We start from the raw sequence: 72,089 nt of genomic DNA on the forward strand, positions 1-72,089 counted from the left end.
TAGCGCCTCCAGATCACGAAAAGTGACACCAGCCGGGTGAGTGGGGTGTTGACCACATGCTCTCCACACCGCATCCGAATTATGCTGCTGGTAGAGGATGACACGGCGGTCGGTCGGTCCCAGTTGGCCCATCTGAGCCTGAATGCGGAGCTTTACTTTGCTTTACTTCTGTTCGAAAATATGCCACCGCCGTGGTGATCATGAAAATGAGTGAAGAGCGATTAAGGCGCTTACCGAGGAAGACTGCGATCTTTCCCTCACTTCCACCAAACGGGTAGCCAGCTCTTTAGGAATGTCTGCCGGTATTCGCTCAAGTATGCGAATGGTAGAGTGCAGAAATCGAAAATACTGGTATGAAGTAAGCTCCGCCATGCATTTTACAGTGGCCTGCGGAGTTTGCGTATAGGTGTAGGTAGCGTATCTCGCTTGTCAGCAAGGCACCTTCCGCCAGGCGGGTGGATACATTCTAGACTGGGAGATTTTTACATGGTTTGACGTTGGGTCACTGATGCTTCTGGACGTCGTCTCTCGCAAACGAACTACGTAGCACAGCGTACAGCCGCTTGTTCGCCCTCAGCAGGCTACGCGAGATGTGTACTTCCTCCGAGTGAATGCACCGCCACGCAGCTACGGAACTGAGGCAAAGTGGCCGGAATAACAACGTGGCCCCGTGGTTACTCCACGGCCAACTGGTCAAAGGACGCATGCAGCCAGAAGCTAGAAGAAGAGGAGGGCTTACACCCGTCCTCCACCCCATCCTCACGTAGCCCATAGAGAAAAAAAAAAATCACAAACTGCCTACCTCTGCCAAACAAACAAACCTATTAGTGTAATGTAAGAATTGGGAAAAGACCTGTCCCAGAAAAATACAGGGCTATTACAAATGATTGAAGCGATTTCATAAATTCACTGTAGCTCCATTCATTGACATATGGTCACGACACACTACAGATACGTAGAAAAGCTCATAAAGTTTTGTTCGGCTGAAGCCGCACTTCAGGTTTCTGCCGCCAGAGCGCTCGAGAGCGCAGTGAGACAAAATGGCGACAGGAGCCGAGAAAGCGTATGTCGTGCTTGAAATGCACTCACATCAGTCAGTCATAACAGTGCAACGACACTTCAGGACGAAGTTCAACAAAGATCCACCAACTGCTAACTCCATTCGGCGATGGTATGCGCAGTTTAAAGCTTCTGGATGCCTCTGTAAGGGGAAATCAACGGGTCGGCCTGCAGTGAGCGAAGAAACGGTTGAACGCGTGCGGGCAAGTTTCACGCGTAGCCCGCGGAAGTCTACGAATAAAGCAAGCAGGGAGCTAAACGTACCACAGCCGACGGTTTGGAAAATCTTACAGAAAAGGCTAAAGCAGAAGCCTTACCGTTTACAATTGCTACAAGCCCTGACACCCGATGACAAAGTCAAACGCTTTGAATTTTCGGGCGCGGTTGCAACAGCTCACGGAAGAGGATGTGTTCAGTGCGAAACTTGTTTTCAGTGATGAAGCAACATTTTGTCTTAATGGTGAAGTGAACAGACACAGTGTGCGAATCTAGGCGGTAGAGAATCCTCACGCATTCGTGCAGCAAATTCGCAATTCACCAAAAGTTAACAAGTTTTGTGCAATCTCACGGTTTAAAGTTTACGGCCCCTTTCTCTTCTGCGAAAAAAACGTTACAGGACACGTGTATCTGGACATGCTGGAAAATTGGCTCATGCCACAACTGGAGACCGACAGCGCCGACTTCATCTTTCAACAGGATGGTGCTCCACCGCACTTCCATCATGATGGTCGGCATTTCTTAAAAACGAGATCGGAAAACCGATGGATCGGTCGTGGTGGAGATCATGATCAGCAATTCATGTCATGGCCTGCACGCTCTCCCGACTTAACCCCATGCGATTTCTTTCTATGGGGTTATGTGAAAGATTCAATGTTTAAACCTGCTCTACCAAGAAACGTGCCAGAACTGCGAGCTCGCATCAATGATGCTTTAGAACTCATTGATGGGGACATGCTGCGCCGAGTGTGGGAGGAACTTGATTATCGGCATGATGTCAGCCGAATCACTAAAGGGGCACGTATCGAACATTTGTGAATGCCTAAAAAAGCTTTTTGAGTTTTTGCATGTGTGTGCAAAGCATTGTGAAAATATCTCAAATAATAAAGTTATTGTAGAGCTGTGAAATCGCTTCAATCATTTGTAATAAACCTGTATTTCATTCCCCTTGAGATAGGCATCCCATCTTACATGATATCCACTGATAATGAATGATGGAATTGGGTTGCCTACCTAAAGCTGAATCAAATATTTTCTAGGGCAGGTTTTCTTCCACTCCTGTATATCAACTAGCAGAAAATGTATCCAGATGCTTTCGCTGTGAAATCTCGAAACTGTTTCACCGTTCACCGCCAAAATCGTTTGAACTGTGTCCCTTCTTCACAGTAGGTACCACAGCGATAAATTCAAACAAATTCAGCCCAAGCGGAGAAATGCCGCACTCATTTAACAAACTTGTGTGTTTAATTGTATTTAACCTAGTTGAGGCTTTGTAAGCCATTATCCAGTGTTCAGCTGTATAAAAGCAGCGCACTATTTTACCACCACAAAATGGAAACACATTCAATGAGAACAAGTTAAATGAAAGATACTTACCTAGACAAAGGTGGCATGCTTACAAAAATGGCAGCCCATTTGCAGTACATGCTTCTGTTCGTTTTGGTTCGTAAATTTGTTTTAGATGGTTTGACAGCAAAATGAGAAAATATCTATCGCTGAGCAAAGAATATAAAAGTGAGGGCAGTTTACTAGATTCACAGATCTCTTCACGCATATGCAGGGTGTAAAAAAACTACGTATACAAAATTGTAGAGTTTGTAGGATATAAAAAGAAACACTCTTTTTACGTGACAAAAATGTGAGAAGAGCCACCACTAGGGTCCATGAACGGTGAAACACTAGCTATGTTCACAAACAAAGTATTCGGACTGCGACGAGATGAATATAGCTTCAGACATGTTGGTGAAAACCATGAAAAGGGATTTACCAAAATATGGCGGCCCATCTCTGCTTCACCCGGGTGTCAAGGTAACCATGGTCGGACGACTTCTCCACCATAGAGACCACTCCGTAGACTCAAGATTAAAATTCACCGAATTACGTAAGGTTCAAAAAAATGGTTCAAATGGCTCTGAGCACTATGGGACTCAACTGCTGTGGTCATAAGTCCCCTAGAACTTAGAACTACTTAAACCTAACTAACCTAAGGACAGCACACAACACCCAGCCATCACGAGGCAGAGAAAATCCCTGACCCCGCCGGGAATCGAACCCGGGAACCCGGGCGTGGGAAGCGAGAACGCTACCGCACGACCACGAGATGCGGGCAATTACGTAAGGTAACTGAAGAATAACTGCAATTCACTAGTATAGCTCAAACGGTTTAAACAGAGAGCGCCAGGAAGGTTCTCAGAAACCACCACAAAGTCAATAAACATCGTCATAATTAAACCAGTTTGGAGGATATATTTATAAATTTTATATACCAGCCTTCCTTGTGAATCGGTATATCAGTTAGTGAAAACAGTATCAAAATCTCTAGAGTAGCTCGCTTAGCATTCATACACAGAAAACCGCGGCGGCGTTCAGTAATTACTCATCGTTCAGCCAGTTTGTACGAAATATTTGTTAACTATATACACTAATATTCCTAGTAAATCAGTCTACGTGTTAGTGAAAACCGAATCAAAATTCCTACCAAAGTTCCTGAGGTTAGCCTTCACACGCAGATATTACTGAACTACGGGGGCTTTTGGCTGTAAGTACAGATGTTTTCGCTAGTACTGTTCAGTACCGTCTGATTGAACCGTATCTTCAGGCTAACAAGTTTGGTGAAGGAAATCATCACGTCTTTCTGTTAGAAGACCTCTCGAGAATATTGGAGAATGTTCCACTAGCATTCAGGAAGCGATTACGAGTCCCGCGTGTCGAAACTCCACCGCACTTTGTCCTTGATGGAAGACAACATTTAGACAGTGTTTTCCCATTTGTTGGTTTGGGAGCGGCGAGCCAGTCGTCACCACTTTCTCCCGACTTCACTTCTGTGGACGTCTTCTTATTGGGGGAGATGAAGCGTTTGATGTACGACACACCGGCAGACATTCCTGAAGAGCTGGTTACCCGTTTGGTGGAAGCTGCAGCCATTATTCGTGAAACACTTGGTTGTTTCGAACGTGTTACAAAGTAATTCGCACCCAGGCGTCAGTTGTGAAATTGATGTAAACGGACGACATTTTCAGCAACAACTCTAAAACATAGAACTTGTACGCAGACACTGAACATCAGTAGCGTCAAAACCTTAGTGGACCCCAGCGGGGAAACGGTGCGCCTCGACATATTGTCGCATAAAAAATGTCTTCCCTTTCATCACCTCTAAATGCTTTAAAATTTTATATAGCTACTTTTTTTATACACCCTGTACATACATAGACCCAAAGAAAAGGAAGAAATAAATGATTTGGTATAGTTTATGATACCATCATGTGGCTGTGCGGCACATCTACCTGGATGCGAGTTCCGCGGTCCGCAGCTCGTGGTCGTGCGGTAGCGTTCTCGCTTCCCGCGCCTGGGTTCCCGGGTTCGATTCCCGGCGGGGTCAGGGATTTTCTCTGCCTTGTGATGACTGGGTGTTGTGTGATGTCCTTAGGTTAGTTAGGTTTAAGTAGTTCTAAGTCCTAGGGGACTGATGACTATAGATGTTAAGTCCCATAGTGCTAGAGCCATATGAACCATTTTTTGAACGAGTTTCGCGACTACAAACCAGGGGATGACGTGATGATGGCAGCTAGTACAGTAACCGTTGCTCATTAGACAAAATACATGTGCGACCATAGACTAAAGCAAATACGTTTTTCTGACTGTATTGGTCACAGTTCCAACGGGCAGTATGTAGGGAATATGTAAAGAAAAAAAAGCTAACGAAAATAAAAATAACCGTAAATTTCCTCTATTAGGGCATATTTTTTAGATCAAACAACCTAGCTTGTTGGTTATCAGTCCTTATTTTTCACGACTTTCCGGCTGCTGTCAGTCATCAGATCAAAATTGAACTTGCAAAACAAGCTCAAGAGTCAGTATCAATAAACTTATGACTAATCAGGGCATCAACCCTATGAAATAAGTAAAATTTGAAAGTATTAAACAGTTAAAATACTGAAAACATGTGGTGTAGCGAAATAGTCGACTCCAAAATTTAACATTTCCTTTTTTTAAATACGCAATATAAATTACCTACCTGCCAAAATAGAAACTGCGAGTGGAACTGCTATTTTGTTTATGATCAGTCGTAAGCAGAATGTGAGTAAAATTATACAGGTGCCCTCCGTTTTATAGTTCAAATTGTTCGTCGATACGTGTGCGTGGTTGATTCTTGAAATGGCTAAGATTTTAGACGTTTCCTACACATATGAGTTTCTTCTGCACTATGAAGGTTTCTGAGCTTATCGCTAATGTTTCGTTAAGTGCGTTTGTTGCTTATAAGAAGCACTGAGAAGTCATTTGGATTATTTGGATTTCAGATAATGAAATTCCTTCGTTTTGTCCAGTGTATATCACGTCACAATCATCACATCTAACTGTATATATTACTAAACAGGGCATCTAACAGTCTTTCTTTGGTTTGAAAAATTCTGTAGCTTATATTTGTCACCGGTGGAAGTAAGCATATGGAAATTTCGTGTAAACGAGAAATCGGCGGTTTTTGTTAAGTGTCGTGAAATATGGCATATTGCCATGTAAAAACGACCTCAATATGAGAGAATCAATTTTCTAATGTTGATAAACGGTAGATATTTAAGGATGAAATTAGAATGCTCATCCTCCAGAAATAAGTCAAAATCTAACTCGTTAGTTGATTCCCCGCGTAAAGAACTACGGCTATAGATGTGGTGTGAAACAAAAATCACTTCTTCCAACGAACTCTACGCCGGTAACAGTTGTAATCGTATCAAAAATAATGACTTTTTGAGAGATCTTTAAGTTACGTTTTTCCATAGTACGCAAGTGTTGATGTGAAAACATTCAGTTTTAATAACACTCAAATCAACACGGCGTCAATGTGGTTTACTTTCGTCAGCAAATCACAGTACGGTATATATATTACATCACACAGACATCAATAATAAAATGCATACTGCATTTTTTCTGTATGCATTTTATTATTGACACTCGCAAATGATGCAATAGGTATAGCCTTCCGAAGGAGGGCAGTAAGTGCCCGAAACCGGTAAGGGAATTAAATTTCTTTTATGCATCTGGTTGCTTATTATTTCATTATAGATACATACAGCTATATTTTCCGATAACTGGAAAAACAGACGCATTTTAATGCAACTGTTATATCAGCGCACGGTGTGATTCTTGCCTCATTGTTGATCAGCCTCGCTGGAAATGTATAAGTGGACTAAGTTAAGAAAAAGATGCCAGAATATTACCCTGTACTTAATCTCTTCTCGTGATCTGTACACGTTTGAAAGAAATGGGGTTTGTCGTCTGTGTCTGATACAAAATATTTCATCTTACATAAACCAGAGTGAATAATATTTTTATTCTGAAAAGTCACGAATTGCAGAAAGGTATGCAGTGAAAACTTTTCTTTTCCTACGTTGTTTGTTTTTAATTGTATGCCCAGGTAATCCAATACATATTTTCCTTTTTTCCCAATACAGTAAACTCACGCACGACGTGTTTCACCATACATATTGCACATATCATGTTTTACAACGAAATATATAATGTAAGAGTTGGGTGATATGAAAGAAAATACTGAATAATTATAAGTGTATATTGTAGGTCCGTTCGACAGTCGGAACAAGGATACTAATTAATTTCTTCTCGTGTTTGGGAATGTTCCCTAATCAGACTCCAGTGCTGTAATGAGGACTCGAAATAGAACAATAAAAGAATGGAAAAATTTGGAAATCCGTTTTTCAGGTTATGTATTTCGTTCCTTTCATATTGTGTAAAACTTGTTTGACATATCCTGTGAAACAATATTGCAATAAGCTCTTACTTGCGCATTCGTAGAGACAATAGGAAGATCACGATGTGCTCGTGAATTGATTCCGAGAGGCAACAGTTACACTATAGCTATTCACCTATTAAGAAAATAATTGAAGCAAATACATGGAAGGTGGATGTTTAGAAAAATGGTGGAATACATACTATAGACGGCTAGAAAAGGAGAAGTGATGAGAAGATATGCAACATACAAAAGAAATATCACAGGCTGTGGCAAAGCGAGGGCAAATCTTCAGTGGAGATCTCTAAAGACTTAATTAGCAGGCTAACGAACAAATATTTCTGAAAGAATAAGTTGACAATAGTGTGGATTACAATATCGGAATAGCTGGAAGATATTTTTTGAGAGTAAAGTACTCCATTTATGAAGATTACAAGGCAGAAAAAAAGAAATCAGGAACAACATGGACATAAGAAAGGGAAAGACAACATAATGATGGAGTTCTACTGTAAAAGCCGAAAATTGGAAAGTAAGCAGAGGGAATAAAGTTGTTAGGTGAAACTAGCTGGTCAAAGCATCGTCGTTGTACATGAACATCTCTTACATAAGATGATGTCATGCCCTTTATGGTCCAGCTAATCTGATCTAACTACGGCAATCGAACGGCTAGATATGTATCTTTTCATAAAATACTGTTTGCATGCTTAAAAAACATTTAGCCAGCAAGTTTGCTGACATGAAATCTTACACAGACAGACCCTGTGCCTGGATTCGACTTCTTGGAATAACCTTTCGAGGCAGACATAATACGTTGCTGGGTTTATTCTGGCGGTACGTTCGTGTATCCTGGTCATACACTGTTGCTTTACGAAGCGAGGTCTTGGCCGCCAGCCCGAGCGGCCTGTATGACAAGGAACGAGAACAAAAGTCCGTACGTGGTGGGGATAGCATTGCGCGTGCGTTTAGAACCTCTCCCCCTCCCCCTTCCCCCCTCCCCTCCATATCTCTCTCTCTTTCTCTCTCTCTCTCTCTCTCTCTCTCTCTCTCTCTCTCTCTCTCTCTCACACACACTCTTCTATACCACAAGCCATCACCAAGCGGATTTTAGAAGTAAATATTCCAGCACGGGAAACAGTTATATAAGTGCAGTATCTGGTGAAACCTGTATAGACACAGAGCAAAAATATTTTATATTGAGTCAATTTGCTATTTCAATATACTGTACAGAAGTGAAGCTATAATTTTCGTTCATGCATTTGAGAGTACGTTTATGCATATAACAAACACAAACACAGAAATATGTTTGCATCTGTATCCCTACTTATCGATCTACTATAAAAACAGGCAAATTGCCTTTTCACTCATATTTATATTTACCTAGCTTGTACTGTTGGACCGAGTATGGAAAATATTTAGTTCTAAACATGTCCTCCGCAATGCACTGTACGATGCACAGCTTCGTACCAATGTTTCTACTACCCGAGGAAATGGATAGAATGAAGAAAAATTCTTTATGTCTCCCTAGGCGCCCGAATCTGCCGCTCGCGTACTGATGTTCGCAGTGTGTTTGGTACGATGGATGTAGCAAAATTTTTGGTCGATCTATCACAAACATAGTTCTCGTGTTTTACACTACATAAATATTTCTTTTGTTAATGTTCATTTTATAACCTCTTTTCAAGACACTATCCATTCCGTTCCATTCAGCTTTGTCGTCTCTGACTGAATAAAAATGTCATCGGAAATCCGACTAGCTTATTTTATTTATTTCCTTTGCACTTTAATTCTCATTTCGAATTTGTCGTTGGCTTCCTTCAAAGCTTGTCAAATGTACATACTGAATAACGTGTGTGACAGATTACAACCCTGTCTCACTCCATTCTCAGCCACGCCTTCTCCTTCATGTCCGCCTCCTCACTCTTCACAACTGGTTTCTGTACAAGCTGTAAATAACTTTTTCATCCCTGTATTTTATCCCTACTACGTTCAAACTTTGAAACAGGGTAGTGCAGACAACACAGCTAAACTTGTTTTTTTAAATCTACAAATTCTATAAACATAAGTTTACCTTAATTGAACGTCTGTTGCAGAATAAGTTGAAAGGTCATATCACCTGCCATGTTCCTACATTTATCTCGAACCCGATCTAATCTTCCCCTCTGTCGGCATTTACCAGTTTTTCTGTTCTTCTGTAAGAAATTCGTGTCCATCTTGCAGCCTTGGATTACTAAACTGATGATTACCAAACTGACGATGGAATGCGAGTTACTACGGCCTTTTTAAAGTCTGAGTATGTTTCGCCAACGTCATACCTCTTGCACGCCAGTTGAAATAGTTTTGTCTTAGCTGGGTCTCCCAACACTCTTGACAATCGTGAGAGAATGTCGTCCCCTCCAGCAGCCAGAATTCCATTATAAAAAAGGTCGATCACTGTTCCAACGGCCTTGTTTCCTCCTACAAAAGTTAACAAGGCGATCTCTGTGGAAAAAAGACGCACGTGTCACGAAATCGCCTTCGATATATTGAGGGAAATTAACCTAGCGTGAACACTGTGCGACTACTATAGTTACATAGGTATACAGACGGCAACAGTACGCAAATATAATGGGATAGAAAATAGAAAGTAGCGCAGGCAGGGACAAAGATGCACACGCGGAAAAGGTACGAATCTAGTGTGTTTTCTAATTGTAAGTGTAATGTGGCAACCCCCCACATTCAGTTGTGAGATTTAATGGTGGAAGACTCAGCTGTATTGTGTTAGCGATTTGTGCTTTTAAGCTTGCGAGATAAAAGGTGAGTTAATTTTTCGTAAGTTTGGATCTAAGTATTTACCATGTAATTGATGACTATCTGTTTGTTTTAAGAAAATCCCAAAGATTCACCCGTACCTCGAATGTAAGTACATAAACTAACTCGTATTTCAGCCATACTTAGCGACTGATAGGGTACGCTGCAGACCAGAGCCCTGTCCGTCGAAAGCCAGCCCGCCTCTGTTGAGGCTAACGCACAGACTTCAGGGCCAGAACTAGAAAACGCGAGTAGGTATTGCAGGCTACTCAACCCCGAAAGATTTACCAGTGCCTTGCATGTATATACATGAACTAACTCACGCTTCAAAGTTCAGTTGTTAAACAAGTTGCTCTGTATGGCAGCTCAAACCAGAATTTCAGACATCAGCGACACGGGGCAAAGATCCTACGAACTAGCTGGGGCAAACGTCTGCGTGCGTACCTTTGCACCACAATTGTTGTCTTTCTTTTCTCCGGTTTTAATAATGAATGTGTAAGTTTGTTTAACATATTAAATGGGCCTTTAAATTATAGTTTACTATTTCAGATTTACTGATTCTTCATTAATGAGAATAATTCAACATCACGTTACAGAAACGACGAAAGACGTCCTCGTCATTGTGTTCTGATACGTTGTAGGATGCTAAGAAGCTAATAGAAAACGGATATTCCATGAGATATGCTGCTAACAGGCTTGGATGTGATGAAAGTACATAACGTAAAAGACGTAAAGCAGCGTGTGGAAATAGCATCATTGGGGCGTTTCGAGAGGTTAATTTCTGAGACAGGGAAAACTGAGTCGGCGGAACGCTGCATCAACTTGCATTCATGTTCTATGGCCTTACGTTTAAACACATCCGACATTTAGCGTGTCGGTTTGTCGAAAGTAGGGGAGTAAACCACCCGTTTCGTAAAAAAAAATTGTTCAAATGTGTGAAATCTTATGGGACTCAACTGCTAAGGTTATCAGTCCCTGAGCTTACGTACTTAACCTAAATTATCCTAAGGACAAACACACAGACCCATGCCCGAGGGAGGACTCGAATCTCCGCCGGGACGAGCTGCACAGTCCATGACTGCGGCGCCCAAACCACTCGGCTAATCCCGCTCGGCCCTTTCGTAAAGAAACCCATGTGGCAGGGGAAGACAGGGCTCCCTCATTCACCGCTGGTCATAATTTCAATTTGAGGCAGCGGGAGATAATCAGTACCGGGAAGATGATGGGGTTCAATAATGCACAAATGGAACTGTTTTTCAGCAACTTGGAACTTCAGCAGCCTACATAAAATTTGTTATGTGAACGGGTGATGTCCGAAAGAACATACACCAACACATTCGCATGACTGATTCGCCTCGGTAGACAGTGAATGAACCACCGTCAGTGTGGATGCAGCATTCGGCCTCGTGCGGGAATGTCAGAGTAACGAGCATGGAGGACATGGACGGGCACTGCCGATAGGTGGCGGTAGGTGCGAGTGCGGATCGGCTGGTGAGCATGCCAAGACAGTCCACGTATTTGAGGTAAACGCTGTGGCCGTATGGCACAGTGGTGAACGCAAGTGCCTAACACACAGAAGATTCCGCGTTCGAAGCCGTCCTGCACACATTTTCTCTCGTCGCCGGTGATTATGAATAAAGTCCCGATGGAGCTCCCACCAAAAGTTCTTTCATTTCCATTCCCTTTCTTTCCCTTTCCCTTTCCCTTCGATCCTCAAATTATATTGAGTCCGTAATGAAGACGAAACATGAATGCACACTGTACCGGGAAAACTGCAGTAAAGGTCAAATAATAGTAGTACAATGTATATTGTATTTAAATTACTTACTTATTAGTGTCATGTTTTGACATTTAATGCTATCGCGCTGTGGAGACGACGAAGACGACGACGGTGGTGATGGTGATGTTGATGGTTGGTTGAGTGATTTGGGGGAGGGAACCAAACAGCGAGCTGCGCGAGGTAGCCGCGTGGTCTCAGGCGCCTTGCCATGGTTCGCACGGCTCCACTCGTCTGAGGTTCGAGTCCTCCCTCGGGCATCGGTGTGTGTGTTGTCCTTAGCGTAAGTTAGTTTAAGTAGTGTGTAACCCTAGGGACCGATGACCTCATAGGGAAAAGTGTGCAAGGAAGTCGGCCGTACTCTTTCAAAGCAACCATCTCGGCATTTGCCTGAAGCGATTTAGGGAAATTACGGGAAACCTAAATGAGGATGGCCGTACGCGGGTTTGAATCGTCGTCCTCCCGAATGCGAGTCCAGAGTGCTAACCACTGCGCCACCTCGCTCGGTGTGATGATGATTGTAGTTACGGTGATGACTTTTATATAGTAAAACATTATACAAGTTAATAATGGCCCTACCTCACAAATACTGTAACTCTTCTTCACTCAGTTTTAGTAATTTCTTTTTATATGGAAATTTGCCCATTAACAATACGCTTTTTACCCTTGGCCTGGACAAAGAACCATTTTTTCATTTCTAGATCACATAACTAATGAGGAAGTATTGAATAGGATTGGGGAGAAGAGAAGTTTGTGGCACAACTTGACCAGAAGACGGGATCAGTTGGTAGGGCATGTTCTGAGGCATCAAGGGATCACCAATTTAGTATTGGACGGCAGCGTGGAGGGTAAAAACCGTAGAGGGAGACCAAGAGATGAATACACTTAGCAGATTCAGAAGGATGTAGGCTGCAGTAGGTACTGGGAGATGAAGAAGCTTGCACAGGATAGAGTAGCATGGAGAGCTGCATCAAACCAGTCTCAGGACTGAAGACCACAACAACAACACTTTTTTAAATGTAAGTCTCATACATTATACAAGCAAGCTTGAACATACGTATGGTACCGTGTAAACTGTGAACCTTGGTGTATTGCGTACAAATTTCACTGTCGTGTAACCAGAAAAGCAAAAGGTAAAAAGAGAAAACTGTTAATGGCGCACATGGCCCTCTATCCTATGCTACATCATGCAACGACACAGACCAGCGAATATATGCGAAATTTGAACCACGTGCGTTCGCTAATACTGAATCCAGCGGCAATCTCCGGCAGATGGTTCGTCACAAAAAATGGCGGCTTAGAATTTACATCAGCCCTCGAAATGTGCTCACTATACTTTCTTAGTCCATTTGTACTAATCGAGGCGACGTTCATTTGACTATGGTTTACCTGCCCGATGAGTGAATGTACCCTATGCGACTTACTGAATACGGACAGAGCCGGGTGAGCGCGCAATGCGTGTCTATTTTTGATTCGCCAACACCGACTCGTGGACGTCAGATCCGCAATCGCAGACGACTTCGTGGCATCTTTTGCCGTCTGGACGGGCAACAGAGTATACTTTGTAGCGGCCGTGAGCAATCGTGGGTCTACCCACACACGCTGGGAAATCAGACGGCTAGTTAGCCAGCAACGGGACACACATCACTCGCGTTCATTAGCGTTTTCCAGCGAGCTGCCGCCTCTATGCGGAGTCAGTTGCTAGCAGGTGTTTATGGGACAGCCTGCCCGACCGCGAGACACGAACACCCAGTCAGCCGCGGTTGGGAATTAATTACGTCGCTGCCCGCTGAAAAAAAATACGTAAAGAAAAGAAAGAAATCGTGGAATGAGCTCTGCGGAATCGGGGATGGGAAGTATTTAAGCGGATTGTAGCCATACTATGGTCGTACCATGTCAAGTCTATTGAACGGAAGGCTTGCTTAAATAAAAGAGCTCAGTGGGCATGCACAAGCCCTTACGGGAAACATCACGCGCCTCATTGCAAACCTCCATATAGACGGAGCGAATGGAAGTTAACTAAAGAGAACGCTCATTCGCAGATAATTCGCCAGTGTTATCTACCACTTGCTTCTGTGTGTGGACAGGCGTTTACTCTACAGGGAATAGAAGAGAAGATAACGAGCATAGCCTGTGAACTCAGTGTTATGGTTTTTCGGCGCTGATACAATCGCCACCCAGAATTCAACACGATGCTAAACTTCAAAGTAAACTTTTTGAAGGGCATCATCTTTACGCCAGTGACTGTTACAAGTTTTTAATACATTGTTGCAATTTCGGCCTTAAGCCATTATCAAGTGCTGCTGAAAAATACAGAATGCTTAAGAACATTATTTTACATTATGTATCTCGACCTTATGCCGTTTATACAAAACATTTTAACTATGTACCCATGTTACTTACATATCATGGCTATAAGCCATGTCGACGTAATGTAAGCTGACACATTCGTGTGTCGTTGTCAATCCTGTTAAATACATTCGTGTCGTTGTTACACAGTGCGAGCACACATATTCAAACATCGTAAAACAACATAATCTGTAAATGCACATGTTCATTAACCCATCACTAGTCACACATGCATTACACCACAGCTGCAGACTACTGTTCGCAGGCTACTAATCGTTTTGGCGCGTAAACGGATTACAGATATTGTTTTACTATGTGTGGAACGCCACTGCAGTCCAACGACTGTTCTAGGTAGCAAAGAGTATGCCCTCGTTGCACAATTATGAAGTCTGTTATAAAATCTTACGTGACTTATTCTTAAACCATCGTGGATAAACGTGAGGACTATACATCAAATTACATACATACGGGTTACACATCATTATACATAAAATCTTACGTGACTTATTTTTGAAGCACCATGAATAAACGTGAGGATTATAGTCGAATTACACAAATAATGGTAGAACATCGTTATACAAACTGTAGGTATTCTTTTGCCCACTCTTGCCGTAAAATCTGTACAGGACGAAAGTAATACGAAAATACAATACTGTACGTTTTCACATGTCGTGTAACTAGGTCCCCCCGTCGGGTAGATCGTCCGACGGGTCCAAGTCTTTAGATTTGACAAACGATTATTTTTGTGTTATTTTATCTACGTTGGATCTGGTGAACTCAGCGACGGTTGATAATAGTTGGTGAATGACGCAACCAGCCACAAATACTTCTTAATTGTTTTATTTTAGTGCTATAACCGGTTTCGGGCTACAATGCCCATCTTCAGATGGCTAGTATTTTCTAGTTACATTGATGTTTTGATCACCAGCATGTCGTCTGGTCCTACACTGCACAAGAATATTTGAAGGAAGCAGCTTACGGTATACAGTGAGAAGTACCCCCTGCCACCTACTTCAGTGTGTTGCAGAGTATGTATGCCGCTGCATATGCAGACTTTTATGTGCGCATACAGCTGAGTGTCTCCTCTCAAGAAGAGCTCCTATCCCAACACTGGACTGTCAGAAGATAACGCAGTATCTGCATATTGTCATCTTCGCTTAATAGAACCCATCATATAACCAAAAAATAATGTTGAAAATGCTCTTCTGAAAAAAAAATTAGAGTATTCGTGCTGTTCTCTATCATCTTTACCCGATAACCTAAAAGAATTGTGTGTGTTTACTGTTACCATGACGCCTTGTTGAAGTATGTTACCTGCTGTCTCTCCTCTATATGGCTGCACACATTTGTTTTAATCGTCAGATACATCAACTGCGTAATTCGGTGCTTGATGCATTTCATGGCTAACCAGTGGCGATAACCTCTTTACTTCTATTTTAGATCTATTGTCAAACGGCACATGTAAACATCGCTATAGCTAAGAACGTGAAAGTTATATGGCTAGAAACTGGTGTCGGCAGACAGTGCGAATGACAGATGACCAAAATGATCAAAGTAGTTCTTGATGTAGCATCTTCGTGGAAGAAGGACAAGAGGAAGACCGAGGGTTTCCTGGTTGGATGGGATAAGGGAGGCCATGAAAGAAACAGTGATATAAGAAAAGGAAGCAAGGGAAAATAGAAACCTTTGACGACAGATATATGGGAAGTGGCGATACGTGTAGAAAACCCACAGGAGGGGGGGAGGGGGGGGGGGGAGAGAGAGAGAGAGAGAGAGAGAGAGAGAGAGAGAGAGAGAGAGAGAGAGAGAGATTGTGCTGAATCCACGACCTACGTTAAGGTAGAAGCAAGTAAAGTCCCGTGGTATGGCTGTGAATGTGATACTGTTAATATGATCAGAAACACTGACGCAAAAGCGTAAATTTTCCCAGTTCATGCTATCATTATGCGACACCAACAATCAAACGCAGATACATCTGTTTTTAATAGATAATATCTGAATCAGGATCACAAACACTCGCTTTCAAGTGGTATTTGTTCAGTATCTATTAACTTTCATGCAATTATGAGAGGGGTAATACGGAATGTTATGATGTGAATTAAGTATTCCCTCTGATTCGAGCAGAAACATATAAATATACAGGATGGTTCAAAATTCATGTCCAGAAGGACAAAGTCTACATTTGTAATTCAAAAGTCTTGGCCCAAGGGCAAAGTCGTATTTAGGGATATGACAGGAACGACCATTCGAAGCAAAAATGTGGACTAGTGTGAAAGAAGTCTCATTCAATGAAGTCTCTTTGCTTTCCATATTTTGAGAAGTGTTAGTATGGACCAAAAAGTAAAAGAGTAAACATGCACTTCATCTTCGCTACTGTGTAACATCTTTTACTGAACAACTGTTCATAGCTCTTAAGGTATGCATTTTAGAGCCCAAGTTTATTAGACGTTTCTTGCTTCGAATGGTAGTTCCTGTCATATTCCTGAATATGACTTCATGCCATCGGCCAAGACTACTAAACCACCAATGTACCATTTGTCCTACGGAACATGACTTTTGAATCGTTCTGTAAAGCATATGGCTTGCATTTATTGTCAGTAATTTGACTAGACTCTCAGGCTATCAGATGGTACTATGTTTAGATCTCGTAATCAATAATGTGTGAGGTGGTAAATGCAGGCCTTGTAAAACGCAATACCAGTTACTGTTGAAGCTAGTAGAAACCGACGCAGATAGAGGGTTCTGTTCCCAGTGAATGTTCTTGTTACAAGCATCTGGAGCAAGTGAAAAATGAAATATGATTGTATAATGTACAAAGTTTGGTATTACAATTAAGATGTGGTAGACATCACTGACTTGGTTTCAGTGCAGTGTGTAAATTTCCCCTCCCAGACCTAGACATGAATTATCCCTTTGCCATATAGTACTTACCATTCCAACTGGTTCCAAGTGATGAAATGAGAGATAGATCCTTGTATTCGTCTCACAAGGGAAATAACATGATCATTTTCTGATAACGCAATCTGCAATCATATTCGTAAACTGAAATTGTTAACATTTTTGTTGTAGTTTTCTGAGCATTAAATATTGCGCTATTGATGCTCATAGATTTTTGAGAACACTAACTGCAATAGTAGCTGTAATACAACTTTGGAGCATTATTTCACATTCACTGAAATTAACAACCAAATAAATAAAGGAATAAATCAGAGCGAAATTAACTTGGTTGATTGAAACGCCTTATCTAGCGTTCCCTTGTCTTGGCTTTGTTCAATTAAGTAAAAGACCAATCTCTGGATAATTTATTTGTAACAAATGTCGATGTTACAAAAAGTAACATAACAATATATAATGTAATTCATTTTCATTCTCGTCGAATTGCAGCGATACAGGATGAGTATAAAAGGAGACCGTTGTTCAGTTTGAAGGAAATATGGATTATTTCATACCGTTCTAATAATGCAGCGTGGGATTTTATGTTGCTAATGGAGCTGAGGACTCAAATTAATAGGGCAGGGCATTTTTTTCGGCATTCTTCACATAATCAACTCGACAAACGTATCTGATTACCACCATAGATGTACCAGTATGCCGGAGACGCGATGTTTGAGGCGCTCTGAGGCCGTTGTCACGTATATTGACTCCAAGCGGACTTCAGCACGTACATCGGCGATCTGAAACATAAAAAAACCAAACATAACGTAAATATTTCTTACATGTATGTGGGAGGGTAATCACTTCTCTATTGTGACAAACGAATGGAACAGATTATATGTCGCGATTAACTACTAAAGATGTGAATTATGAAATTCATGTGTTTGAGGTGTACATTTCTCAGGCAGCCGGCGACATCGGAGGGTTAGAATGGAGCAGGCGGATAACAGCGAATAAGACTGTGAAATGGATATGCTGCAATGGCATTTCTAAATAAAAAAATTGTCTTGTTTCAAAGATATCTTGGGAAAGACGTCTGCATTGCTGGCCAATGATTATTTTCACACACCGAATGAGGGGACAATGGCGGGACAATCTAAGAGATATGACTATATCGCTCTTTAAAACGCGTTCATCAGAGATAAAGATATCACCCTGAGTGCCCCAGGGAGGCATGATAGGGCCCGTCTTACTCTCTATGTACACAAGCGATTTGACACACAGGATGGGTAGCAATCTGCGACTGGTTGCTAATGATGCTGTAGCGTTGTCGTTGAGAGAGTGTAGTAGGATACAGGATGACCAGAACAGAATTTCTAATTGGTATGAAGGATCGCACCTTGCTGTGAATTTGGAAAATTGTAGGCTAATTCAGATGCTCAGGAAAAACAATTCTCTAACAAGGGAAACTCCTCACACATCCCCCTCAGATTTACTGGTAAGATGGTCCACTGAATAGCCCGTCAAAAAGTGAACGTAGATCAAGCATGGAAACAAGAAGGTGTACTGAACTGTGAAAAATAAAAACCAAATTATAAACAATGACCGGTCCAAGGAAAAGAAGTGCAAAGTGGAGCGTAGTGGAACGATGTTGGACTGCGAAGCGAACGAGCTTTGTTCAGAACATTCTCGTGCCATTTATTTTTATTGCATAACATTGTGAACTGTCCGTCCAGTCATTGTAACGTTTGTTCTCTTTCTGTAGACTCGTCAGTTGTCGTAGTATACATTGGTTATAGAATAAGTCATGTAGTAAGAACACGTTACTGTCGCACGTAAACTTGATGAATAGTGGGAGCAGGCGATGTGCCACATAGACATCTCACACACATGAAAACAACAAATAAACGGGTGAGAACTATGCCACAATAAAGAAATTCGAGTCAAGACATCCAAAACGGAACGCAACTTCAAAAACGTTAAAAACACGTTTAGACTGAGAACTGAGTAACGCTGTGAATGTGAAACTGTTGCAATCATTTGTTGCAGCTTATGTGACAAAACATTTTTTCATCATTTTCTTGGGAGTGGTCACACTCACATTCATACGAACACGTTAGTTGGGCAAGGAGGCTATCTCACTCACTCACCTGGCGTAGAAATTAGGTGCGTCGGTAAAAGAACCATCTCAGCTATGCATTTGCTTAGTTGGAATAACAGTTGTCCGTGTGTGTACATAGCTCCATCACTGATAGTAGCTGTAAATATGTAACGTGGGTGAGGTTAAATGAACCTGATGTGTGAGAAAAGTAATGAGACTGAAATACTGCGAGCCATCCGGCTGCGCTGTATCGTTCTACATGTGTAGACTGCTGTGTTCATCTCTTCCAAATGACCAATCCAGGTTTGAGCTCCGTACAGCCACAACGTGATTTTTGGTTGTTCGGTTGATTTGGGGGAGGGGAACAAACAACAAGGTTATCGATCTCGTCGGATTGGGGAAGGATGGGGAAGGAAGTCGGCCATGCCCTTCCACAGGAACCATCCCGGTATTTACCTGAAGCGAGTTTGGGAAATCAAGGAAAACCTAAGTCAGCATGGCCGGACGAGAATTTTAACCGTTATCCTCCCGAATGCGAATCCAGTATGCTAAACATTGCGCCACCTCACTAAATACGTGACTTTTGCGAGTGCCATTAGTGAAGATGTGTTACTGTTGTGTGTTACGAAAATGGAACAGCAGAATTTATAGCAGCGTTATGCCGTCGAATTTGGAGTTAAACTTGGGAAGTCAGTGGTTCAAGAGGCGTATGGGAAACATTCATTATCAAGAGTTCAAGTTTTTCATTGGCGCAAGTCATTTTTGGAGGGTGGAGAATACGTTGTAGACGAACCTCGCTTGGGGAGACCTTCAAAGACCGATGAAACGTAGAACTTGTGCGAGTGTTGTGAGATCGGACCAAAGTTGATCTATATGGATTAAGGGTGACCCATAAATCTTAAACGTATTCACCGTACATCAAATTTTAATCGACGGTCTCCACGTGTGAAAGATTTGTGCCAAATAGCGTCGAAAAACCTCACAACTGAGCAGAATTACAATCGGAGACTCGCCAGTGACCACGAATGGTTCAGTTGTGAGGCCACAGGTGGTGATCCATGGATTTCCGTGTACAGTCCTGAAACAAAGTGGGAAAGTGAGGAGTGCCTACAACGGGACACTCCTCGACTGAAAGAAGCTAGAGTGAGCAAATCGAAGATCAAAACAACGCTGACTGCTTTTTTTGACAGTAGGTGTATCGTGCATAAAGAATTTGTTCCTCCAGGACAAATTGTCAACAAGCGTTCTACGATGTCCTTGAAATGCTCAGGAAAAGGATGAATCGAGAGAGACTGGACAGAGCAGCCAAGTGGTTGCTTCATCATGACAACGCCCCGACGTCCCACGACCACTTCCATCACGGAATTTTTGATCTCGAAAGACATTGCTGTTGTTCCACAGCCCCCCCCCCTCCCCCCCTATTCGCATCATCTCACTCATTGTTACGTTTTCTTTGCCCGAAATAGAGGATGATGTCATTCTGGGACTCTGGAGAATATACACACGAATGTGACCGACATGTTAAAGGTCGTACCCGTTCTAGCGTTACAGCGCTGGCACACCAAGACATGGAAAGAAGACTCCGCAGGTATACAGCTGCCGAAAGGAATTACTTTGAAGCGGACAGTATTGTTGTTTGAAAAAATAAAAAAAATTGTTGGATAAAAAATTAGTCTCATTACTTTTCTCAAGTACCTCTTATACACTGCTACTAACATTAACGGACATCGGAAAATTGTCATTCCAATTATTCAGACTCATTGCTGAGATGGTTTTTGGACCCGAGGATGGCTGATGGTAGATGGAAATCAATTGCCTCTAACAAAATACACAGTTAAAAACTGTGAATTGCATTATGCAATCCTTAACATTCATTAAAGCTGTACACCACCAATTCCATAAAAATCTACGGAGGACGTTTAGAGAAATGGCATTTGTGGCATACTTAAGGACGATTTTGCTGCCGTCAGCGTAATCTCGAGAAAGACCTCGGGGTACGAATCAGAGAAATATGGAGTCACACGGAAGTATATAGTAATTTTTCCTTCGCGCCATTTTCCATTGGAATAGGTCAGGGGATGATTAGCCATGGTAGTACGTACCATCTGCTATGCACCGTGTTGCGGCAGAGGAATCTGTATGTCTTGTATGTATGTATGTATGTATGTATGTATGTAGATGTAGAAACTAACGATTATGTTACGTTCAAGAACGCATTTTTTTTGTATTTTAATAAAGCGAGATCAACATAGATAATATCGGTGGAAAAAGGAAACGGAAAGAAACATAGCAGAAACAGAATGGGCAGTATTATAGGTGTATTCATTTCCTGTTGAGAAATATTAGAAAAGCCAGGCGTTCCACCTCCACTTGTACATCTACATCCACTGCGGGTAGGTACATTGGATAACATTATCTTTTCCTCTTTCCCTGTTACAACTCGAGGTTTCAGGAAACGAAGGTTACGCTTTAAAGTCCCGTCGACGAGGCGGTCATTAGGGACTTAGCCGAAGCTCTCCTTGGGGAAGGATAGAGTAGCAAACAGGATGTGTCCTCTCCAAAACAACCATTTCCGCATTAAAAAAATTACGGGGGACTTGGGTACCTGGGTCCGCAGCTCGTGGTCGTGCGGTAGCGTTCTGGCTTCCCGCGCCCGGGTTCCCGGGCTCAGTTCCCGGCGGGGTCAGGGATTTTCTCTGCCTCGTGATGACTGGGTGTTGTGTGCTGTCCTTAGGTTAGTTAGGTTTAAGTAGTTCTAAGTTCTAGGGGACTGATGACCATAGATGTTAAGTCCCATAGTGCTCAGAGCCATTTGAACCATTTGAATCCCTGGATGAGAAAATTAACCGGCGACTTTCCTACTATGAGACCCGCTGTGTTGCAACTACGACGCCTCTCTGGATCGAGACTTTCGGTTAGCCTCCGAATGAGTTTTTACATTAGCTGCAAAAGAAGTTAAGCACCCAGAAGACATGACCGGATGTCAATATAAGTTGGTACACGTACACACTAAAGATGTGATCAGGGTTCCAGTTCTCTGTCAATGATAGAACAGTCAGCAGTGGGCGTTAGTATTGTTCATGTTTATTGCTACCAGGTTGGTGCGGTATTCACCGAGGCGACGAAAGTCACTGGATAGTCATGTGCACATAAACAAATGGCCGTAGTATCGCTTATACAAGGTATAAAAGCGCGAAGTTGTCATTTGTACTCAGGTAACTGATGTGAAAATGTTTCAGACGTGACCACGGCCGCACGACTGAAGCTAACACGCTTTGAATGCGGAGTGGTAGTTCGAGCTAGACGCATGGGGCACTACATTTCGGAAATCGTTAGGAAATTCAGTATGCTGAGATCCACAATATCAAGAGAGTGCCGAGAATAGCGAATTTCAGGCATTAACTGTCACCGCGGACAGTGCCGTGGCCGACGGCCTTCGCTTAAAGACCGAAAGCAGCGGCGTCTGCATAGGTTTGTCAGTGCTAACAGACAAGCTGCAGTGGGTGAAATAACCACAGAAATCAGTGTACGGCGTTTGAAGAATGTATCTGTTAGGTTAGTGTGACGAAGTTTGTTGTTAATATGTAACGGCAGCAGACGACCGATGCGAGTGCCTTTGCTAACAGCACGACATCGCCTTCAACGCCTCTACTGGGTTGTTGACCATGTCAGTTGGACCCTTGACGACTGCGAAACAGTGGCTTGGTTAGATGAGTCCCGATTTCAGTTGGTATGCGCTGATAGTAAGGTTCGACTGTAGCGCAGACACTACGAAGCAGTGGACCCAAGTTGTCAAGAATGCACTGTGCAATCTGGTGGTGACTCCATAATAGCGTGTTTTTCTTTTTCTTTTTTCTTTTTTTCATAGAGTGGAATCAGTCTTGCGGAACAATTGGACCGATCATTGACTGGATACTGTTACGTTCGACTGGCTGGAGATAATTTGCAGCCATTGATGGACTTAATGTTTCCAAACAACGATGCCTCATTGACAGGGCCACAATCGTTAGTAACTCGTTTGAAAAACATTCTGGACGACTCCAGTGAATGGTTTGGCCATCCAGCTCGCCTGACATGAATCTCAACGAATATCTTTGGGATATAATTGAGAGGTCAGTTCGTGCACAAAATCCTGAAACGGCAACACTTACGCGATTTTGGATGGCTGTAGAGGCGGCGTGGCTCAATATTTCTCCAGGGGACTTGCATCGACTAGTTGAGTCCATGCCAAGTCGAGTTTCTGCGCTACGCTAGGCGAAGGAAGTCCACCACAGTATTTTGAGGTATGCCATGACTTTTGTTGTCTCTGTGTATAAGTGACGTGAACAGCATCAGATGTTGAGTGATCAGCTCTATGACCGACACAGATCTGCAGCGTATTCCCGTGAAGTACTGGTATCAGCAACTGACAAGGGTTTGGGAGGGGCGTTATTCTAGGTCTCCATATGGCCAGATGGTCGAATCGCGCAATATCCAAATTTGTGGGGTGTTACGATGTATAACAGTGGCCCGATGTTGGACTGCTTCGGATGTTGAAGGCAGGCTCAGTCATAGTTAACGTTTCGGTCGACCGTATCTAACCAACACAAGAGAACAACGCCGTATTATTGCACAAAGCGCATCGTAAGCCCTTCATATGGGAAACTTCCATCTGAAAAGATATAGTGACATTCTATGTCTCCCCGCAACACTGATCGGAGACTAATAGCAATCAGTCTTGAGAATTACCGTCCTACGTCTAGGCTGCCGGTAACGCCGATCACGACTGCTATCGGAACGTTGTCGCGACAGGGAAACTCGAACTCTGAGTGCTGATGACTGGCGTCGCAACGTGTTCACTGATGAATCGCTGTTTCGCACTCCCCCTGACGATCACAGTCGGGTGTGTGTTACAGACGTGCTAGGAGTTCCCATCGTTCCAGCTTTTTTTGGAGACCCACAGCGGTGTCAGGATGTGGGGAGCCATCGGTTATGACTTCAGGTCAGGGCTGGTAGTGATTGAGGGAATTCTGACGGCACAACGGTACATCAAGGACATCCTGCGTCTTCATATTCTATTTTTCAAGCGACACTACTGTGGTGCTAGTTCTCAACGAGACGGTGCTCGTCCAGAGATGGCACGTGTCTCTATAGACTGTCTGTGTGATCTTATAATTAAATTTTCCTCGAGACATTTGAGTGTTCTCTTCATCCACAATAATAATGGAAGCGGAAGAAATGAATTAAAATTTGTGTCGTGGTCAGGACCCAAACCCTGGTCTCCTTGATTACTGGACAGGAATGCTGACCATTATACCACCGCAACACTATGGCTGATATTGCTGCACGGACTACCTAAGAGGACATTGGACTTGGGTAGTCTGTGCAGCAATATCAGCCATAGTGTTTTGGTGGTATAATGGTTAGCATTCGTATCTAGCAATCAAGGAGCCCCGGGTTCAACTCCCAACTGTGACACAAATTTTAATTCATTTCTTCAGCTTCCATCATTGTCGATTTGATCTTGAGGAACTCACATGGTCAGTATGTCTCCAGATTTGCCCCGGTAGAAGACGCCTGGGACCAGTTGGAACAGCAGCTCTGTCACCGTGGCAGGACACTGGATATCAAGTACAGGTCAGAACAGCTGTGGGCCTGCTTGTCTCGTGAGAGGATATATGATACCCTTCCCAATCGAATTTGTCCATGAGCCCAGAGCAGAGGAGTGCAATCTCGTACGTAAGTGGGCACATACCGCCAAGTTCTGCATAAATTTGACTTGAGTTTGTAATCACCGAACAGACATACGTACCCTCTCAACCTATGCAGCCCCGTTTTGTTTCCTCTTACACTTCTGAAGTTTTCACTTCTTTTGTCAAGCAGTGTATTTCTCCTTGTTATAGAGTGCATTTAGAGATCAGTGTGTGTGTGTGTGTGGGGGGGGGGGGGGGGGGAGGGGGGAGAGCAAACGGGTTTCTAATACAATGACTGATCATTCTTTCAACGAGTGCTCCTGGAATTTCTACAGTGCTGCTTTCTGAGACGCACTTTCCTTCTTCCGGAGTGATTGCTGCTCTGGGTTTGGACGAGTACCTCGGTTTCACGCTCTTGCGTGTTAAGTGAAACCTTTGGGTCACTTCTGTCTCCTTCACTGATACAACCTCGTAAATGTTCCTTGAATGACTATCTCTGCTCAAGAAGCAGTCGAATGAGTCTTCCGCAGACAACCTCCTCCTTGGGTGAATTACATTCGTCTGGACTCCTGCAACCGGTCACAACCAAACGTCTCCTACAGCTAACCTCACGTCGTCGTTACTTATTTTTATAGACACAGTACTGCAAATGCGACACTACAAATAGTCTTCAGCAGGATGTAAATATGGAGTTTTCAGCAAAATCGTTTGCATTCATGTGTTCTCCATGTAGTCTAAATTGACAACGCAGATGCATGTACAAGGTGACAAATGTCGGCAACAGTGCCGCAAATGTCACTTCCCTACAGGATGCGAAAAGTAACAGTACAAAACACTCAAAATATTTCTGGAGGAGTAAACTTTTTGTCACCATTTGCAGGAGAAACAAAATCACGGGAGGGATTGTAAACTTCTTTGCGTGAGTTACGGAAGGCTTTATTTTGGTCATGTACGCCTCTTGTAATAAAGTATTGCTGTTTCCTGTTGGTGTCAGATTTTGCTGCTTCAGTTGCTGTTAAGGTCCATGATAAAAGGTTCATATTCAAAAGTGAGTAAGTTATCACTGAACTCAACGTAACCGATACAAACTGTCTGCCCATCTACAGACAAGTACAGTGCTGTAATTGAAAGACACGCGGAACTTGTATGCTGAGCAACGGGAGTTCTACACAACTGTAGAGGCACTACAGAGATTGCTGGCGCCAGCTGACATGGCAGCTGCTGCTAACTGTCCTGGCGAGGGCAACGACAGCGGGTGGACAGAAATACGAGGAAACGAAAAACACAACACTATATCATGACTAATACGGTGTAGGAAGCTCTTTGGCATTCAAAGCAGTTTCCAATCGTCTCGGAATCTATAAGTACAGATTTTTTGTGCTTTTCAGTGGAAACGTACACCATTCTTCCTGCAATATGACGGCAAGTTCACTCGACGATAATGGGGATGGGTAGCTGTCATTACGCACCCTTCTCTCCAAATGTAGACCACAAAGGCCCAATGATACTGATATTTGGCGACTGTGGCGTGGGGGCAATTCATCCTCATGATTTCCAAATGAGTCTTGGACGATGCGAGCTTTCAGTGGCCCTATCATGTTTAACAGCATCACGACTATGAAACAAACTCTGTAACATGGGATGGATCTGATCATGCAGTATATTCGCATAATCCTTGAAACTGAACTCATCCAACCAAATGGCCCTTTCCCTTGCTCTGTAGTCAAGGTTTCATGGCTTCGACAGCACTTTTTGCTGTTACAGGCATTTGCATCACTGACGAGTAGCTTTGCAATTCCAACTTGCCCTGCAATCCACAGATTAAGGAGCTCCCTTTGTGTTGTCTTGGTGTGACAGGGTTCGCGAGTGCGACATACAATCCTGGAGTGACTCTTGCAGCTGACGTCATAATCGTCTTTAGGGACCGTCTGTCACGATCACTCAACACACATTTTTGCCCGCGATGTGACTTAAAGGATGATGCTTTCCCGTTTTTCCTGTATGCGGCATAAACCTACGACAGGGTGACGCTTGAAACACCAAACACTGGACTTACCTCGGTTACGAGCATCGACAGTTTGCTCACGTTCGAATCCCCTTAGCTCCGCCATAATTCACTCATGACTACACTGAATACACTTGTGACCACGACTGGCATTTTAAAGCTTCGAGGACATTCCACAGGTGCCGTTCGTGGTGAAATGCAGTAGGGTAAGCTGGGGGCCAGGCAGTCATCTGAGTTTATATTCGAGCTCGAACTCGTTGAGGTGTTTCCATGTTTTTCGTCCATCCCCTAAAAGGCTAAAACTGTCACTTGCTCGTATTTACAGGTTGCGTATCTAATGAATTCGGGAGGGGAAAAACTGATTTAGAGTATTTCATAGTCATTGACAGAGTTTAAAAATTTAGCACTATATACTTATCAACAGGTATATTATCACGTTAAAAGTTTAATATAATAAGACATGTATTAGAGATAGAAACTGGATGTATGTCTTGAGGCAGCATAAATCACAGCACGGAAATTACATAAAAATATACTCAACCAGTATTTGAGACGATTATGAATAAGCCTTAGACAAAGTTTCAAACCTTTACGAAACTTTTTCTCCATTTGTCGAGTAAGTTGACATCTGAGGTTGTTTTATAAGCCTACAAGGGAGTTCAACTCTTCAAGGAGTCAGGGCTTGGCGAAGGGGGAGGAGAGATGTTAATGATAGTGAGTAAAGTGAGGGAAAAACTGTGCATTAACCGCCTGTGAATGGTGTAGAATTTGTTGCTTGTGTTATCGTACTTTAACTGTACGCGTATCGTATTTTCTGAGGCGGAGATTCGGAACCATCCCAGCATTTGCCTAAACGAACGTGGAAAACCGCCTAAAAGCCCCTCTCGCAACGGCCAATGTACCAAAACGGTTTTCATTAAACCATGGATTCGGTTCAGGTCTCCATCTTGGCGTTAAGCTCTACCAGCAGGTATGCAAAACAATATCATTTTTATATCTTCCTATACCTGGAATGAAATAACAAAGTGACTGACAGCTACTATAGCAACAACCAATCAGAGGACGGGGCTTGGCCACACTCGCTCACCTGCACACAGTTGACATGTCGCTATGCTACTGCAACACAACAATTGTGGTTTGTAGCGTAATTGTTGTGATTTCTTCTTAGACCCTTTGTTTCTCAGTGCAGTATGTTTCTTTTAGAGAATGTGTAGAGCCAGTTGTACGATTACTTATGAGAGCGGTAAAGTCTATTGTGATCCTGCAAAGCGAACTCAGTAATGGGCGATAACTGGCAACATAGGAACGTAATCAACACGGAACCGCATGAGTGGGCAGTCTTCACGTATGCCGGACCAGCAATAGCCCACCACCAATTTCCCAGCTCAGCTGTCGATCACTTTGTTATTCTGATTTACGTATAGTATCGGGCGTCCAAGACGAAAAAGACATACAACATTGACATATTAGTACCAACCCATAACTGTTTAGACTACATATCTAATTTATGCAACCTTTGTTCTATTTAAACACATGATTTCGAAGCAGTGCTACCAAACTAAGCAGATTTAAAAAGACATTCTCTAAAATGTTTGCCGCACTACACAGATATTGTTGTACCTCGCCAGGTGCGCCTGTTTCGTCACCTTGCGTCCCCACTCCACAGAGCTGACTCGGAGGCTGCAGAAACCGCCGAAGAGCCAAACAAGGAGACGCTTGAGGTCCGCCGGAGTCCGGTGAAGCTCCATTCGCAGACCCGGGATACCACCCCCTGTTACGTATACTGAAGGTATACCGGAAAGGATATCAAGCACTCAGGATACATTCAGTATACGTACAGACGGTTCCCATCATGGTGAACACCGCCACCAGTAGCCGACGGCGTTTCTGTTCTCCTCTTCCGGTCCAGCGACGACAAACTGTGGCGTACTGAACTTACAGGTGCTGACACATAGAACTGTTCCGCTGAGCGATGACAGCTTAAGGCAGTAGTGCACAGTTGACCCTGCTACTACAGCCGAAACTTCAAAACAGTGGTGGCTGTTGGTTACAACACCCATTCCTCCCATCATCTTCGTAATGGGGAAAAAAATTAGCACTGCGACTGAGAAAACTATGCATTCTTGCCTTAAGCTTTACAAATCTGGGTCCTTTTCTGGACTTTTTTTTTACATATGATCACAATAATTGGTGATGCAAAGTTCTTATCAGTAATCGTACAAGGCAAATATTGGCAACGGTATTCATCATTTCCATTTGTCCATAAAAATAGAAAGCATATTTATACTTGGGAGACAAAGAGTTACACATATTTTAGAAATGTTTCAATTGTGAGGGAAGCGATTGCAAATATATTACAATGTGGTACTGTGATCTCACAAATAAAGAAAAATTGATACAACAACGGAGTGTGTGTGTGTGTGTGTGTGTGTGTGTGTGTGTGTGAGAGAGAGAGAGAGAGAGAGAGAGAGAGAGAGGGGGGGGGGGGGGAGGGGCGGGGGGGGGTCGGTTCATATGCGGGAGAATGAGAGGATGTGATGGGGAAAAAAAGTAAACTGTGTCATTTGTTCAGCTTTTGTTATAAAGTCGACAGAAAATCATGTTCAACCAGCATGCAAAGAAATACCATCTTTTCGTCATTACCATGGCGTGTGTGTGTGTGTGTGTGTGTGTGTGTGTGTGTGTGTGTGTGTAGGTGCGCGCGCTTAATAGCCTAAATCTTCTAAGTCCTTCCATTTTCGGAGAGAGTAGTAACAAATCGAAAATTTCAGTTCTTCGACCTCACTTATTCTACCCCAAACTCACCGAATCACAACAAAAACGTCCAATTACTTTTATACCGCGACACAGTGCGATCATCGTCTAAAATTGTCAAATATCCTATCATATGAATCTTATTTACACTATGTCTCATTTTATTGCTCAGCTGGGCCTCGTGAAGGAATCACTGCGCTCGAGCACTGTTATATCTGTTTTATTGTTATTTGCAGAAATAAAAGTTGACGTACGCCTCTTCTCTTGAATCATAAAGTTGTTCGCCTTAAAGTGAATCATCATCGAATGCTATTTTGTATGAACTGTGAAGCAACAAATATATTTTCTCGGAACGTTTCGACCACTAGAATGTCAATCTCGTCCGTGAAATGGAAATAGGTAACGGTGTATCGTGCTGCTTTTCGTGGAATGATTATGATGTGATGCTGATGACGAAACAAACGTACTCGATAATCTTTCCATCTAAACGGTTTCAACCTTTAACGTTCCATTATTTTCTCTCATGTAAGCCAACATTCCTGTGTAGCTGCAGAATCTACAAGCTGCGCAGGCCGAAACGGTAAACGCGATTTTGTTAACGTGAAACGTAATGTCACAGTCTGATATTCACATACCGTATTCCTCAGTGATTTCTGCCCATGACTGTAGTTCCGTCCTTTCGTAATCTCGGAATTAGTAGCTTTGTTTATGTCAAGTGGATGATATTTCGAGGAACACAAAATTGTATGAAACACGCATACGCCAGTTCAGAGAAACACCGTTGCAATCAGCGTAAAGCTATTGTGTGTTCTCAGCCACCTGAGACTAATGGCGAGAATAAAGGCTAAGTATGCTGACGTACAAATATACATTTTATAGTCTTGGTTCTATAAACGAATGGGGCAGGAAATACCGTTAATAATTTTTGTGAGAAGAACCTTCACCATACGTTTTACAGCTGCTTGCGAAATGTGCATTGCTTTCTCGAGTTAATTTGATTGTACTGGATGGTTCTACAATCGTCAAATAAAGTAAGAAGTTCTAAGAAATGACACTGTATCTGTAGGCAGATTTACGTTAGTATCAACGAGATGAGGTGTGAAGGAAATATTGGTGATAAAAAAAAGGAATATATTAAAGACTTCAGGGGCGCTTGTTATGACATTGTAAATGTGATACGGCGACAGTAGAACACTGTAAACATGTGCAATACGCCTCAATGAAGCTCTTCAGTGCATTCCTCAACGAAAGCAATAGATCTAGGCTACATTCCTACTTTGGTATAAGACGGTTTTCGGACCAATGATGACTACGAAGGTTTCGAAAATTTATTGTACTCCGGCCTACTAAATCACTGCACAATACACATTCTTCTAAAATTGTCAGGTGACACATTCATCTGAAAATTGCTTCTACTATATCTCATTTTATTGACCGCAAGAGAAAAGAAGAGACCTACATGTGAACAAATTCTCCATTATGGAACCAAGAGATCATGAGCCAGAGGCCACAGATGTGACTGAAACTGGTCTCTTACAGTCTTCAAGAAAGGCCCTTGTTGCATTTTCCAGAAATTTCCATATGACTTTTGTGTTGAATCGATGTTACAAAGCTGTCCATTTTCTCTTCTCTCACTCTGAAACGTTACCTTCATGGTTATCTATTTGAACTACACAACAGTGGTCGCTTTGAACTCATTTCCATGAAAGACATCATCATTTTACTTTTCCCGGGAAAGTATTCGTTGCCTATTTCTCTCTCAGTTGCAATTTTAAACTGGAAAGAGAACACTGGAGAAACGTCATTTGTTTTTATTTTTCGTCTTTAGTCCAAAGCGTCGTAGCAGTACTTCCCTGAACGACTCGCATCGAAGGTTACGGGCGTATCTCGACCCCACACCAATAAAAAGCCGCCATTACTTCCTCTATCTCATTCATTACCTGCGGTGGGTTGCATCGTAAATCAGTCTCGAGATCCGGAATGCCCGGACACTGCTATCGGCCTCGAACGGTCGTTAGAGGGAACTTAATTAAAAATACTTTCCGCCATGATTTACGGTCGCTCTCAAGGATTTATAATTACCTCCGCAGAATGTGTCTTTCTTTGTTTCGCGTCCTTATAATTACTCCTTGCTCGTTGTTGATCGTTCGGAGAGCCGCCCAGCCATCTTTATGGTAATCGATAAAGGCCTTCGCAGCGCACATTTGCAACCAATTACTCCGGATTGCTAAGTGACTGGAAATCTTTTCGTGTGGCTACGCGCTCGGGGGATAGCCGCACTGTGTCGGATTAGTTAACCAAGCAGGTCTCTTCGTTGTGGAATTATCACGTTCTGTTTCAAGATCGTTTTATTTTATCAGCAGGGGATCTGGTTCGAAAAAAAAACTCTTAGCAGACATACTAAAAAAATATTTGCAGTGAAATTTGATTCTCTGGCTAGTTGGGAAATGATTTGTAGTTTCCCGGAAAACGAATGAGGGGTTACAGCTGACAAATCACTTTTTATAATGGCAAAAGCAACTTTGTTGTTACTCGATGTTTTTTTTTTTCCTTTAAGAAATGAGTTTTTGTTGTTGCTATAACTGTTGGCACAGTACCCGAGTGAATACAGTGACTGTATAGCAACGGCGGCGAAATGGCTGTGCAAATAAGAAATTGAATAGCTCATGCTATGGTCACTTGCAGTTGTGGCATATTTGTCCATACAGGTGGTTATTTGGAGGTATAAGTCTCCCGTGGCTATATGTAACAGTAGCAGAAACTAGAAAAAGAAACATGTCCGAAAAATCAGGTGTCTTGAATCTACAATACAGCCGTCTGTCGTTGTTCAATAAGTTAGCGGTCGCGCTAGTACCAGTGGAACAGGATTACACAGTGTTACGAAATCTTCGATGTGTATGTCGTATTTAAGAAAAAATGATCTCTAATTTTCCTGCAACAGAAGCAAGCAATTAATACAGTGTATGTCGATGTTCGCCATCAAATTGTTCGTCTTCGTGACACATATTGCTTTCTACAGGATGCGTTGCGAGGCCTTGGAGTAAAATGAGGAACTGTCTTCAGACACATACATATTTTTGGCGTGGAGGCCCTGAAAACAAAGTTCGTTGAGTAGCAACTTGTATTCGAGCATGAATGAATCTACTTCATGGGAATTATGAACGCAGAGTGAATGTGGATAGTTTGAGATGTTCTCATATTATCGGCTGACTCGAGGCGTCGTTGTGCAGCGACATTTTGACTAATTTCGTACTCGTCATCTTCGGGCGTAGTCTGAAGGTGACATGTAGGAAAAGCGTCAAAACGCCACTGCACGACGACACCACGTCTCAGCTGATACCCCGAGAATATATCATCAATGAAATCCTCTCGCATTTTCATGTAGGCATACACACCAATTTCAGTAGAACTGGCAAACAGAAGAAATCTATTAAGGAAAGCAAACTGTCAAATAAACAAATCCACAAATATCCGACTGCAGCATCGCTGACGAATTTCTCAAACTTGGTAAATAACTTGAATATTTGGTAAACAACTTGAAGATCTAGGCTTAATAAAACGAAGGTGTGTGGAATGGAGTTCGAATGTGAGATCTGTGGCTATAAACACTGATGGAAAGGTGGATTTGGATGGAGGATTCCGGGAAAGTGGCAAAGCATACAGCGTTTGAGGTGACATAACTACGGACAGCGGACGCCGAAGATATTCGGAGACACAGTTCGGTAAAGCTGTTACCAAGAAATATGGATGGAAAGTGTTTGGCCACCCGCCGAGGACGATAAAGATAGAGGAGAAACAGAATCTAGGAACGGAAAAAGGGTGACGAAAGAAGTAAGGCATGTTCATTTCAAAGACTCCCTCACGGCATTCTTCCGAATTGTTTTTGGAAAGTTGTGGACAATCTAAAACTGATTGATTCCATGGGGATTTTAATCTTGCTTCTTCCGTGGATTTCATGATTCTAAAAGTTCGCTCGGCTGAGTTCATTCGAACGGGAAACAAGGCTTCCACGAGAAATCCAGTGAGAGAAAACGAAGCTTTGGTCTCCCGAAACTCTGCTAGATTTTACAGTACGCCTGCCCGAGGTTGGTTGCTCAACTGTCCTGTTTCTGGTGCTGTATATGTTGCTTAGGCAACAAGTGGAAATGGGACAGGTGATAAAAGAACGAGTGAATTTTGTTCTTTTTGTGACTCAGGGAGTTTGGAGTAGCTACATTGCCATGTGAAGCCCTTATCTGAAAACCGCTGTGAAGCGCATGTCTCTGTTAGGGCCTATTCCTGTTCCATACACGTACGAAGGACGGGACGAATGATTATTTACACACCTCTGGCCGCCGTCTTAGTATTCTTATCTTTTCTTCCCAATGTATATAGCCTGGCTTTTGAAACTTTGTAAGTTTTCCCGGGACAGTTTGCATCCACCTTCTAGCATCTGCCAGTTCAGTTTTTCACTGTCTCTGTGACGCCCTTGCGTAGGTCAAGCGAACCTGTAAACTTTCGTGCTACCCTTTCCCTAGAAGTTCTGTATCCTATGTTAGTCTCAGACTTCAGCACAAGTGTTTTTTAAACAATCTGCTTCGAAGATTGATCGCATTTTCGCATTTCCTCAGTATTCTACCAATGAACCTAAACCGACACCTACTTCATCTACGACTGAGCGTATCAGTTCGTTCCATTTCATGTTCTTACAAAGCTTTACCGCATTTTGGATGTGGAGAAAACGGAAGAAAGGAAACCAAATCGTTTGAAATGTAGGTGCTAGAAAAGGATGTAGAAAATTAGGTGGACTGCGAAGAAATGTCATTTTCCTTAGTGTCGGAGAGGAAAGGAATAATTGCAAACTACTGCCTAGAGGACGGAATAAGATGACAGACCATCTGTTGAGAAACTGCCGAACAGCTTCCACGATACTAGAGGGAGCTGTTAGGGAGAAGAGAGAGACTGAAATCCACTGAGGTGACGAAAGTCATGGGACAGCGATATGCACATACGCAGATGGCAGCAGTATCGCGTACACAAGGTATAAAATGGCGGTGCTTTGGTGGAGCTCTCATTTGTCCTCAGCTGGCTCATGTGAAAAGGTTTCCGACGTGATTATGGCCGCACGACGGGATTAAAACAGTCTGAACGCCGAATGGTAGTCGAGTTAAGCGCATGGGACATTCAATTTTTTAAATCTTTAAGGAATTTTAGGCGTTACCTCTCCCAGCGAACAACGCAGTGGCCAACGGCCTTCACTTTACGACCGAGAGCAGCGGCCTTTTTATAGAACTGTCAGTGCTAACAGACAAGCAACACTGAGTGAAATAACCGTATAAGTCAATGCAGAACGTACGACGAACGTAGCCGTTAGGACAGCGCAGCGAAATTCGGCGTTAATGGGCTGTGGCATCAGACGACAGGCATGAGTGCCTTTGTTGATAGCAGAAGATCGCCTGCAGCGCCACTCCTGGGTTCGTCACCATATCGGTTGGACCCTAGACGACTGCAAAACTGTGGCCTCCCTAGGTGAGTCCCGATTCTGTTTGGTAATAGCCGATGGTAGGGTTCGAGTGTGGTGCAAGCACCACGAAGCCATCAATCCAAAGCACTATGCAAACTGGTGGTGAGTCCATAGAGGTACGGCCTTTGTTTACATGGACTGGACTTGGTCCCCTGGTCCAAATGAATAGAACTTTCATTGCAAATTGTTATTGTCGGCTACTTGCAGACCATTTGCAGCCATTCGTGGACTTCATGTTACGAAACACAGAACAGATTTTTTTTTATGGACGACGATGTGCCATATCACAGGACCATAATTGGTTTGAAAAACATTCTGGACAGTTCGAGCGAAAGACTTCACCACCTAGATCGCCCAACATGAATCCCATCTAATATTTATGGATCATAATCGAGAGGTCACTTCATGAACAAAATCCTGCACTGGAAATACTTCACCATGGATGGCTGAAGATGCAGCTTGGCTCAATATTTCTGAAGGGGACTACCAACGATTTGTTGAGTCCATGTCACGTACAGCCGCTGCACCACTCTGGAAAAAGGAAAGTCCGATACGATATTAGGAGGTATCCTATGACCTGCGTCAGTATATGTAACAGGCAGCAGTGGAACTCGGGTGTAAGTGCTAGTCCGGTATGAAGTGGAAGTATTGGCAGATTACCTCGAATCAGAGGAAAAACAGAATCTGTTTGTATAATGTTCCCTTCACTCATTTTGTAGTACTGTACAGTGGTTTGAAGAGTACGTGGCCCGTTAACTATTTACCCGGGAAAAGTACCTTATTGGCCCGTTGCAACTGTCGGAATCAAAGCAGTTTTCGTGTCTGTAAAAGTTGGTGTGTGCGTGTACCCTTTTGCGTGTGTGTGTGTGTGTGTGTGTGTGTGTGTGTGTGTGTGTGTGTGTGTGTGTGTGTTGTTCACACGTGAGTTTGAGATACAGAAAGTAACTCCTGCAGCAACGCCGGCGATGAACAGTGCGGATGGCCGGAGTCTGGACACCCCCGGGGACAACCGCCCCTTTTCGACGAATCAGATAAAGCACACTCGGGCGGCCATTTTGGTAGGTGGCGAGCAGCAGGGGATGCTGGGAACCGGCGCCATGATGCAGCCGGAGTGTTAGCGGGTTGGAGGGGGGTGGGGGAGCACGGTTGGGTTGCGGTGGGGTGGGGGGTTGATTTACAGCAGGCTGTTAGGGGCTGCCTTTTGTTGCTCTGTTCCGGGGGTGGCCGGCGCGCCTATTGTCCGCCGGGCTTTTGCGCCTGCCTGGGGCGTCTCTATAGCGCCGACTGTGTGCGCGCGCCCCCGTGTACAGCCAGCGCCGCTAATTCTAGAGCGTCACAGAACTCTCCAGAGTTCACTCCGTTTCCCACATTCCCTGTGCTACTCCCTGCATGGAGTACTGCCTCCTCCTGGTCGAAAGGCGGGGTTTCAGAATTGCTGAGTCCTGCTGTTTAATACTAATAGTACCACTTGCAAAGCACGTAATGTCACAAAGGAAGCCAGACCATTCCGTACGAATACCAATCGGAGCTTTAGAGTTGCGTTTCCTAGTCGGAGGATTATACAGGCTCAGTCTTAGGGTACTTCAAATGACAGATTCGCAGTAGTTACAACATTTATTTGAGGGTCTCTGTCGTGTAGGCGTAGCGTCTTGAACTCCGAACGTCCTGAGTCTCGGGTTCAATACCAGCCACTCCTTATATTTTGAATAATGGGACTGGGTACGTTAAGAAGTGATATTTTTTGCAACATGCTGCTCGACAGCGGTGATGGGTTAACTGATATTTATGCCCACAATCAGCTGATGCGTTCAATGACCTTCTTTGGGAACACGATAAAAGGTCGTTTCAGTGGCACTGATATTGGTCTAAACCGGTTGTTCCAAAATTCCCCTTACAAGCTTCTAGGACTAGGAGAGGGGACTGAATAGACAATATTTTGAATTGGAACCCATTTCCAAACATGTTTTCTAGGTAGCTATGTAATAGGGTAGTCATAGTGGGGGCTGGGGTGATTACGTCGGGTTGTCTTACGTCATTTGACGTCACCTCTCCGACGTGGCTCGAGACTCATTCACGCGTCTGTGAGTGGCTGAGTACATGTTTGCAGAACACACAGACGTGGTCCTTCTGAATAGCGAAGCCGACGGTAAAGAAAGACCTGCTCGTTGCCTTTATCAAGATAGTTCTCCACGATGTCCGACTCCATAGCATACCCTTTTCGCTACAATTACGCAACGGCTTCGAGAAATGGTACCTCCACCGTCAGCAGCGGTGTCTGTGGTTCTGCAAGGAGAGGATTTTAACTGTGAACAGCAGTGTTTGTGAAAACTGATTGCGTTTCCTTTTTGTTTCTTCCGTTATTATATGTAGAATTCTAAAACAAGTGGTTTACTGGTTCAAGCCTAGTAAATTACTAGGTGCCGTTACCACCATCTTTTCAAATGGTTGTCCCATGGTAATGGTACGTTTCTGGACATGGGTTCCAATTCAAAATATTATTTACTCAGTCCTTTCTAGAAATCCTAGAAGTTCGTAAGGAGAATTTTACAGCTTCCGGTACAAATACTGATGTTTGCCTATTTAAGTTATTATTGAGGCATTTATGTTAGCTACGTCATAATGCAAGATGTTAAAACAATTTTTGTCCACTGTAGTACATGGCCCATGTGGACTGCGAAAGGTAGCAAATTTCAATAAAGTTCATAGAGCAGCTGAAGGGGTATAGAAGAATGTCTTTTTTTAAGTATAAGGAGTGAGTCTTCTTCTGCGAATGACCTTGGCAAAGGCGTCGGACGAGCGGACATGGCTGAGATGGGAGACTACCCTCTAAGACAGAAGAAGCACCTTTGATCATTGGCATCAGTGTGTCGAATCAAATGAAGATACCTGTATTAACGACATATAATTTGTATCCGTAAGGAATTGCCTTCAGAGCTTTCTGAGTATGTGTGTCTAGGGCAAAGAATTGCGGATATGAAACACGAGCCATGGGAAAACACAGAGAGAAGAGGACCGGAGGGTGTGAGATGTGCTGGTGCTGAAAGACACCGAAAATGAAGACAGCAGATCAGTTAATAACTGAGAACGTTGTGCGCGGGAAAGGACTGACGAGAACAAAGGTCTCAATGATGGGGTGCATGTTATGACATCATGAAGTAATTTCGATGTTACTAGAGGGTGTCGTAGATGAAAAAAAAACTACAGGGAAAGACATAAACAGGAATTCAGTACGTGCTACCTCGAGGTTGGAACAGGAGAGGAATTTATGGCGGACCGCTTCAGATCAGTCAGAAAACCGATGAGGTAAGTAGTTTGCTAACGAGATTAGGCCTACGTGCGAAGTAACAGTGGTCCGCCGTGTATTTCAATATTACTGAACTTTGCGAGCGGCCCAGATCATACTGCACTCATTGGATAAATCGAGCGCGAATGGTCGAATTGATGCGCTGATTAACGTGTTGCATTGGGGAGGAAGTGGGATCAGATCCTCGTTCCATCACGCAGGTTAATGTTGTACCCTTCTTTCCTCTAAACTGCTTAAGGCGCAACAAAGGTTTCCTTGGGAAAGGACACGGGTCGATCTCTTGTCCCACTCTTGGTGAATCCCAATCTGTGACGACCACATGTTCGAGAGGACTTAAAATTTTCTTTGAATCTGGTTCGATGATTCTTTTGCCTCGTTCTCTACTGTCAACTCTTTGTCACTTTCTGTACTGTCACATAGTTTCGGACCGCAGAGATACCATTCAAAAACGGTAACTAAATCCGAAGCGTTCGTTTCTCCTTCAGTATCTCGACGCAGAATTTAATACGCGTTGCGTGTACGTTACAGTCAGACAGTTTACGATGTTTTTACTTTTCTATTAGTCACCTTCAGTAATTCTATACAATAGAAATGCCGTTACTTTCAGTAGCACTATAATCCCAGTGACTTCATCCACACCTCGTGCAGTGGAAAAATTTCCTTTAAATACCCCACATCTAGTGATGAGCCTGCAGTCACTCGATAGCTGGCTAACGGGACAGTGAAAATTTTAACAAGCGTTATACAGCTACTGGTAGTATTTTTCACAGAGATGATTGTTACTTTCTTCTTAATGATTTTGTTGACTGTCCCTTTTGAGCTCGAAGAAAGGAGGGAAAACGGTGACACGTCTTCTCTAACAGCCACGGTACAACATCTAGATTCGGAGACACTTGGAAAAAGACATTTCAATCTTGCGGAATCATATTTCAAAACTTCTAAGCGTTCATTTTCAAGTCAGAAGGCACTGAATATAGCTCACTGATGAATTACGAATGTAGCACAAGATTGAAAACGCGCCTGCAAGTATATTAACAGTCCTTCGTTTTCCGCAGCTTCCAAGACCTGGCATTAAGTAAATCATTATCTCATAAAGTGGAAAGTAATTTACAGCTGTTTGAACAGTGCTAAAGATAAGTGTCGGTTTGTGAAAGTAGTATTAACGGAAAACACCTTGGAAGCCGTTTTGTGAACAGTAGTTACGTGACCGGATACAAAATGAGTCACTAACAAATTATGGACTGATTCGTCAGCCGATGCCAGGATTTTAAATTAACCTGCCAACTACAGCTACCTGCAACCTATAGCATGAGGTTCAGTTTCTCTAAGAGAAATGAGTGATAAGTGGAGAGTGAGTAATTCGCCGTAAGAAGTCTCCCTTCAGGCATTTCATTGGTAATACCAAGGAAGACGCTCCACGTAAAATTATCAGAACTTCTGACTAAGAAATTTCTGACTAAAGACGCAGCGCTGAAGAGCAAATCTTATGGAGCGAAACCCAATGTATACATTTCATTAATTTTGACCAAAGTTAGTTAATTCCCAGTGAAAACTACACATCGCCTCCCATACCTCTCCTAAGAAAGAGCGTGTGAAATATGACTCGGAAAAAATGTAACAAAGCATTTCATTACGCCGTTTTCCGTTATTTGTGTGGCTATATTTCAAAACGATTAACTTTATTCTTCTTTGTATATGAAAAATAGTTTGAAATGCTGAACTTCACTGGAACCAAGCAGGTTAACGTTTGACTGGAATGCAGATTCCACATAATTCTTAGCTATATACGAGCGATTAGAACTGTCAGCGATGAGGCCATGCCGGCACTGTGTAAACAGAAAACAAATGTCGAAGCGATGTTTACGAGAAACTATGATATATGTCTGATGGTAGATCTCCTTCCTGTATAATCGTTTGAATACACAGAATACGGGAACAATGAACTAGGTGCTTGCATTGAAGGTGTACTAACGTTGTTATTAAACTCAACTAGCCTAGAATTGTGGGTTGTGATATGTAAAGTATACTACAAATGTGGAGAAATCGAAGGAAAGAATGAATTTACGGAAAAATGTATGTTAAAAGTTCTGATACGGTATGTTAACGAAGTTACTGTACTCAAGTATCAATGAAAATTTGCCGTCATGACATCGGCAAGTTTTAACATAGTCCCTGGAGTAACGGAGTACTTATTTGCAAAACTAAACTTACAGTTTTCGCTATAATGTTACACTACAAATGATTGTATTGTTATCAGTGGCCACACATAAGAAATTCAGTATTGACACTGTACTAAAATTGTAAGTCCGCAGAGCATTTCAGTAGATTATTTATGATACAGTTACGTTTATCGTTTTTCGCATTTGTGTAGACCAGTTTAAATAGTAATTTTTTTAATCGACTAGGACAAATGCTGCACTTCATTCCAGATGGAGAGACTAACATCGGACAATTTGCACAAAAGCACATCTGATGCTAATTCGTTCTTCACAGCATCATATCGCCAACTCCCTTCTGTTTTCTTGCTTAAAAGCCACTATCGTTTACCAGTTACTGCAGACAGTATCTGAGTTATCTGTTCACAGGTGACTACTTCATATTTTCACAGTTATAGAAAATTGTCTGGATTACTCACAAGTGTATGCAAGATAAGCGTTAATTACATTTCCAAAATAAAGTGCATTCTACAGACTATCGCAGTTTTGAAGGAAAATGATGGAAAAAATCATCTTGAGATGACAATAAAAAGACAATACCTTATCTGAATAGATATTCACATATTTACACAAAGAGAGACTCAAATTTCTTATTCCTGCAGTAATTGCAATTTTTAAATGTTGCGCACGATTAGTTCACTGGGTTCAAATGAATCTTAGAGGTTGTTTACAAGCTAAGTACCTCAAAAGCCAATTGAAAGATAAAAATATGTCCTCGTATCTACTGTTATTTATAAACTCAGGAATACTTGAAACTCTAACTTTCAAAACATACATTGTACATCATAGATGACGTCTGAAGCAGTTATAATGGAAAATACATATGTTCTTCTTACATGTAAAAAGCCCCTTAAATAATACAAAACATATAATTTACAGGAAAACTGTTCTGTATATATTTACATTGTCTCACTCAAGTTAAGGCAATTTTTGTCACTGAGACATTACTGCAGTCACTCAGAATATGTTAATTTTGTTTGTATACTTTAGAGATTCTTGAATCCATTCTTCAGGTAATTTTAATATTTCTTTTCCTACAGATGTGCATTACTTATGATCACTGTTTATTTTGGCTATAGAAACATTATCAGAGAGGACTAAGATTATCTCTTACTTATTCCTTTACCATGTGCGAGAAAAGCACCTATTGCTAAACTTTTTCCATGCTTCCATTGCACCTCTGAAAGTACTCTTGCCTCGCCAAATAGTAAACTTTACTAGAAAACTTCTTTTTAGACAATATTTACAAATAATAGCTGCTGCAGACTTTTTGTAATAGTAATAACACTTTGATAACATATTCTTAGTGACTGATCGCTTGAATAACTTTTACCAGCATTGCACAGTCATGATGGTTGTCTAGTTTCTCTAGCACTGCAAAGTTGTAACTTCTCACTTCTAGGAGATATCCTGCTTGCAAATGAATTTTTCTTACATTTTACACACATTAATCTAAAACAATTCTGTGACTGAACTCAGACATTGAAACTTAGGCTCATCGAAAGTCTTGGAGGCCATCTCAGTTTTTGATACCTTATGTTTAATTTTGCAGCTTTTATACTCTGTATGTAGGAATTGAAAATAGCAGTGGAGGAAAGTGTTAACCCTCTAATTAGTAACGATTAGATTGACCACTTTATCTACTGCGTGTTCCAAAACAGCACATGCTGACAAGTAATAATTCTCTCTGCATTGCTAGAAAGCAACATCTAGTATATAGAGTGCTTTGTCGTATTGAATTTATATTCTTGTCTTGAATTTAACCAAACACATAACATGCAATAGCTTAAAATACGCTCTTGTGGGCTAGCACTTTTTTTCGTTGACCCCTTCACTTTGTCTTCCTGCTTAGCCAGATCACAACCACCGTCATACACAGGGAGGGAGGTAGAAAAATAAGCTAAAATTCATTTAATTTGACTTTCGATTAATTACTTTAGCTGGAAGTTCAACAAAGAGAGCAAATAGAAATCTTACTACTTACTCGCTTTTCCAAACTTATCACAACCGTTGCCGTACAGAAGAAATCGGTGTATCGGCAGCACTTGCTATCCACATGGCCAATTCTGAAAAAGAAACAATAAACTGCAGCTTGCGGAAGAACGCACAAAGTCACAGGTGCGAATTTGTCTGCTCAGCATTACTGTAATTAATTGCTGTCAACTTAAGAAATTGTTTCGTCGCATGTATAACAGTTTTGGATCAGGCATATTGCAAGGCGTTATGGCTTCACTCACATCATTGTCACGCATGTAGTCATATACCAAATCTGATGCAATAGTACAAGCTATACCTTGTGCTGTGAAACAAAACAGTGTAAGATATACGTTGTCAGTATCACCTAGACAAACGCGAACAAATATCATTTTCCACCAATATTTACGGGTAACAGAAGTTAATTCTTCTTTCCCCCTGTACGACAAACATCACATCCTTGGACTATGCATACTGTAGTCCGATCACTCATCGATAACTGTTTTCGTTTTGTGCGATCCACTGGGAAATGTTTCCGAGTAAACGGAATCATTGTAATGTAGGCGACTGGTCTACGTAATCCTGTTTTTGTAGAGAAAGACTCTTAACCAAGTTTGCAAAACAATGTTTGCATGAGGGCATATTAAACAAAATCTTGAAACTGTATGCTAGAGAAAGGCGAGATGTATCGGAATAAAGTCTTCACTCAGATTCAAAGCTTGCTTCGTGGTTACAAAAATGGGTTCACGTATTTTTATATATTTATATACCGTCTACGTCAACAAAAGTACAGGTAATGATTTTCATTCACAATTCATTCTACTGTCAGTGGTAACTTAGCAGAGACAGATATCTTGCACTGAATTTAATACCTTGTACCCCACACGACAGTTACAAATTGTACGTATATCCTAAACATTTGGGTATTGCTGTTGAGACACTGGGTGACCATAACTTGTGGTCCATCCTCCAGAGATGTGGAAGTGGCACCTGGAGGGTGCAACCCCAGTGATAATCAGAATTATCTCCCAGCTGTGACTGGAACAAATAAGCAACTTTTCTCACGTAGCTAGGTCGTTCCATTCTGTTCCTTCTATCAGTCTCCCCACACCACCTAACTACATGTAATTGTTCTGTCAACTCCATTGCCTGATACTCTCGCACGTACCTCACCAGGGAGCACCTATTATTATATTACAGGTTTCCCATCCTCTGGATACTACCTTCCCAGGCACTGATTTTGAATTCGTTGGGACACGGGTTCAAATCCCCGTTTGTCGATATGTATTTTTAGTCTTCCGTGAGTCCCTGACTCGATTAAAGCAAGTGTCAGAGATAGGTGCAGTTACTGCTCCTTACGAAATGTAAGATCGTGTTTCTGTCTCTAACAGTCCAACTGTGGATAGAATGTCAGGGCCCTAATCTGCAATCTCATCGTTTCGTAGAAGTAGAATTAATGGAAGAAGTAGGAGGTGATATGATGTTTTCGGTAAAACATAAATGTTCAGATAGTCACAATGAGGGACAACTGTTCCGGATCACAGACGCAACACAAGAGAAAAGCGCGCAGCGCAGAACGTACCTGCTCGCGATCAGCTGTTCACGTGAGGCGACGCGCCGAACGGGGACAGCTGTCAGCGGCTAGTGACGTAGCTCCTGACGTCACCGGGCTGTCCGCTCAGTTTACAGCGCACTCCAGGCGGCCGCCGGCCAAGACGATGTGTGTGTGTGGGCTCGGGTTGCGTCGGCGACGCGGGAAGAGAAAACAGGTAGGCAGAGGAGTCGGGAAGCGAGGCGGTTCCGGAGCGGGCGTTCTGGAGAAGGGGACAGATGGGTGTGGGCTAGAGGCCGCCTGGCTGGAGGCCAGCGGCGGCGCGTGCGGCGCGCCTGGAGTCTGGAGTCGGTGTGCGCCGAGGCCCGGGCGGACGGCGGCGTCGCGCTGCCGACGGCCACCCCCTCCACGCACCCCCCAGCAACCCCTAGTGGCTGCGCGCGGGGCGGGGAGGGGGCGCGGAGGGGAGCGAAATTTTAAAACCGCGGCCCTGCGGCTGCAGCGGCAGGGGTTGCTGCGGCGCTGCGACAGCCCCTCCGCCCTCCCGCTTTTCATCGAAGTCCTTACCCGCGCCCTTTATTCCGTCTTCTCTGCACCCCGCTCTCACCCCTCTCTTCGTCTCTCTCTCTCTCTCTCTCTCTCTCTCTCTCTCTCTCTCTCTCTCTCTCTCCCTTCCCTCCTTTTTCTTTCTGCAGAGCCAGTGGCGTCCGCGCCGAAATGCCGGTGGCGGCGCGCGGTCACTACCGCCACAAATTCGCCGGCCTCCGAACAAAAGTGGCGAGCTACTGTGCGACCAGGCGGGGAACCGACTCAAAAGGAGAACAGCGCACAGAGAAGAGGGACAAAGAGAGGGAGGGGTAGAGGGCAGAACGCAGGCGCGGAGAGCAATAAGCGCGCATTGGCATGCACGTCCGAGATCAGGGGGTGGGAAATGATTCTCTCTCGCCAAAACCCTGGTGTCTGATAGGACAAGGGAGAGGCCCCGCGTTTTCCATTCCGCCTTCCTCCCTTGGTTCCCCCGCTAACCACCCCGCTTTCGACCTGGACCTGCAGGGGAATTTTCCATCCCCTCCCCCGCTTTCCCTCCAACATCCCTCACCCTCTCTCTCTCTCTCTCTCTCTCTCTCTCTCTCTCTCTCTCTCTCTCTCTCTCTCCAGCATCCATTGTTGCAGCCAATCCCAACCGTGCCCATCCCCTTTGCCGCAGACAAGTACGTCCTCTTTTTATCAGGACTGCAGGTGCGCTGAGGGAAATTGGGGTGCACACGCCCTGTGTGGTGTGTGTGTGTGTGTGTGTGTGTGTGTGTGTCTGGGGGCTTGGATTAGGGCGGTTGACTTCCACTCTGCATAGATGGCAGGGCGGAGCGCCGTAATGACGGTGGAAGGGTTGCCGCAGCTAATGACCTTGATAGCGGCGCAGCTCATAAAGGCGCTGTCCGTAAGCCTGATTGCAGAGCGCGCCGCCCAACGACCCTGCATGGTCGCGGCTGGATCATCGGTTTGAATAATAAAACTCGTCAGCCGCTGCTGGCGCGAAACTGGACTCCGAGCGGCTGACGTCCCCGTCCTCGCTGATAACGGCTCTAGTCAGAACATTCAAAAGATTTACACTCGAAATTCCTAGCTTAAATCTTTGTTTTTTTTCTTGCTTTTGTTTTTACTTTTAGATCATACTGCATATATCGTATTACCTTACATCAACGAGGGTCATTCTAAAAGTAAAAAATATTAAAAAAATAAAAAAATAACAAACAAAAAAAACATTCGTTTCGGCAGACTGTTATATTTCATGTAATGAAATGAAACACGTTTTCGAACATTTGTTGATATCTTAATTACTCTGCTACGTAATTTCCGTTCAAATATACTCACTTCCTGCAGCGCTCCACAAGCCTTCCTATGCCTTGTGCATAATCCGTTCCTGCTAAGTTGTGCCCGCATCTCGTGGTCGTGCGGTAGCGTTCTCGCTTCCAACGCCCGGGTTCCCGGGTTCGATTCCCGGCGGGGTCAGGGATTTTCTCTGCCTCGTGATGGCTGGGTGTTGTGTGCTGTCCTTAGGTTAGTTAGGTTTAAGTAGTTCTAAGTTCTAGGGGACTGATGACCTCAGATGTTAAGTCCCATAGAGACATTTGAACCATTTGAGCGTTAAGATACAAATGTGTGGATAGGGAACATTTGTTGTGAACGAGCCTTAATTTTTTTTGTTTGTTTGGTATTACATCTGTCAAAGATATTTAGTATGCATCAAGTCATGGAACAATCATCATTATATGTTTTCATCGTGTGAACATTGTGTTAACATTGTCGAATTTTGTACCAGAAAGTGATGATTTGCGGAAAGCATTAATTTGTTGTTTTCATTTGAAAAAAAGTGCTGCAGAGTCGCATCGATTGCTTGTTGAGGCATATGGTGATCATGCTCTATCAGAAGCAACATGCAAAAGATGGTTTCAACGGTTGTGAAGTAATGATTTTGATGTTAGAAATGAAGAACGTGGAACACCACCAAAAAAGTTCGAAGACGCCGAATTGCAAGGAATATTGGATGAAGATGATACTTTGAGTCAGAAGTAAATGGCAGCAATGTTAAATGTTGCACAACAAACGATTTCTGACCGTTTGAAAGCTGTGGGATGGAACCAAAAGTATGGAAAATGGGTGCCACATGAATTGAATGGAAAACCGCAAAACCACTTGTCAAATTTTGCTTCAAAGACATAAAAAAATCAATTTTGCATCGAGTTGTTACTGGCGGTGAAAAATGGATTTTTTTTAATAATCCTAAACGGGAAAAATCATGAGTTAATCCGGGACAACCATCAACATCGACCTCAAAACCAGACCGTTTCGGCAAGAAGACAATGCTCTGTGTTTGGTGGGATCAGAAAGGTGTGGTTTATCATGAGCTTCTAAAACCCGGTGAAACTGTGAATACTAATCGCTACAGACAACAAATGATCAATTTGAACTAAGCATTGATCGAAAAAAAAGAGCAGAATGGGCCAGAAGACATGGCAAAGTATTTTTTTTTTACACCACAAGGCACCTACACACTAAGCAAAACTGGTTCGGAATACAATCGAAACACTTGGCTGGGAGCTGCTACCCCACCCGCCGTATTCACCAGACTTGGCCCCTTCCGAGTAGCACTTGTTTTCATCAATGGGACACGCATTGGCTAAGGAACACTTCGATTCCTACGAAGAAGTCGAAAATTGGGTGTCTGATTGGTTTGCTTCAAAAGATGAACATTTCTATTGGCGTGGTGTCCACAAATTACCATAAAAGTGGTCAAAATGTGTAGAAAACAATGGTCAGTACCTTGAATAAAATGTTTTTACTTTACAATTCAAAATTAGTGTTTCATTTTCACAAAAAACGCTCATTTCATACCGGTACACCTGGTATTCGTAAAATTTTTATTGCATTAGCAATGCCTGAAAGCAATGGAAATATTACGAATAATAACTACTCCCTTTTCTTTAAAAAGAAAATGGGTAGAGGGATCAGTTCCATTTTAACAACAGTGTCGACAGGAAGGAGCGTAAGGATTCGTGCAGCGTTGCTGAACTATGACGTCCCTCCTGCCGTGTGTCGTGGCCTAAGTTACGCCTGTAGGTTTAGTGCGCAAGACTGGCCACCAACCTGGTGTATACGGCAGTTCGTCGCTGCCGTCGAAGGACATCCGTTGTAATGCAGAGTGGCACCAACCGTAGCGCGGAAACATTTTTACGATCTGACGTAGCAGTGAAGCACAGTACTTCATATGCTTCAAAATATTAAAGATTGCTCTGCCTATGCTATGAAATAATAAAACAGGAAGAAAATTGTGGTAACACTAAATGATTAAAAACATAGCAACTATTCATTCATACCTTACTATAAAAACAGAAAGTGCGTGATTTGCTGTCTGTGTCTGCATAATATGTTTGTAACGTTTCAAAACTTACAAATAAACGCGGAAAATAGACTACTTCAATGTCAGTGATCGACTTTGAGCACTGTTTATTCGTAATGGCTAAATAGAGGATCTTCGAGCAGAGTTTCAAAATCATTGGAATCAATAGGAGAATATTGTTGATTTTTGTAGTATTTAACCACTCATCAGATTTCGATAAAAGCAGGGAACTGTGAACGGACCAAGTTTTACTTAATTTGATATTTTGATTCTATGTATCTTGAAAGTGAGTGAGTCGAAATTTTTCGATCTTTGTTCGATTTCCACGTGTATTACGAGAAATAACAGGAATTTTAAAAAAACATCTGTTTCTTCAGAAACCGCTCACATTGTGCGGTTTTAACAGTCAGGTTAAATTGGCGTGGAGAAAAAGCAGAGTAACAGAAAACAGATTGTTTCACCGATAACCGCCATCCCTACATTGCTCTGAGAGCTGAAAATTCTTTACTTTTCAGAAAAGATGACAGATGATATCGCACAGAGCCAATAATATAAGGCACATGTGCAAAAATTTCGCACTTAACAACCGCAACAAATCATTAGTTGGCGCAGCTGATTGCGGACAAGGCTCATCGTGAAGGATGTCGTTTGCTTTGAGCGGCGTGGAAAGAGTCCGATAGTAGAACGGTGCATACACAGTCACTCCTCAAGGGATAAATGAATGAGAAGCACGTCCTTTAGATGCCAGAACATTGTTATTCAGAATTTGTTTTGCTTCTTTTTATTTAGTCTGTGATAACGAATGCTGTCATTCCTGGCAAGGAACACATTTCTCTCAACGGAAGACAAGAATGTTTGCCTTTGATGGACCCACAGGCTCACCTCCGCTTGCACAACTCCATTACTAGTAAACTGAAGTCCTCAAAGATCTTTAAGATTTGCAAACACATTCGGGTGGGGCCAAGTCAGGACTGTATGGGGGACGATCGATGACAGTGAAACCAAAGTGTCGGATTGTTGCAGATGTCGCAGCTGTCGTGTGTGATGTGTGGCACAATCGTGCCGAAGGACAGGGTACTCCATATGTGTACGAACGCTTCGTATTAGAATTCTCAGAAACGCGATTACAGTCGCTGTTCATCGCACACCGACATAGTTGCGTTGCCACGTTACACGCCACTATTCGGAGCACTCTTTCGGCAGAGGGTTGCGTCTTGTGACACCAAGCAGAAACATCGACAGAGTAATATGCGTCACATGAGAACAATACTGAGAACAAAATAAAAAAAAAAGTTCGGAGGCATTGGGCCTACTTTTCAGCATCCTCGTACATTTATCCACAATAAAGGACAACTACAAGTTACCACACATACAAATTCTGTCAGTTACATTCAGGAGCCAGATACAGTCAATGCACCACGAAACTTATCCGTGCTCATTGGCGTAATCAGCAAACTATCTCAGGGAACTGCCTATTCTACTCTATAGGTCGTTTATTCACTTGGGCAACACTGGTGGTTCTGTCACACACATTTTTGACGAATGCTGCACACTAGCATTCGTTCTATTTTCCCCCTACGTGTACGCTACCAACAGAAAACAGAGCCACACGGAATTATTGACTGAGATATTGTGAGTGGTAGATTCAACTACCGAAACGCAAAGGATTTTCTTTCTCGACCCGTAGGGTACCTCTCCACTTAATGTGGTGGTGGTGGTAGTGGTGGTGGTAAGAAGTTCCTTTGGGACTAAACAGCTGATGTCATCGGTTCCTAGCTTACACACTACTTAATCTAACCTTAACTTACTCTAAGGACATCACACACACACACACACACACACACACACACACACACACTCATGCCCGAGAGAGGACTCGAACCTCAGACGGGGGGAGATCTGAGCTACCGAAGCACGACTCATGCCCGGCACTCACAGCTTTACTTGTGCCAGTATCTCGTCTCCTACCTTCCAGACTTTACAGAAGCTCTACTGCCAACCTCGCAGAACTAGCACTCCTGAAAGAAAGGATACTGCGGAGACATGGCTTAGCCACAGCCTGGGGGATGTTTCCAGAGCACTTGCCCGCGAAAGGCAAAGGTCCCGAGTTCGAGTCTCGGTCGCGCACACAGTTTTAATCTGCCAGGAAGTTTCTTACTCCTGACAGACTAAGAGAGGTAACACGTATAGCAATAAAACGAGATGTTTATTAAAATTAATTCCTTCTCCAAACTGTGGTTCCCACCGAAATAGGGAGAGCATTGTAAATGGGCAGTGAGTGTTAATTTTTTCAAAAGTAATCGCCATAAATGTTAATAGATTTATCTGGAGACGATCAATGCCTTCATGGAAAAAATATTTGCGACTGCCTACGGAACTGTGGTTGTACCTAGGGGTGCATCTCTTCATCCCCAGAAAATCGACAGCCCCGAATGTTTTCCTTCAGCGCTCCAAAAAAATGGAAATTGCTTGGGGAGAGGTATTGACTGTGTGGAGGGTGTGTAAGGGCTCCCCAGAGTAACTAGGGCAGCTTATTCAAAACAAGCGTTGCCAACATGTTAGCAGACATCTTGCAGGCAGGTTCTTTCGACAACGCTGCAGAAGTTTCGCTACGAAACAAGTGTTAGCAACATGTTTTCGGGCTTCTTGTAGGCAGGTTGTTTCAACTACAGTGCAGAAGCTCCGTTACGAAATAAGCGTTGGCAACATGATATCGGGTATCTTGTTGGTAGGTTGTTTCGTCTACGGTGCAGGAGTTTCGTTAAGAAGCCCTTACAAGGTTTCCATGCAGTCAGGCAAGAACTACACGAACAGTATGAAACCGACACCGTCACCTGTCCCTTTGCGCACGAGGAAGTTGCGGTAGCGATAAGAGAGTTAAAAAATAAGAAAGCACCTGGACCCGACAGGATCTATGCAGAAGTGCTTAAGAGGCTAGCACCACAGATCACCCCATACTTAACAGAATTACTAAATGACGCCTTAAGGCTAGGCCGTGAACCGACAGTCTGGAAGACCTCAAATGCAGTCATTATACGAAAATCAGCAGACAGAGACCAATCAGATCCGAAATCCTACAGACCTATATGCCTCATAAACACCATGGCAAAAATCCAAGAGAGGCTACTGTGTGACCGCTTGCAGGCTCACAGAACCCTACTTCGAATGAATCCTCACCAGTTTGGATTTCGGAAAGGAAAAAGCATTGATGACGCAATAAACAGAGCTCTAGAAATTACACAAAACACAGATAAAACATACTCTTTGGCAATCATGATAGACATCGCAGGAGCATTTGACAACCTGTGGTGGCCAGCACTGTTTCTGAGGTTACGCCAGATGGGATACCCGCAGCCCTATACAACAGTCTATTAGACTACTGCAGAGATAGAATAGTGGAATGGCGTGTGGGCAACCGGAAGGTAATAAGGAAAATTACCAAAGGATGTCCGCAGGGATCGATCTGTGGACCCATCTTCTGGGACATAATTTTTGAACCTCTCCTGCAACTGCTGGATGAGGATATGAGGACAGACGGTGCTGTCGCCTATGCAGATGACCTACTGGTGGTTATCTCGCCAAATACCAGAGCCCAGCTAGAGGAGAAGGCCAGTGGCACACTGCAAACAATAACACAATGGTGCAACACAAACAAGCTCAAGATAGCGGGCAACAAAACAACATACACACTGCTGAAAGGACAACTCAGACGCAATCCATCAATTAAAATAGAGAACAACAACACAAAGAGAATGACAGTAACCCGCTACTTGGGCGTATACATAGATGAGAAACTGAACTTCCATGAACACATCAGAATAACAACAGACAAGGCAGAAAAATTACTACATGAACTGGCAAGGATTAATTCAGGACAATACAGACTTCCTCTGTCAGTCACACGAACTTACCACTGCGCACTCTTCGAATCAGTGCTAAGCTTTGCGGCCAATACATGGGCGCACAGACTCAACCTCGCCACAAACAGAACAGCGGTTAGGCGAGGGCAGAGAAGCGTCCTTCTGCGACTATCGGGAGCTTTCGGCACTACATCAGTCGAAGCACTGTGTGTCGTGCTAGGAATCTTCCCGATAGACATTACAATCAAATATCGGGCCGCTCTGTACTGGTTAAAGATGGGTAGACTAGACCAGGTCAACATATTGACTGGTTCCCCGCTGAACAATAAGCGGGACCTCAAAAAATGGAAAATCGACACATGGCAACAGGAATGGGGTACAAGCGATAAGGGACGGAGAGTGTATACATTTTTTCCGAACATAACGGAAAGGTTAAGAATGAAACATGCCGATCCTAGCCGCGGCATGGTGCATTTCTTGACTGGCCACGGACCTTATCCCACGCACTTAAATCGCGTGAGTGTGAGAGACACGTCAACATGTACATGTGGAGGTATGGGAACCCCCGAACACACGATCCTATTCTGCGGGAAATACAGACAGCACAGGAACACACCTGGGATACAACACCTAAAGACAGAAGAACACATATACGACGCGATCAGAACACCTGAACTTTGGGACGTATTGAACGCACTAACAGACAAAATTTCTGATGAATGCCACAAAGAGTACAGGAACGGAAGACCACACAGACAATAAACCCATATGCAGCACCCAGACAGACACCATAGTGTGGAAGAGGTAAACTAAGACTCATTATAAAACAACTGACATGCAATAGACTCACATAAGTAGTCCTGCAATGGACAATAGATTAATGTATGAAATTAGGCATAAACAGTGTCGGCGCACCGTTGCAATTGCCATCAGCTACCATGGCACTTTAAACCTGTATATAAATAACCTGCTAGAAATAAATAGAGATATCAATTGTTATAAATAGAATAGAACAACTTCCTAGGTTAAGGTTAGGAGACTGAGGATCAGAGGCTTGAAGATAAACCCCAAGGCCCTCATCCTCAGTACCCTAAGGTGGAGGGACTATCATCTCTTCCTTTTCTATCGTCTTTTCTCCTCTTCAGTCTAAACTATTCCTTGTATTTCCTTCTTCATATTCAAATTTAATTTTGTAAAAATTTTTGTTAAAACGGTTTTTGGAAAGCTGCCAAAGTAAAAAAAAAAAAAAAAAATGTAAAGACCCGCCTCCACGTGGCGAGACACGGGCAACGGTACGGCCGGATGCGGGAATTGGTGTGAGTTTCATCAACTACATCAGCACCCGTACACCGGTCGTAGCGGCCAAGTGGTCAAAATAGACCCACCTTAAGCACTTAGGTGGTGGGTCGTAAAATCAGGGCGGCAAGTGAAAAAAAAAAGTCCCGATCTCTCCCCATGCGATTCCCATGTTTTTGGAGCCCTGAAGAAAGACATTCGTGGCCGTCGATTTGGTTCGGAGGAAGAGATGCACGTCTCTGCATAGTCACGATCAAACGTTTTTCCATGAGGGTATTGACAGTCTAGTCTCACAGTGAGATAAATGTAGTAAGAGTTATGGCAACTACTTTAAGAAAAACTGATTCTTTCTAAACATTCGTCTCATTTTCATTTGACTGCTCAGTACACATACACAAATAGAAAGTCACGAGAACAGTCAACCAACAACAAATTCACTGTTAAATATTTTTAAAATTGAGGTTTTTTTTGCTCCTAGAAGAGCTCCAAGTTCAATTGGTCCGATGCCAACTACTTTTTCCAAGTCATCCGCCTTCGTACAAGGGAACTTCTCTTGTTATTCATAATATGCGTAGATAACACGATTTTATTTTAAAATTTTGTGGCTTTTATGGTAATTCTGTAGTGAGACTGATGTACTTCCTTGACTACTTATCTAGTTAAATTATGTTTCATGCTTTGTAATGTATTCAGACCACCATCCTATTTCTATCATTTAGTGAAATAATAGTATCTTGTGAAATGGACTCTGTCTGTAAACAATAAAAGAAAATTTTAAACAAAGAAACAGCAAGACAATTACCGAACTTAACGTGCCCATCCAACGGATGGATGATAAGCAACAGTGTCACATACCCTCACTCCATAAAAAACTGAGGAGTGGTTTGGGATTTATTTCAGGAAATTGCAGTATAGCCGGGAACTGTACGTCACGACTTCTCCTCCGCTTACGAACCAAGCAATGGCAGTGAAAATTTTTTCGGCCACCAAGATCTGATCTGGCTGCCTCCTATTCGGGCTGCACAGGCGTTCGTTAGCGAGCCCGCCTACAGAAGCAGGCTACGTTATGAAAACAATGTCGTTAGATCCACAGTGTCAGGAGTGTGCCGAGAATACGAAATTTCGGACATAACCTCTCACCACGGACAATGCTGTGGCCTAGGGCCTTCACTTAACGGCCGAGACCAGCGGCGTTCACATACAGTTGTGGGAGCTAACAGATAAGCAACACTGCGTCAAATAACCGCAGAAATATCCATGGGACGTACGACGAATGTATCCGTTATGACAGTGCTGCGAAATATGCCGTTAATGGACTATGGCAGCAGACGACCGACGATAGTGCCTTTGTAAACAGCACAACATGGCCTGCAGCACCTTTCCTGGTCTCGTACAACATCGGTTGGACCCTAGACGACTGGAAAATCGCGGCCTGTTCAAATGAGTCCGGATTTCATTTGATAAGAGGTAATGGTAAGATTCGAGTGTGGCGCAGTCTCCACGAAGCCATGAACTCAGACTGTCAACAAGGCACATGCTTGCAACTGAACCGATTATTGATTGGAAATGGTGGTGTTCGGCTACTGGAGACCATCTTCACCAATCATGGACTTCACGTTCCCAAACAACGATGTCACCGGCCACAGTTGTTTGCTATTGGTTTGAAAAACGTCCTGGTCAATCCGAGCGAATGATTTGGGCACCCAGATCTCCGAACATGAATCCCATCGAATATTTATGGAATATTTCAGAGAGGTCAGATCGGACACAGAATTCTGCACCAGCAACACTTCACGCAAGTATGGAGGGCTATAACAGCAACATGGCCCAATATTTCAGCAGGGATCTTCCACGTCGGATTGCTGCAGCAAAAGAAGGTTCGATACGACATGCGGGGCGTCCCATGACTTTTCTAACCTTAGATCGTAGTGATTGACTCATAGTCGCAAAGTACACGTTGGTTAAAATAAAACTGGCCGGAAAATATTTAGTGCACCTTAGGGCAAGCAACCTACCGTAAGTCTTGTGCACCTGGGCCGTACATGATGTAAACTGGGGTGCCTGTCTTAAGGGGGACGATGTATTTTCCGAGCCGTTTTATTCTGTCCACTCTGTTCAAGTAAAAAAGTTCCCTTCTGACGTAATACTCCTACCTGTACAGCAATTCCTCGCAGCTGTTGTGAACTTCTCTCTATAATGTGTTATTTATTCCTGTACAGTCACACTTATTCTCTTCGGTTTTTTATTAATTCTTCATTTTCCTAATAGACTTTGTAACGTTTTCTTCATTATGTACAGACTCGTTCTATGGGCAAGTAGCTTAAACTTGCTCGGTCCCAGGTACCTGCAGAATAAATAAATACACGCCATGCACTCGATTCGTGGGCCATCGTCCAGCACAGTCTCTGACGAGATTCAGGTCACGTGACGTTCTGATTTAATCCATTCTGTATGGCGACAGTAGCTCAAAGCAGTTACTCGTAATCAACAGCGCGACGGGATATTTCAGTACCCATCTTAGCTGTTCGATAACGTTAACGACAAAGAGTGCCCCAGCGCGGTGTGATAGGATTGCGCTTCTTACTTACATACATAAACGAGCTGGCGGTTAGTAAACCTGCGACTGGTTGCCGACCTAGCTGCAGTCTACTGGAAAGTATCGCCGTTGAGTGACTGTAGAACGATACGGAATGACTTGGGAAAAATTTCTATTTGGTCTGATGAATGTCAGTTTACTCTAAAAGTGAGATGATTTACGTCGGTGCAGATGAATAAAAAAACAATAATATTATGTTCGCGTAGAATGTTAGTGTTTCGTTGCTTGACATAAACAGGTCGATTAAGTATCTAAAATGGACGTTGCAAAGCGATGTGCAATTAAACGAGCACGCAAGGTCAGTAGTACGGATGATGTATGGTCGTCTTCGGTTTAATGGGAGAATTCTAGTAAAACGTAGCTCGTCTATAAAGGAGAACGCGTATAGAACGGGGGAACGACCCATTGTTGAGTACTGTTAGAGTGTTTGGTACCCTGACAGGTCGGATTAAACGAAAAAACGCCGACGAGACTCCGTGGTGTGCCGCGCCGCGAGATTTGTTACCGGTAGGTTCGTTCCTCACGCGAATTACGGAGATGGTTCCAGAACTTAAACGAGGATCTCTGGAGTGAAGGCGACGTTTTTGGGAAACACTATTGAAAAAATTTAGAGGAAGACATTTACTGCTGACTTCAGAAATATCCTACTGCTACCAATGTATATTTGCCGTAGTGAGAAATCAGGACTTGTTAGGAAGCATAAAGACAGCCGTTTTTCCCTCGCTCCATTTTCCAGCAGAACAGTAAAGGAAATCACTTGGAATGGTACAAGGTACTCTCCACCATGCACCATATCGTGGCTTGCGGAGTATGAATGTAGGTATAGATCAAAAGGGATGATATCAGCAATGATGTTTTAACAAGCCAAAAAAGAAACTGAACTCGCTGCTCAAGTAAATAAAACTACTTGTGGATATTACAATAATAAAGCATACTGTAATAAAAATTTATCCTGTAGTGACCAACTCGTAGATGTGAGGTTAAAGAGACTGAAAAGTAGTAATTTCATCCACTAACGTCATGAGAAATGGAAGCGAGTTACTTGAGTTCGATGGTTAGAGTATAGGGTGCTAAAAGTGACAGTCTTGCACCCACGGTTAAGGTTACTTCTTGTGCACATTCCTTTGTGGAGAATTAATATGGCATTGGCTGTTATTACAAAGGTGCTTAGTTACTGTGAAACTTGCGGTAATTTGGGTGTAACACTTGTTTTGAGATGTAAAAATTCATACAAATTGAGGAAAGTCTCAAACAGTTGGAAAACCGATATTGTACAAGAAGAAGAACGAGAAGCAGAAGAAGAAAAAGAAAAAGGATAGAAAGAAGATGACAAAGTCGGCGATGAACAGGAAGCAGTGAAGAGATCGCAACAATCAAGTTATGCAAGTGCCTCAGTTACGTAATGCAAACTCTTGTTCTCTCGTCCTATAGAGAGGAAATAAAGTCGACAGACTGTCGTGTCCTATGTTTGTGTTCAATGGAAATAAACTGAGGAATAAACGAAGAAAAACGTAGATATGAATAGGAACGACATAGTATTGAATCGAATTGGAGAGAAAAAGAATTTGCGATACTTTTTGACTAAAAGAAGAGAGATGGTGACTACACTGGTGTTGAGGCATCTTACCTGTATGAGGTTGCACTCCGTCTGACTAGGTTGCATACTCCGAGTCGGTTGGGAAGGGTGTTACAAAGGCGTTGAATCATCTCCTGATGCGAACTTGGTGGAGTCTGCTGGTCACGGGAGTGTGTTCACATCACGCAGGCCGTTGACAGAAACATATCACTGCACGCGCATTGTCCTGTTGAAAACTGGTACCGTGATACTGTCACATAAGAGATAAGACATGAGGACGCAGGATGTCTCTGACGTACCACTGTGACGTCACAGTTCCGAGTTCCGTCAGTAGCCAACAGCCGCCACCTAAAAACATACCTGCTGGCTCCCCACACGATGATTACGGAAGCTACACCACTTTGACTCCGCAGAACGTTGGAAGAATGGGACCTCTCCCCAAGTCGCCGCTATACTCGCTAACGAAGGCTATCCAGAGTAGTGCAGTACCACAATTCCTAACTGAACATAACGCGACATAATCTATGATGCTTTCCGGTCGCGGCAGCAGACCAGACGCAGCCATTTGTGTTGTGGCGTTATCGCCAGCCTAGACATAGGACGGTAATTCCCTAGTTAATCTGCTGACTGTCTCTGGCGAAATAGTGAGGGTAGACATAGGATGTTGCATGGAGCTCCTGAATCTCTTTTCGAATGGCGGTTGCAGATGTGAAGGACTTACGATGTGGTTGGTGCACGTCCTACCTTGTACTGGTTAGACCTGGTTGACTATGCCTGTCCCCACATTCTCATGCAGACCAACATTGGGCCACAGTCACACCTGAATGCCCCAAAAATCTACATATTGTACGATTTGACGGGCGGGCCAAGTGGAGACCCACTATGAAGACACTTTCACCTCTGTCCGGTACCGATAACGCTGTCTCACACGAGTACACGCCATTTCTGTGACCTTCACAGCTGTCACTCAACATCTGATGCTGATTACGGCAGTTACAAACACTACCAGGAGTGGTAACAACACTAAAGACCATTCACAGAGAATTTACTGTGACATTCGACCATAGCTTCTGGGTATGCACTTTTTATTTTTGGATGGCAGTACATTTCATTAATAAAGAAAGGATAAGGTCTTCTACAGAATCGGTGAGCAAAGAAACGTATGGAAAACATTGACAAGAAGAAGAGACGTATTGATGGGACTTAAGGAGATAATTTCCATGCCATTAAAGGGAACTGTACTGCGTGACAACCCTAGGAAAAGATAGAAAAGCGAATATCTTCAACAAATAATTAAAGACTTCAAATACTACTCGGAGATAACGATATTGGTACAGAAGAGAGGTTGTGGTGCGCGCCAGAAGACTTAGACATAAAAATTATTTCTCATCGTTTGGCTAAGGTAGTCGCTATTGGTTCCCTCGTTGCTGAGGTTTATTGACATTCAGAACCAACTTCGAGTTGCAGGGAAACAATTCCTTCTGATCCGATCATGTAAGCGTAGAAGAGATGTGGAATAATTTCCAAGGTACAGTATCGACTGCAGTTGAAGATATATATACCACATAAATTAATGATGGTAAACGAAACGGGTCAGATAGCTGTTGCAGGAGCAACGAAAAAAGGATGCCAAATTTAAAAGAAAGCAGAATCCCCAAGATCGGCAGAATACTGGAGAAGTTCGAAACACAGTGCGTACTTCAATGCGAGATGCTTATAATAATTTCCACAACGAAACTCTGTCTCAGAATATGGCAGAGAACCCAAAGAGAATCTGGTCATACATAAAGCGCACCTGTGGCAAGACTCAATCGTACCTTCACTGCGCTGTAGCAACGCTGAAGTCACTGATGACAGCGCCACTAAAGCAGAGTTATTGAACACGGGTTTCCGAAAGTAATTCACCACAGAAGACGAAGGAAATATTCCTGAATTCCAATCAAGAACAACTCCCAAGATGAGAAACGTACAGGTAGATAACATCGGTGCAACAAAGCAGCTTAAATCACTTAATAAAGCCAAGGCCTCCGGTCCAGATTGTATACCAGCCAGGTTCCTCTGAGTGTGCTGATACAATACCTCTCCATATTTAGGAATTATATACAATCGCTCGCTCACTGAAAGTTCCGTACCTAAAGACTGGAAAATTGCTCAAGTCACACCATTACCCAAAAAGGGTAGTAGGAGTAATCCGCTGAATTACAGGCCCATATCACTAACGTCAAATTGCTGTAGGGTTTTGGAACATAAGATTTATCGACATATAGTCAGCACGGATTCAGAAAATATCGTTCTTGTGAAACACAACTAGCTCTTAATACTCATGAGATAATGAGTGCTACGGCCGCAGGTTCGAATTCTGCCTCGGGCATGGATGTGTGTGATGCCCTTAGGTTAGTTAGGTTTAATTAGTTCTAAGTTCTAGGCGACTGATAAACTACTATGTTAAGTCTCATAGTGCTCAGAGCCATTTTTGAACAGAAGATGTCAAACTGATTCCGTATTTTTAGATTTCCAGAAGGCTTTCGACACGGTTTCTCTCAAGCGTCATCTAACCAAAAGTGCGTGCCTATGGAATATCGCCTCAGTGCAACTGGATTCGTGATTTCCTATCAGAAAGGTCACAGTTCGTAGGAATAGACGGAAAGTCTCCGAGTAAAACAGAAGTAACATCCGTCGTTCCCCAAGGAACTGTTATAGAACCTCTATTGTTCCCGATCTATATTAACGACATAGGAGACAATCTCAGTATTGATCCTGAATAAAGAAGTGTGAAGTTTTTCACATGAGTACTAAAATAAATCCGCTAAATTTCGATTACGCGGTAAGTCACACAAATCTGAAGGCTGTAAATTCAACTAAATACTAGGGATTACAATTACAAATAACCTGAATTGGAACGATCACATAGATAATGTTGTGGGTAGTGGAAGCCAAAGACTGCGATTCATTGGCAGAACACTTAGAAGGTGCAACAGGTCTACTAGATATACTGCTTACAGCACACTTGTCCGCCCTATTCTGGAGTACTACTGTGCGGTGTGGGATCCACATCGGACGGGACTGACAGATGACATCGAAAAAGTACAAAGAACGCGGCTAGTTTTGCATTATTGCGAACTAGATGAGATAGTGCCACAGACATGAGACGTGAATTGGAGTGGCAATCATTAAAACAAAGGCGTTTTTCGTTGCGACGAGATCTTCTCATGAAATTTCAATCACCAGTGTTCTCCTCCGACTGCGAAAACATTCTGTTGGCACCCACCTACATAGGGAGAAATGATCATCGCGATAAAATAAAAGAAATCAGGGCTCGCACAGAAAAATTTTAAGTGCTCGTTTTTCCCGTAAGGGGTTCGAGAATGTAACGGTAGAGAGACGGCCTGTCGGTGGTTTACTGAACCCTCTGCCAGGCACTTTATTGTGAATAGCAGAGTAAATCACGTAGATGTAGATGTGAATAGATTTCGTGTGGGATAGCTTTACTGAGTTGATTCCAAACCTGGTTCGAAAGCACTGCGCCACTCGATCCTACATCACAGTTAGAAACAGACTTTCGGAGTTAGTGGGCTATTTCAATCGAAGCGGGAGGCTAAAACACCTCGGTTCAGACAGCTAGGTTGCCACATACGAGAATATTTTAATGAATTTCAATTATTTACTAAGTCTCTATAAACACATAGACCTAGACAAAATCTATTGCCGAGGTCAAATACTGTCTGTTATTATGCAAATATTACGCACAGTTTTTTATTTTGTGATTAGAGGGAGTAAAAATAAAAGTATGGTCAAACTTTTAGAAAACATTCGTCACACACACAGAAAAAAAATTGTTGTATACACATTTCTCTGGAAACGCTTTATTTCCATGTTAGAGCCCTGTTCCTAAATCTAAATCAACACATATGTTCCGCAAGCCACGGATTCGTGCGTGGCAGAGGGTATCTTGCGCTACTAGTACTAGTCATATTTCTTTCTTGTTACACCTATAAATAGAGCGACGGGAAAACGGCTGTGTATGACTCCCTACGTGTGCTAATCTTAATGGTTCTTGCGCGAAATGTATGTTGCCGGCAGTAGAATCGTTCCGGAGACAGCCTCAAATGCTGGTTCCCTAAATTTTCTCAATAGTTCTCCTCGTCGCCTTCCCTCTAGGGGATTCCCATCTGAGTTCCCGAAGAATCTCCATAACACTTACGTGTTGTTCGAACCTACGAGCAATAAATCTAGCAGCCCGCCTCTGAATTTGTTCTATCCTTTAATCCGGCCTGATGCGTACACCAAACATTCCAACATTACTCAACAATAGGTCACACAGTGTCCTGTATGCGGTGTGCTTTACCGGTGAATCATTCTTTCCTAAAATTATCCCAATAAATCGAAGTCGACCATTCACCTTCCATACATAAGTCTACATTTACATCTACATTTATACTCCGCAAACCACCCAACGGTGTGCGGCGGAGGGCACTTTACGTGCCACTGTCATTACCTCCCTTTCCTGTTCCAGTCACGTATGGTTCGCGGAAAAATCGACTGTCTGAAAGCCTCCGTGCGCGCTCGAATCTCTCTAATTTTACATTCGTGATCTCCTCGGGAGGTATAAGTAGGGGGAAGCAATATATTCGATACCTCATCCAGAAACGCACCCTCTCGAAACCTGGCGAGCAAGCTACACCGCGATGCAGAGCGCCTCTCTTGTAGAGTCTGCCACTTGAGTTTTCTAAACATCACCGTAACGCTATCAAGGTTACCAAATAACCCTGTTACGAAACGCGCCGCTCTTCTTTGGATCTTCTCTATCTTCTCCGTCAACCCGATCTGGTACGAATCCCACATTGATGAGCAATACTCAAGTATTGGTCGAACGAGTGTTTTGTAAGCCACCTCCTTTGTTGATGGACTACATTTTCTAAGGACTCTCCCAATGAATCTCAACCTGGTACCCGCCTTACCAACAATTAATTTTATATGATCATTTCACTTCAAATCGTTCCGCACGCATACTCCCAGATATTTTACAGAAGTAACTGCTACCAGTGTTTGTTCCGCTATAATATAAACATAAAATAAAGGATCCTTCTTTCTATGTATTCTCAATGCATTACATTTGTCTATGTTAAGGGTCAGTTGCCACTCCCTGCACCAAGTGCCTATCCGCTGCAGATCTTCCTGCATTTCGCTACAATTTTCTAATGCTGCAACTTCTCTGTATACTACAGCATCATCCGCGAAAAGCCGCGTGGAACTTCCGACAATATCTACTAGGTCATATATATATATATATATTGTGAAAAGCAATGGTCCCATAACACTCCCCTGTGGCACGCCAGAGGTTACTTTAACGTCTGTAGACGTCTTTCCATTGATAACAACATGCTGTGTTCTTTGCTAAAAACTCTTCAATCCAGCCACACAGCTGGTCTTATATTCCGTAGGCTCTTACTTTGTTTATCAGTCGACAGTGCGGAACTGTATCGAACGCCTTCCGGAAGTCAAGGAAAATAGCATCTACCTGGGAGCCTGTATCTAATATTTTCTGGGTCTCAAGAACAAAAAAAGCGGGTTGGGTCTCACACGATCGCTGTTTCCGGAATCCATGTTGATTCCTACATAGTAGATTCTGGGTTTCCAAAAACGACATGATACTCGAGCAAAAAACATGTTCTAAAATTCTACAACAGATCGACGTCAGAGATACAGGTCTATAGTTTTGCGCATCTGCTCGACGACCCTTCTTGAAGACTGGGACTACCTGTGCTCTTTTCCAATCATTTGGAGCCTTCCGTTCCTCTATAGACTTGCGGTACACGGCTGTTAGAAGGGGGCAAGTTCTTTCGCGTACTCTGTGTAGAATCGAATTGGTATCACGTCAGGTCCAGTGGAGTTTCTTCTGTTGAGTGATTCAAGTTGCTTTTCTATTCCTTGGACACTTATGTAAGTCCCTACATGCTCATTCCATTTCACGTTGCTTTGCAACGTTACGCCTAGATATTTAATAGATGTGACTGTGTCAGGTAGCACATTTATAATACAGCAGTCGAAAATTATGGATTTGTTTTTGGTACTCGCCTGCATTAACTTAAATTTTTCTACATTTAGGCTTAGCTGCCACTCATTAAACAAACTGTGAAGTTTGCGTGCGTTATCTCGTATATTCCTGTAGTAACTTAGCGACGACACCTGACAATACACCACAGCATCAGCAACTAACAGCCGCAGATTGCTTCTTACTGTGTCTATGTACGTAGAAAATAACAACGGTCCTATGACGTTTACGTGGGGCACAGGTGACGATACTCTTACCTATGATGAACGCTAACTGTCGAGGACAACACGGTGCGTTTAGTTGCTTAAGAACTCTTCTAGCTATTCACATACCTGGGAACCTATTCCGTATGCTTCTGTCTTCACTTACAGTCGGGAGTGTGGCAGCTCTTTTGCATGTTAACCGTGGGAGACACCGGAGAAAAGAACGTATCAGCTCTGTTCCAAACACTTCACTAATCAAATGTTCAAAATGCCTTCCGGTAGCAAGGACGTATGTATCCCTGGAGAACTGTGTGTTGTTCCACAGAGTTACACAATACGGCCACGAAGACTCTGTATATCTTGTACTGGGGTTTCGTACAAAAGGGCTTGCCACTGTGGTCATTCGATTCGGATAGCGCACATGCCAAGAATTTGATTTTGATTTGAACAGGGACAGAAAAACATCAGCGCTAGCAGCCTACTGTTGCACGCACAGAATCAGAATTACTCTGCGGTTTCACTCCCTGTGGTCCTAATAAAGCCAGCAAGAACCCTTAATGAGCAGTGGGAGGGGCTTTACTACCCCTTATTATACACGATTTCTTCCGGACCTGATGACCGGAATATTCTGTGCCTTTTGATTGCTGACGCTGATCACCCTCAACACACAGCCTACACCGAGGGGTTGTATGTGTGTCTCATCGTATGTAGGTGTTCCTTAAAGTTCCAATAACGTGTTATCAGTCGTATCGTAACATCAGTCTGTCTCCTGTTCAGTCGCAGGATTACAGAACTGCTCTTATAACATGGCTTCAGCATCACTAAATTGCCATGTTTTGTTTTTGGATCTTGCTCCAGTAGTCTACATGCTGCCTTCCGATCCAGTTCAGTAGAGTTGGTGTAACCGTTGCGTTAGTGATGGTTAGAACAGGTTTTGATCCAATAAATGGATCCATTGTAACTGTCCTGTCCTGTCCTGCCCAGCCTATCAGCTTGTTCACTGCCATTGATCCCTGAGTGATAGGGGAGCCACAGCGCATTGACCCTGTTGCTTTCCCCAAGTCCACAATGGCCTTTGATCTCGTAGCGGGGGCTGGCACAGATTTCAGAGCTGCTTGGCTCTCTGAATAAATGCAGATGCTATACGGTCTTCGTAGCACCTATGGAAACTCTCCTCCTTGCACTCCTTGAATCATTACGCTCCAGCCATTCCTATATTGTTGTTGCTGTTGTTGTTGTGGTTCAAAAATGGTTCAAATGGCTCTGAGCACTATGGGACTTAACATCTATGGTCATCAGTCACCTAGAACTTAGAACTACTTAAACCTAACTATCCTAAGGACAGCACACAACACCCAGCCATCACGAGGCAGAGAAAATCCCTGACCCCGCTGGGAATCGAACCCGGGAACCCGGGCGTGGGAAGCGAGAACGCTACCGCACGACCACGAGATGCGGGCTGTTGTTGTGGTCTGCAGTCCAGAGACAGGTTCGATGCAGCCCTCCAGGCTACTCTGTCCTGTGCAAGCTGCTTCTTCTCCCAGTACCTACATCCTTCTGAATCTGCTTAGTGTATTCATCTCTTGGTCTCCCTCTACGATTTTTACCCTCCACGCTGCCCTCCAATTCTAAACTGGTGATCCCTTGATGCCTCGGAACGTGACCTACCAACCGAGCCCTTCTTCTAGTCAAGTTGAGCCACAAATTTCTCTTTCCCCAATTCTGTTCAGTACCTCCTCCGTAGTTATATGATATAACCATCGAATCTTCAGCATTCTTCAGTAGCACCACATTTCGAAAGCTTCTATTCTCTTCTTGTCTAAACTATTTCTTGTCCAAACTGTTCCTGTATTCACCTCACTCCGTATTTTGGTGTGGTATTCAAGGTTATCCTACAGAGATCCAGTGATGAGCAATTTTTTACCTGTATGCCGCTGCTGTTGGCTTTATTGGACCCATAGGTATAACGAGGGCATGTCCAGCATGGTGTCCATCCCAGCAGTAGGTGTGCTGCTAATTCTGTCTATTACGGCAAAGCAGGCCAGTCTCTGCACCTTCCCAAGCTCCAGCTCTGTTCTACTTTGTTCCACCATACTGTAGCACCATAAATTATCATAGCTCTTATTGTAGTGGTGTACATCCAGTACAAACTCTTGCAGTTTAGATCCCAGTGATTTCCATTAAGTCTTCTACTGGTGTTAAAATCTAGATTCCGTTTGTGATGGGTCCGTGATAATTTCGCATCCAGGGTTAGCCCTTGATGCTTCACTGCCCGCTTAATGGATACGGTTTCATCGAAAAGCTTGAGTATGTGTCTTGGACATACTTTCTCGTAAAAGGTACTACACTAGTTTTATTTGGGTTGACACATATATCCTGTTTGATGCACCAGTTTTGCACAATGTTCAATGCATGTAATGCCATTCTTCTGACAGTACTAGCAAATCTGCCAAGTGCAACTATAAATATGTGTATGCATATCCTTGAAAAAGTACCGTCTAATATTTAGCTCTTCAATGAGTTCATTGCTAGTTTCCACAGCAGTGGGAAACGAAACCCCTCCTTGTGAACACCTTCTTGGGGGTGTTTCTACCTTTAGTCTGCTCAGCATGGTCTTCATCCACTAATACAGGGCTATTACAAATGATTGAAGCGATTTCATAAATTTACTGTAGCTCCATTCATTGACATATGGTCACGACACACTACAGATACGTAGAAAAACTCATAAAGTTTGTTCGGCTGAAGCCGCACTTCAGGTTTGTGCCGCCAGCGCGCTCGAGAGCGCAGTGGGACAAAATGGAGACAGGAGCCGAGAAAGCGTATGTCGTGCTTGGAATGCACTCACATCAGTCAGTCATAACAGTGCAACGACACTTCAGGACGAAGTTCAACAAAGATCCACCAACTGCTAACTCCATTCGGCGATGGTATGCGTAGTTTAAAGCTTCTGGATGCCTCTGTAAGGGAAAATCAACGGGTCGGCCTGCAGTGAGCGAAGAAACGGTTGAACGCGTGCGGGCAAGTTTCACGCGTAGCCCGCGGAACTCGACGAATAAAGCAAGCAGGGAGCTAAACGTACCACAGCCGACGGTTTGGAAAATCTTACGGGAAAGGCTAAAGCAGAAGCCTTACCGTTTACAATTGATACAAGCCCTGACACCCGATGACAAAGTCAAACGCTTTGAATTTTCGGCGCGGTTGCAACAGCTCATGGAAGAGGATGCGTTCAGTGCGAAACTTGTTTTCAGTGATGAAGCAACATTTTTTCTTAATGGTGAAGTGAACAGACACAATGTGCGAATCTAGGCGGTAGAGAATCGTCACGCATTCGTGCAGCAAATTCGCAATTCACCAAAAGTTAACGTGTTTTGTGCAATCTCACGGTTTAAAGTTTACGGCCCCTTTTTCTTCTGCGAAAAAGACGTTACAGGACACGTCTATCTGGACATGCTGGAAAATTGGCTCACGCCACAACTGGAGACTGACAGCGCCGACTTCATCTTTCAACAGGATGGTGCTCCACCGCACTTCCATCATGATGTTCGGCATTTCTTAAACAGGAGATTGGAAAACCGATGGATCGGTCGTGGAGGAGATTATGATCAGCAATTCATGTCATGGCCTCCACGCTCTCCCGACTTAATCCCATGAGATTTCTTTCTGTGGGGTTATGTGAAAGATTCAGTGTTTAAACCTCCCCTACCAAGAAACGTGCCAGAACGGCGAGCTCGCAACAACGATGCTTTCGAACTCATTGATGGGGACATGCTGCGCCGAGTGTGGGAGGAACTTGATTATCGGCTTGATGTCTGCCGAATCACTAAAGGGGCACATATCGAACATTTGTGAATGCCTAAAAAAACTTTTTGAGTTTTTGTATGTGTGTGCAAAGCATTGTGAAAATATCTCAAATAATGTCATTGTAGAGCTGTGAAATCGCTTCAATCATTTGTAATAACCCTGTATATGTTGGTCTTAGTGCCACGGTCTTCTGCAACTTCAACCATGGATTCGAAAGTCTTATTGCTAAACGACCCGCGATATGCAAGAGCGATTTCCTGAAAGCGTAGTGTTTTTTCCACCTTCCCAAAAAGTCGGTAAAGTGCGGTTTCAGAGGATTTGCCTGGTTGACATGCATGTTCGTTTCCATTTAGAGGAACCTTAGTTAGCCTCCTTTCCCTCATATGCATACAAACCAGTTTTTATAAAGTCTGTAAAAGAAGTGGGGACAGGGCGATTGGTCTAATACCCTTGGCCTCACTGGTTTTGGTATGGAAACAACTCCCACTGTCCTCCAAGCATTATGAATGATTGCTGCTACTAGACTAAACATAAACAGCCTACACAGCAGTGTAATTGAAGTCCCTCCTGCATGTTGCGGTAGAGCTGGAGAGATTCCATCTGGGCCTCGTGACATGAATGGCTGAAATGTTCCCACACATTCTGTTGTAGATTCGCAGTACTCCCTTCGATTACCTGTAAACCAGTGCCTCTCAGTGACTGAATCGTGATCTGTGTTGTCTGCTTGCGTCCACTGAGGCAAGTGAGTCGTGAGGAGCACATCCAGAGTCTCATTCACTGTTTTTGTATACTCACCATCTTCCTTGCTTACAGAATCTCCTGGATTTGTTGCTATTCCAGCGACGATTAGTGAAGTCTGGCGGAAATAACTGTACCTTCCAGTTCCTCACAGTACACCTTGTGGAATGACAGGTCAGCTTGCTTAATCACGATGTTGTATTTAGGCGGACACTCCTGATATTTTACCCATTGCCCTCCACTTCTAGCAGGGTTGAACAGTCTTCTCACCTTCTTACTTCACAATTTCATGTTACTATTCGAACAAGGTACATCCATGTTTGATTACCTCTTTGGGGTGGTTGGGCAATTTCCCAAATATGAGATCATAATGGCAGATGTCACTGCGTCTGAAATTTCTCGAAATCTGCTGATTTCCCATTGAAGCTTTACTTCAAATGAGTGTGAGCTGAGGTGTTTCCTGTATGAGGCCCAGTCTGCTTTCCTAGGTTTTCTAAAGGCCTTGATCTTTAACACCAATTTCATACCCAAACGTAATGTACTTGTTGTCAAGTAAGGATGGCTCCAACGTCACATGCCACTGCTTGAAACAGCTGTACTTCAGAACTGACCCAGAAGTTGTATCAGTTACTTCTTGCCTTCTTACGCCCTTCCAGGTTGCTTTCGAGTAGCAACTGAAAAAAGTACTCACCTCTGCTGTTGGTGTCGCTGCTTCCCCACACCAAGTTGTGGACACTGTCATCATAGCCAACCACTCTGGGGATGGACGAGAACTGTCCTCATAAGGAAGGTAATCTGAGGTCAGTATGATTCTTTTCTCACACTGTCTCATCCTGATGGTCACTAAGCCCCTAAAACAGAAGTTCGCCCCGGGCTTGAATGAAATTCGATTTTTGACATAAATTAGATCCATACCCTGAAGTCACTTAGATTCATGTCTTACATCAACTTACCTCCTGTTCCTCCGAGTCCTGAATCGGGGTCACGTCCATCTCCTCTCTTCAAAGAACGCCTCTCAGCATAGAAGTTGCTTCTTTACTGTGTTAAGATTTATCTGTAACACTTGCAGTCTCCATATTGCGGTCATGGTCGCTTCCGATATCTCTGAATACCCTGCCGGTAACGCGTGAAAAACCAAAGCACAATTTCAGGTCCTGTTACCACATCGTCCTCAGGGACTTTTTTTCCAGCTTGCACCATGTAGGCTTCGCAGTCTGGTACAACTTTTCAGTTGGTTTCCCTCCTTCGCTCTTATTTTATAGACCACCGTATTCAGAAGCGTATCCATAAGTTTTGGTACTCATACTGATACCTTTGCGGCCTTGAGGAGCTCGGTCACTGCCTTGACCACCATCTTCGGCTCGTCCCTCAGAGATAGCTTGGACACCACCGTCTTTAACCGATCCCCTGTTCTTGTCCTCTCACACACAAACATGAGAGCATCTTCATGCAGAAGCCTCCTCCTGAATTGAGCTCCTGGACTTGCGTCCCCCTTCCTCCTCCACTCTTCTCAACGAGGTCCATCTGCTGCTAGGCAATGCTCGCTAGTGGATATCCTTGTTGGAAACCACCATCCTGAAAACCGAGACTGCAGTAATATAGACTTGTTTCTCTATTTCGTGCCTTGTCTTTTTCTAGATGCAGTTATCCCCTGTTCTTTTCTTTCCTGGCTTCTAGGTAAAAGAGGTCTGTTTACCCTCTTCACTATGAGACAGTCTTTATTCCCACTTTTCTTGAAGAAGCCTTTCTTTACCATCCTTTCGTTTCTGTTCTTCGAGAAGTTCCCTCCTCTCAGCCATACAAATGGATTTAATTTTAACCTGGTACAACTAGCTCTGTGTTAGTCTGCACTTCTTGTAGTAGTCTCTCACTTGACCCAGGTGAAGAAGTAGCTTTCATTGATTTGAACCCTGATCTTTGGATGGTGAGTTTGTCATCATGGCCCTCATTTCTGTTTTTTTTTCTTTTTCCCTGTTCTCCATTTTGGTTTCACAAATATAGGGGATATATCCAGCCGTTACCACAGAACGCCACGTGTTGCAATGCTAGATATACAGGGAGATCACCAGGAATCTGCGAGGATTTGTTAATGACACAGCTTTTCGTGTTCTGCTGCCCCCTTGGCACTGTTCAAATCATATGTTTAGTTGGGTGTTCAGGCAAATGGGTTAGGTGTATGGGATTGGATATGAGCGAGATGGGGTGTCGTGGGACACTGGTCGTTCGGTTCAGCTGTTGAGGCCAGTGCAACATGGGAGACGCTCCCAGTAACTGTACTACCATCGGCACAGCTCTCGGCTTGTCGCAAACATGCAAACCTCTCTGGCCACATAGGCAGTGCCTGTGACAGGTGTTGTCACCCAGAGAGCGTCCACGGAACTGAACCACCCCTACCTATGCATCTGTCGTCGAATCTGTTATACAGAAGCCTACGCACGTAACACTGATATGAGGTGGAGCTCCGTCACGCATTACCGAGCCAGGTGGCGCAGTGGTTAGACACTGGACTCACATTCGGGAGGACGACGGTTCAATCCCGCGTCCGGCCATCCTCATTTAGGTTTTCCGTGATGTCCCTAAATCGCTCCAGGCAAATGCCGGGATGGTTCCTTTGAAAGGGCACGGCCAACTTCCTTCCCCGTCCTTCCCTAAAAACCGATGAGACCGATGACCTGGCTGCTGGTCTCCTTCCCCAAAGAACCAAACCAAACCATCCGTCACGCATTAAATACATGTTCTGATGCACTTTTGACGGCATATGTTCTGGCAAAACAGATAGAATATTCTCTCTGAAAGCATGGTTGAGTTTTTCCATTGGGCATGTGTGGAGAAACAACAGGCCTCAACGAACAGCCACCAACAGTTCCTATCGAAACGTGAAAGCAAATCTTTATTGATGACTTGACTGCACAATTTCGTACCGATTATAGGCAGCCCATAACAAGGAATAAGGGCGGATACCAAACTGAACCACTAAAATTTTTTCGTCTTCTAGCAGTGTTCCAATTATTCACGTTGCTTTGCACTATGTAAGTATGATGAAATCAGTTGTATTCCCAATAATTTATGTGATTGTGAAGAGAAATAGGAAATTAGCTCTAACATGGAAATAGTTTTTAGAACTCATGTCCAACCGCCACATTTTGTTCCTCTATGTGTGAGGAATGTTTCCTGAAATTTTCCCCATCCCTTTTCGTTACGATCTGTATAACGGTTATGTTCAATCTCCCGTCGCAATCCTCAGGGCAAAAGGACATGAACTCGACTCGCAGTAGCTCCTCACATTATTTTCTGTTTTTGGGAGGTCTGGAAAGCGGCGTACCCAGCGTCGAGAAATCATATGAGGTGCTGCTTGAATAAAGAAGCAGCAGCATGATTAGGATTGATCTACTGGAAGTAGCGTTTGGAGGGATTGGTAAGATGCTGATCACACGTCCCACGATGGGTAGATATCGCTCCTCGCACTGTCTTGTGGGCAGAAGCTGGCCAGTTGGAACAGGACTTAGGGCTGATCTGTAAGTCTCGTTTACGTTAGGTTATTTTCTCCACACTGGATCCAGAACTCTATGACTGTGATTAATTTAAAAATTGTTGAGGGAGACCGTACCCGGCTACAAATACTTTTAAAGAAGTTTGACTTTATTGCGATGATCGATTTCGCTTGATTAGGCCCATCTTCCGATGTCTGTACTTTTTTTAGTGTAGTATCGGAAGTGTGTCTATTTCCATGAAACCTGCCAAATCTTAAATGAAACGGAAATGATCAGTGCTATATTAGGAGTCGTGGTCCCGTATGTATCGGTCTCACCCGATGGTTTCCGAAGTACCGACTAAGGTAAGGGTGACAACACAAGGAACACACTGTCTGCGGAGAGTTCCCAAAATTGATCAGGCTGTGAAGGCATTCATGACTGCATGTGTTGGCTGCTGGTGAATCTGCCGGGTTGTATGGTAGTGGTCCATGAAATTTTTTGTTTCCCAAGTTTCGCCCAGAACTGCGCTGGACATCTTCACAGGCGCTCCTAGTTCCACTGAATTTTACCGACTAACGCGTATGGACTTTGGAGGGCGACATAAATACTGTCAGAAATGGACGCGTTAGAAGTTTACACGCGACGGGCACAGACAATCTTTGCCTTGGCAACTTCTGTATTCCGGACAGCGCACCTTCGTAGTTGATCTG

At 43.4% G+C, this 72,089-nt stretch overlaps 1 long non-coding RNA gene across 1 annotated transcript; it reads right to left on the reverse strand.

The window, feature by feature from the left end:
- Window positions 1-17,333: 17,333 nt before the first annotated feature.
- LOC124552742 lies at window positions 17,334-44,218 on the reverse strand. Its single transcript, XR_006967976.1, has 3 exons — window positions 43,914-44,218; window positions 42,342-42,423; window positions 17,334-17,602 (listed from the first exon to the last, which is right to left on the reverse strand). It is a non-coding gene; the product is annotated as an uncharacterized LOC124552742 (long non-coding RNA).
- Between the last annotated feature and the right edge of the window lie 27,871 nt (window positions 44,219-72,089).

The sequence above is a fragment of the Schistocerca americana genome, chromosome 10 (assembly GCF_021461395.2).
Source record: "Schistocerca americana isolate TAMUIC-IGC-003095 chromosome 10, iqSchAmer2.1, whole genome shotgun sequence".
Taxonomy (NCBI): Eukaryota; Metazoa; Arthropoda; class Insecta; order Orthoptera; family Acrididae; genus Schistocerca; species Schistocerca americana.